The 67935-nt window shown below is 37.8% G+C and overlaps 4 protein-coding genes across 4 annotated transcripts in view; 1 reads left to right on the top strand and 3 right to left on the bottom strand.

The window, feature by feature from the left end:
• Nucleotides 1-8508: 8508 nt before the first annotated feature.
• On the bottom strand, nt 8509-28461 carry timp2a (TIMP metallopeptidase inhibitor 2a). The gene is made up of 5 exons (XM_079260407.1): nt 28065-28461; nt 15517-15617; nt 15311-15419; nt 12543-12667; nt 8509-10420 (listed from the first exon to the last, which is right to left on the bottom strand). The coding sequence occupies exons 1-5, from the start codon at nt 28192-28194 to the stop codon at nt 10223-10225; spliced, it is 663 nt and encodes a 220-aa protein (XP_079116533.1). The 5' UTR covers nt 28195-28461; the 3' UTR covers nt 8509-10222.
• A 2419-nt stretch (nt 28462-30880) lies between these two features.
• sfxn2 (sideroflexin 2) lies at nt 30881-42922 on the bottom strand. The gene is made up of 12 exons (XM_079261443.1): nt 42841-42922; nt 40231-40470; nt 39966-40136; nt 39777-39875; nt 37067-37142; nt 36801-36886; nt 34774-34834; nt 34553-34619; nt 34425-34474; nt 34289-34338; nt 34145-34192; nt 30881-31571 (listed from the first exon to the last, which is right to left on the bottom strand). The coding sequence occupies exons 2-12, from the start codon at nt 40383-40385 to the stop codon at nt 31472-31474; spliced, it is 963 nt and encodes a 320-aa protein (XP_079117569.1). The 5' UTR covers nt 40386-40470; nt 42841-42922; the 3' UTR covers nt 30881-31471.
• Nucleotides 42923-44950: 2028 nt separating this feature from the next.
• On the top strand, nt 44951-49319 carry arl3b (ADP ribosylation factor like GTPase 3b). Its single transcript, XM_079260460.1, has 6 exons — nt 44951-44979; nt 46547-46690; nt 47268-47384; nt 47497-47547; nt 48201-48386; nt 48476-49319. The coding sequence occupies exons 1-6, from the start codon at nt 44977-44979 to the stop codon at nt 48521-48523; spliced, it is 549 nt and encodes a 182-aa protein (XP_079116586.1). The 5' UTR covers nt 44951-44976; the 3' UTR covers nt 48524-49319.
• A 7129-nt stretch (nt 49320-56448) lies between these two features.
• The window catches only part of trim8b (tripartite motif containing 8b), a 12897-nt gene continuing 1410 nt past the window's right edge, over nt 56449-67935 (bottom strand). Inside the window, exons 1-5 of the mRNA XM_079261512.1 lie at nt 66816-67935; nt 59322-59417; nt 58949-59214; nt 58680-58795; nt 56449-58599 (exon numbers count right to left, since the gene is read on the bottom strand). The exon at nt 66816-67935 is cut by the window's right edge and continues 1410 nt beyond it. Coding sequence (XP_079117638.1) covers nt 57899-58599; nt 58680-58795; nt 58949-59214; nt 59322-59417; nt 66816-67421 — 1785 coding nt within the window. The 5' untranslated portion in view covers nt 67422-67935 and the 3' untranslated portion in view covers nt 56449-57898. The remainder of the gene's footprint in view (nt 58600-58679; nt 58796-58948; nt 59215-59321; nt 59418-66815) is intronic.

Raw genomic sequence — 67935 nt, 5'->3', positions numbered from 1 at the left:
GGTCAACCCACAAAATCTAAAAAAAAAAAAAAAAAAAGGTTTTATATTTGGGGGTTTTAATAGCAAGAAAAAAATTCAAATGAAGGCAGCAACCAAACTGCACAAAACTCCTCTGACAATAGTTGCATTTGAAACACTATACAAATTAAACTGGTAACTAAGATTGACTGAATAACTAAAATGTTTTTTTCTATCATTGATCAAATAACCAGTGGTCCTGGTGGATTCCACAAGAACAACTGGGCAGTGACATCCAAATAACCTGAAAGAAGTATTTCTGCTCATGATGTCATATAGTTAGACTCTTTCGATCATTATGGATGAAGTTGTTGTTTTTTTTTTTTTATTTTAATAGTTCTAACTTGTTCATTTATGATAAAGTTGTGTTGTAGCTTTTGTCACTTGTGTTAAATGGGCCCAATTGCATCAATGTATGCAATTCTGTGCTTCATGGTAGTCATCCTGCTTGTCTTGATGGTAATTCTGTGTCTCTTTAAGATCATTTTGACTGTGACATAATTTCTATCTCCTGAATTTAATTAGTTTGTTCTTTTTCTTCTTTTCAGGAATAGGCTATGTATTTCTGGGATCAGATCAAGGCCTCCCTGACTCTTTGGCCTCCTAGACCCGAGCCCAGATAATCTGTTCAGTCATCCAAACTAGATGGGCACTCATACAGCTCCACCTCTTCATCAGGTTTCAAGAAATTCAGCCAAATGAAAATAGGTGGCGCCTCCGCTTGTTTTCCATCTTGACTAAGAAATTATTTTTAATACCAATGCATCTGAAAATGATTCCATTAAACCCACACATTCAAATGTTGTGCATTGTCTCAACAGATTCCAAAGTTATTGTCCATTATCATAAAAACTGAAAAACAAAATGCAAATGCTCGCATTTTGAGATTGTGGTACCAATGAACTTTTCTTCTTTCTGCTTATCAACGATAGCTAATAAATGACAGAATAGCTGGCAGTGAGTTTTCTGGCTCTCAACTCATCTTTTCAGAAAGTGCTGGTTGTGTTCTGAGTGAGACAATAATGGAACAGTTGCATATAATTGGTATGTTAATCTGCCCATGGCAAATACATTTGGCTGCTAAATATACAGATATGGTTGTCAAAGGAAGCTTTAGAAGCGTATAGCCTGTGGAGTAAATCTTCTTCCCGGCTTATATGATTTATTTGTGAAATTGTCCCTGTTGCAGCCGCCTCAAGGCTTATTAAATAAAAATTTAAAAAAAAGAAACTGAAGGAAACGATTACTCTCAGCAACTGTATTCATAAAACTGTATTAAATGAAAATGACCTGTATAAGTGAGTGTCAAGCCGCGTTCATTGTGTAAAAATTGCTTTTTACACGTTGATCTGAGAAAAGTACCTGCAGAGGGAGAATAGTGGGCAGTGATGGAGATTATGTCACTCTAGCACCCACTGGAGAGGAGGCTCCTGGACCAGACGATGATGGGTGTGCGTCATGTTCTCAAATCAAGCCCACCATCACACGCAAACACACACACACACACTGACTCATGTGTGTACATGAACATAGAAATGTCAGAAACTTGGCATGGCTCACACAAACACTACAGAGCACTCTGTCTTGATAACTGAAAATCACCACGGCAACTGATAGCAGTTTGTGCCAGTCTCACTGTAAATATTTCACTGTTTGTCCATCACGCTCACACAAAATCAGCATATGACAAATATATTAGATTTATCAAGATTTTTTTTTAAACTCAGAAAACTGAAAACGTGAGATTGCAGCAGCTGAATGCATTTTTCTATGTGTGATAAATACAAGAAAAGATGCTTGTTTCCCTGAAAGCACTCACCTGAGGCTGCAGCAGGTGTTCCAGCTCGTACTGTAGGACAGAGAAAAGCCTGGAAACTGGATGCACACAGCTCACTCACAGTCCCCATCATAAAACAGTGTTTAGTCACCAGTTTGTGATAAAACAGTGTTTCAGGTTAACGGTGTCTTCCCAGCATCTCAACCTATTCTTCCCAAAAATCTCTGGTCAGAGTAAAAGTCTCTATGAAAAAGCCCCAGTGTTTTCCTTCCCGACAGCCACCAGTTTCTGCCGAACTCTCAGAAAAATACTCTGTGCTCTGCTTTCTCTCCTCCCTCCTCGCTGTTGCTCACACACTTGACCTCACTCCTGAATTCAGCCTCTCAGGCTACACTCTTACACTGATGCACACAAAAACAAAATCTCCTTAACACACAGATGTGATTCTAAAGAAGTGAAAAAAAAAAAAAAAAAAAAACACAAAAAAAAAAACCAAGCTGAATCAAGCACACTGTTTATAGACACACACCCACTGTGTCACTTTAAACAGTTGTTAAAGTATTCTTGGAAGCGATGACAAATGTACGCATACACAAATGCACGCACCCCCGTATCATCCTGCTTCACACCCCCACACATGCATCAGAGCCCAATTTAGTTTAGTCAGAGCTGAGTAAACATACACAAATCAGAGGTGCAAGAAGTATTAGTACAAGTTATGTTCTTTGAAACTTTATCAGTAAAGTGATGTTTTAACTACAGTTACATTTGAACAAATGCATATGATTCATGACCATCAGCAATTTTTTATCTCTTTGCTTTAAAGCCATAATAGAAAAATAAATAGGACAAAGTATCATATTCTCACTAAGCACTAATAATTTTTTCTGTTTTGACCCTGTGATTAGTAGATTTAATTAAAATGATCAGCGTTTTGATGTGATATAAAGATACACATCTTTTGCAAATATTACACAACTAAAGTTGTGTATTCATAGCTATAGTTCAGATTAGTGTGGTATATGAAAAGATGAAGAGAAATTTAAAATACTGCATTCATCTGAGAGGGAATAACAGTCATGTAGGAGGGTTATTTCTTTTATTTAAGAAACTCACAAACAAACAATTGTCAATCCTACTGTTCTAGAATTTGCATGAAGAAGCCTCTGACTGAACACAGTCTGTTGTTTCCTTGCTGTGTTGTGTAGAGTGTGTAAAGAATTGTCCATAACGTTTAAGAGCTTTCTTTATTTCTTTCTTTAAAGCATTCTTTATTCAGCTCCAGGAGCTCCAGATCAGTTCCCAGAGCCAACCTTCTTCATTGTGACGAAAACTCACCGCTAACAGTTTGATGCCCTCGTTGAAGATCTTTTCCTTTGCTTTGACATTTAAAAGCACTTAAATTCAAGTCTGTTTAATTTCATTTGGATCCTTTTCAGTATTTGTCATTTCTATTAATTTAAAGCTGTGTAACCAAGAAAACAAATGGATTGTATCAAATCTTCAATTTGCTTTAGTCCCTTGTATAAAGAAAGCATAAGGTGATGTCAATTTTTATTTATATAGCACATTAGCAACAAAAACCTGTCCAGGATGTAGCCTGCACCTCATCCAATGATTGCTTGGATAGGCTAAGGCTTCCCTCTGACCCAAGCAGTAAAGAAAATGGATGGATAGATTTACTACAACCTGACATTGTCTATAATGCTGTACAAAGACAGAATAAAACAATAAAGATAGTGAGCACAATAAAAAAAAAATGGAAAAAAAAAATGTAAAGGGAATGTTAAAATGAATGACAAGTTCCCCTTTAAGTCACTGCAAAGAGATCAGTCTTAAGTGGGGACTGAAAGACTTAAAGCTCCTATATGAAGAAGGAGACTGCACCAAAATTTAGGACCATCCACCGAAAATGGGTGATAGATGAGAAGTAGTCCAATTAACAGAAAGACAAGATGGATTTTTATCAAAAGAAACATCTGAATGTTTTTTAAGCTAAAAAGAAACTAGTTTTAAGGAGAAGTACTAACTCAGTTTCAGCACAAAGATAGCAGCGATGGCTTTTAGTGGCACCACTTCCAACAGCAGAAGCAGCCCCATAGTTCCAGCAGAGTCAAGGGGGTTTTCATGATGTGCATGTGTCAATATAAAGTCTTCGTGCAAAAGCATTTGAAAAATGTCAGCAGTTGTCACCGCAACCTATGCACATGTTGGAGAGGTTTCTCCATATAGACCAGCAACCAAACCTAAATATAAACCCCCATCTGCTACAAGAAAAAAAAGCAGTACTGCTGTCTTAACAGCGCTGTGTGAAGGATTCTGACATCACTGCTCACCCAGCCTTTGATTTAGGTCCTGTTACTTTCTCTCGCACTACATTTTCTCGTGCATCCCTCCATTTCTCTTTTCACTCATTAAATCCATTTGATCCTCCTCTTTCCGCTTTTCTCTCTGCAGAGCTGACCTCTTTCTGTTGCACTTGACCTCATCCATCCTTGAACTTTTTCTGTCTTTCCCTCCCAGGTCATCTGAACAGGTAACATCGAACAGGCAGGAAAATTTGGTCTCTTTGACTTTCTAAGTTGTTATTGTGAAACAAGACAGGTGGCACTGAAAGGAAGAGAGCAAACTAGGTGGTGTGATGTAAGCCCTAGCAATCTTATGGGGATTTTTCATGAAAAAAATAAAAATAAAGTCGGTTTACACAGAATCAACTTTTGCCTCGTTACAAATAAACTTTAACAAACATAAATAAAAGCAAGTTAAGTTTACAGCTGTTGAATTGCTTGCTGCTACGGATCATTTAAACCCTGTTTTTAAAGTACTGAACAACTAAAAGTCAAATGAATATTTACAGTGGGTGGTAAATATGCATGCTGACCACTCAAAATGTGTTTCAGTAAATGATGCATCATTTGCATATCAAGCATTTGTCTATCACACACACTGTTTAATACAATTATGGCATTAGAGTACCAGTTTCTAGAAAAATTTTATCATTTGACAAATCAGAGGTAGAAATTGTCTATCTGATTGTTGGACAGCTGCATAGTAGTTAAATAGACTAATTTCTTCATATATATTTTCCTTTTTTCTGTCAGTTTGTTTTCCTTTTAATATGTTTTCTGTAAACAAGAATAAGTTTTAATTCAATCATTGTAATTGTTCTGAAACTAAAGTTTATTCAGATAAGTAATACTGAAAAAGTCTGCTATGATATGCAAAAGCATTATCAATGAAAGAAAAAAGGAAAAAAGCTCTGAATTTGTCCTCTATGAGTAAATTACAATGTAAAAGAACCAAAAAAAAAAAAAAAGAAAGGATCCAAAACAGTAAAGCCACAAAAATTCTAAAATAAATTAAAACAAAGATTTTAGAAATATAAATTTATAGCTATAAAATAATAATTATAAAGATAAAGATGAAAATGTGACGTGAATGAATTTTAACGAAGAAATACAGAATGTTAAAATGAGATGAAATGAAAAATACTTTATTTTTCTGTGCAGGCTCTGTGCAGAAGTTGAGAGTTTCAGAAAGCACATTTTAAAGATTGAAATATGAGTCAGTGGCTTTTTTTTTGAGGATACATAGCTTTTGAAGCAGCACAGAGTGACCTGACCTGAACAATTCTAATAAAACAGAGAATTTCATAAAAAAGCAAACTGCTCACACTCATAAGATCTGAACACAGGTGCCATTTTCTTCCTATTTCAACTTTCTGGACAAGATAAGTACAGGTTGTATGAGCAGACAGACTGGACCTTTTTATATGGTGGCTCCAAACTCAGAATGAATCTGGTTCAGCATCGTTATTACAAAGAGAGAGACACATATTCGTAGTTAAAAATCAGCTCCTTGGTTAAATTGGTTTGAAGTCATTTGAAAAATAAATTTACAAGAATGAAGAATAATAAAATAATCAAATAAGTTCATCTTAAAATGAAAAATGACTGTATTATTACTGAGCAAAATTGTCTTTGTAATACTCTGATCAAGTCAGAGGTTTAAACTTCATCTGACTCCTTTTTGGATGTGTAAATAGAATATGTAGTTGTCCGTTATGTTTGCTTTATTGATGTATTTTTTGTCTTGTCCAGCATTTAGGCAAGCAGAATGATTGTCTGGGATGCTGTGTTCCGCTGAACAAATTTACTTAGCCAAAGGGGAGCTTCATAGATATAATTATCCCCTTGATATTATGGATTCTTAATATATTATCGATTTATTTGGCATTTATGTATTTTAATTTATGACTGCCCATTAATGTATGATTATTGTTTGCCTTCTACACGATCAATATAAATTCATACAATAAAATAAAAAAAATTCAATTCAAATTAATTTGGAACGAGCTGACTGACCAGAGATCTTCACATACAGTAAAACTGTGAGCTCATCCTATGTTACATTTTAATGTACTGGTTAATTACGTATGTTATATATATTTAAATAATAAATACAAGTGTTAGAACTTTAACAGGGACTGAACAGGCTGCTGTTTCTTCTCTTGGCCACTAGGTGGTATCACAACTACAAATGACAGTTTTTGCCCCCTTACATCAATTAATGTGTTCATCTTGTGCCTACAGAGTGTAATTATAAAAGTGTTGCTGCTCTAATCTATATAAATAACATAATGTTCACTTAATAAATGAAAATGAAACACTACTTCTATCATAGTTTATTGGTGGAGCACGACGTAATCCTGATGTTCAATGTGAGCCCTCTGCTGCATGAGCAAAGTATCTACAAAAGCAAAAACAATATATTTATTGTAGGACTGAGGCCTTATAGTTAAAGTTTTACAGAATGGTAATGTTATTTTATTCTTTTAGACCTTAACATGAACCTATGACCACTGCCGGCACTGAGTATCTAATTAGAGAGACAGACCAGTTAGAGTTTCTTCCTGCCTCTCATCACTGTTTTGGGAAGCCAGGATTACAAAGCAGAGGTTGCAAAATTATGTCAAGAATCTATTGTGTTCAAATGTTACCCAAGTTTCACAAATATGGAAGTCGAACAAGAGGCGACAAGGGGGACAGTCATGGAAACTGAGTCAGCCCACTCATTGCCAACCTACTGCAGATACAATGACCTGCACTCACAATAAAGCTCGGCGTGAAATCCCCACAGACACAGAGTGATTGCTACAACATTGTTTGAGACTACCAATGAGAGAATTAACAAAGGTAACAAAACCACCCGATCTGGGATCTGGCCCCACATTTTTCACATATTTTCCATGCTGAGTCGATTACCACGTCTAATCGTTGTTGTCTCTGAGCAGATGATTGTTATGCTGCACCCACATGCAGCTTGGCTGCTTAACATACCAATATGACAAATATAACATTTTATATCTGGTTGCAGGAATACATTGACATAAGTTTATTCTCATATATTTAATTATATACTTTTAAATTGCTTACTGTTGTTTCTGTGCATGTGTGTGTATTTATAAAAACATTCTGCAGCTGAATTTGAGGATTTTCTGCAAGTCTTCCTTCATTTAAATATTTGCCAGAATTTCTAAGGGTCTTTGAAAACTATATGATTACATTTAAATATTTTTATTACACACATATGGACAATGTTGACAAAGTCTTTTACTGTTTACTTTATCTCTTGAGATTATTTGCATGTGAATATGGTTGTTTTGATATTATAGGTCCTGCAGTTTGGTCCCTTAACACCTACATTTATTGACAATTACATTTTTTTTAAAAAAACAAAAAAACAAGAGAAATATCTGGGAAAAAAATAGCAGAAATGAAAAGAATTAAAGATGCTGGTGCTGAATAAATACCCCCAAACTGTAAAAAGCTGTTTGTCTGAGAAATGCTGGTACTTTCACAGAGTTTCTTCTCACACACTAATTTACTAATCTCAAACACAAATTCAGTGCTAGTGATAATGTATGGCAGGTATGATGTTTTATAGGTATATACAAAATCCAACTATTCAGCTCTAAATCAAAGTGATGAACAAAGTGCTATTTTAACCTGATTAATTACACCGTGTTTTAAAAAAGGGAGTGGGGCACTTTGAGAACAGGTGGTGCTTAAGTGCGTCAAAATGGTCATTTTGGAGCTCTTGCCAGAACTGTCTGTATTAAAGCCTCTTTACTTTTGTTCTCCTTCCCTTTGTCAGAGTTGGCCTTGGCAGATATGTTAACTATAATCTGATAGATGTTTAGACTCAGAGCTGCATCATATTAAATAATCTTTTTAGGCAAGTCTGAAACAGCTTCAATCTGTGGCAGGTCCCTTCTTCATTCATTATTATAAATACTCGTATGGACACATCTCAATAAATCGCACAATTTTTCCTTTTGCTACAACGCCAAACGTATTTAGAGATCTTGTTGTTGCAGCGACATACTCTTCTAATTAAAGACATCAAAATTTCCAGCAGATGCCTTAAATAGACACAAAGGTCAAAGGTTAACTGGTCAATATTAATACAATTTATGCCGGTGAAGATGAATATCTCAAATGAAGTACACAATAACTGTCAAGTTATCTTAATAAAAACAGAAATATTTCTAACATTTAAAGGTCAGGATTAGCTTTGCAAAGATTTTATATGAAAATATTTTTAATCCTATAGTAACTGCAGTAATAAAAGGTATTTAAGGCAAATTTCCATCCAGACAGCGGATTATAAGATTTATAGTAAAACTGAAATGACAACACACAGACAGCATGTTCTCTTTCAAACCTGTTTTTTTATTTGATAATACTGAATATTTTGTCCTTCGCCGGGACTTACACAAAGCATCACACACATGCACAGTCCTCTATTCACACAAAGTACCCATTTCTCATTTCTCTACACCTCCTCAAAAAGGACTAATCGCTCTCACTCTCACGTTACTCCAGCGCAAGAGGACCCTCGTAATAAGACGGCTAAAAACATTGTTGGACAAAGACAGTGAAAACACACACGCACAAAAATAAATCATGACAGGTATAATAACACTGAAAAATACAAAGTAAAGGAAACTGGAGAGAGCTTACTTTTAAATTATGCCTCTAATACTCGATCATATATATTTTTTTTTTTAGTTAACGTAGCTTGAGGTGTATAAAACAGCACTGTAAACTTCGATTGAGTAACTTGCTTTCTAGTACAGCGATAAAGCTTTCATTTATTAAAGACGAGTCAAAGCTAACATTAAGCACGTAAAGACCGTATTACTTGTGAAATGGACCATCTGCGAGAAAATCATGAAACTGCTGCTTGCATTTACAATCAACAGATAATACAAAGACACTGAAATATCCCAAAAGCTCCTCTTGTTTCTCTTTCACACAAAAAATCTGCAAAAAGATCCTTTATTCTCGAACCTCTCACACATCCACGGTTTTCTTTTATTTATTTTTTTTAAAGTTTCACTACATATTATTATTTTATGTTTGATGATGAATATAGCAAGAATCAGCTTGTGTTTGTGAATGCGGATCACCAAAAGCACTCAAAGTAGACAAAATCTGCACCTGAGGTGGATCTGTCGGTCTGCGCGGGCGATAACTTTCACATCAGAGTGTTCAGGTTCTTGTCTTTACTGAAACTCATCCTCAAAAAGTGCAAATCTAGTTCTAATGCAGTAAATAATAATTATCAAGTAACAACAAAAGTATATGCATAGGTACTGTACAGCTACATAACAAGGAAATGATTTAAAGGATAAAGAAGTAAGAAGCGATGTTCGGGGAAGAGGATCTGTTTTACCTCGTGAGCAGGTTTTAATTTAGGCTGCTCACCCTCGCAAGGCCTAGACTGGTCCAGCGAGACCTCTGATGGCCACAGGCTTCATTTAAAATCACTACGAAAAAGAATTTCACTGAAAGAAAGCAGGAAACATTATCCTCCATGCAAGATGAATTGTGTTCTTTTTGTGTGGTCTGATGTCACCTGCGGCTAAGGTCACATAAGGAAGTGAAACTTTTCAGAGGGACGATCGTTTAAAATGAAAAAAGAGAAAAGAAGAAAAAAAGGCAACTTCAAAATTTACTTTGGAATAAAATGGAGAATGAGGTAATGAAAGTAAAAACATGTTGGATAAGGAATGGTTGAGGGACTGATTGATGGATGGCAGAGCTGTTTGTGGGGAAGGAAATGCTCTGTCTCACCCAGAATTTACATCCTCCTGACGCCAGCCTCAGAAGGAAGTTACATCATCATGATGCTTTTGGATGTTTTTACAAGACATTTTGTGTCTGAAAATAACCTTTGAGCCTCAACAAGAAGCTGAAGGTTGCTTTCAGACCAGCAGGTAATTTTGGTCACATAAGCATTGCCTTTTTTTTTTTTTTTAAAAGATATTAAAATCACTTTGTCTGATAGTGAACACATAACTCGTCAATTAAGTCATTTACATTTATCTCTGTGCAGCGGGGAGTCATGTATGCTGTGGGACTAAGGGTCCTCGGTGTCCAGAAACTCTTTCTTGGGTGGAGCAACGCCGCGGTACCAGGAGCAGGAGCCATCTGCCCGCTTGACACAGGCGTAGTGGTTAGCCTGGCGTCCGTGCACCTGCTTCTCGATCATCAGGTCCGTCCACAGACATTCCTCGGGAGCGGAGATCTCACAGGGCAGAGAGGGGCAGCGCACAATCTGCAGAACAAAAACACACAAAGTTCACTAAGGAGTGTCAGTACTTCCTACATAATCAGTTCTCATTTTCACAAGATGAAGCAGTGATTCAAGAAAAACAACATGTGATCCGGGGTCACTGTATCTCACTGATACCAGGCTGGTTGTTGGCTTTATGTAGTATTCAGACGGTAAACTGAGATTGGCTTCTATCTAACAAAGAAGACAACAGAACTGGAGGAACTTTGTAAAGAGAGACTGTGTGAATGCAATCAAGGAAAGTCTGCAGAAATGGGGGCAAACGTACCATAAAAATGTTTTTAAAAAATGTAAAGAAATTATTTGTTGTAGCTTTTCACAATAACACTACCTGTATTTTTCTAATCTGTGCATTGGATCTTAGGAGGAACTCCTCTCTAAACTAAACATATCTGGTGTTTTGGGGTCACCTGAGATTAGTTTTCTATTCTTAAAGTTTAACTATCAGTTTGGCAAATGCTAATGGTTTCACAGTATAAAAACCACAAACGCTCTTGGGAAATACATATTTGGCAGGAATTTAACCCTTTGAGATTGTTACCTTATAAACACTGAAATATCGTCCCACAACCTCTTCTCGTCTTCTCTACTCGTGTTTGTTGTTTACATTTATGTTGGGATGTTCAGCTCAGTTTGAATGTTAATGTGTTTTACTGGGAGTTAAATACAAACTAGATAACTGACTGGATAAATTTACATAAAAAAAACTTCTTCCAAAATGAAGCAAATAATTTAGTTTGATTAAACTTGTCTCTGTGTTTTAGTGTGGTGTCATTAAGTGCTTGGAACAGCAATATGTTTTAGAAGTACAGAGTTTTTTGTTATTGGTTAAATAAGTCAAAAGAGTCAATTTATGCCTCATTTTACATTAATAGTAAGGAAAGGTAAGAGTCAAGTCTCTGAACTGGCAACATTAGTGACCCACTGTGGGCCGAAACACTGTGGGTTGAACCACTGTGGGTCCCTGAGCAAACCTTTAGCTCCCAACTGCTCCTTGGCAGCTTGGATGGATATAATATGTAAAAACTATTTTCAAATTATGATTACAAAGTACACTTTTATAATTACTGTCATTATCATTATTATTTGCTGCACAGTGGAATAGTGGTTAGCACTGTGGTCTCACAGCAAAAAGGTCACTGATTCGATCCTCAGCTGGGCCTTTCTGTGTGGAGTTTGCATGTTCTCCCCGTGTATGTGTGGGTTCAACTCCGGATACTCTGGCTTCCTCCACTGTCCAAAGACATGCCTGTTAGGTTAATTGGTAACTCCAAATTGCCCATAGGAGTGAATGTGAGTGGTTGCTTGTCTCTGTGTGGCCCTGCAATAGACTGGCGAACTGTCCAGGGTGTACCCTGCCTTTCGCCTAGAGACTGCTGGGATAGGCTCAAGCTTCCCCATGACCCTTCATCTGTATCAGCGGTTAGGATAATGGATGGATTACTATTATTATTATTATTATTATTATTATTATTATTATTATTATTGTTATTATTATTATAGTTTATGCATGTTTTCCAGTGGCATGTTAGGCAATACATCCACTAGAAGAAGTTGCATAATTCAATTTTGTGCTCGGTTCCAAGCAATAGCAACGGTGGAGGAGACTATGGTAATGCATATTCTCAGAAAGAGAAATAAAGTTGTGTTTGTAGTTTGATACACATTCACTCAGCCTTTGTTTAAAAAGTTTTTGTCTTGAGCTTATCTGTGCAACAATGTGAATACCTCCCAAACAGCTGTGAAAGATGAAGTCCCTGAGTCCTGACCGACAGCAGCAAAGGTTTGATAAGCGTGACTGACAGCTGAACTGATGGAGATAAATGGTCACAGCAACTTCTTATTTACAGTCTATAAAGCAAAATGAAGAGTAGGCTTGCTCCAAATGCAATCCACAAACAGTTTGATAATGTGTTTACTGAAGTTATACAAATACTGTTGAATAAAATCAACCACACTCAGCAACTTTCAGTCCCTAAAACACAACTGATGTTTGCTCAAGGCTGGTCTTATTTGGTGTCTGGATTTATTTTGCAGGATTTAAACAGCTGCTGTCCTCCAGGAAATAAACCTAACATACGCAGATGGCCTTCTGCTGCCTTACCTTGCAGTCACAGCCCATCTGGTAGCGCTGGCTGAGGCTCTTCTTCTGGGTGGTGCTCAAGGAGTCCCAGGGCATGATATAATCACACAGGGTCACATGCATGCGCCCTCCAGACTCGGCCTTGCCTGGAAAAGATCAAGCAGCAATGTGTGGTTTTAAAATGACAGATTTGGCAGAAAACACAGACAAAACAAAACATAACATCCCACACGCATAAATAGAAATGTTCCTTCTGGAAAAACAGCCGATAACAGATTCAAGGGTACATATGATCAAATCTGTTACTTCTCTGACTGATAGCTGCAGGCATCCACATGGACACCTTGTCCTTGTGAAACGCTCGAATCTACGTCACATACGAGGTGCACCAGTCAAAACAAGGTAATATTTCAAGCTGAGTTTACAGATCTCCTGAGGCTGCATGCCATCCTCTTCACCACTATCTGTCTGCAGAGCAACTCTCAACATGTTGAGGTCTTTAATGTGTCGTTCCAGACAGGACTGACTCACATCCTTACTAAAACTCCTCCAACGGTTGACTCTTCAACCTAAAGAGAAGACCGATCATTTTAAAAGATGCGCTGCTCAGCAGAAAGTTAACTTTCTTTCCCACCGCTCAAGTCTGCAAGAGGAAACGCTGGCTTCAGCAAGTTCCTCCTCTTACAACTCATGTAATTAGGGGCGAGTGCCTGTGGGTGCATCTCTGTCTGTGATGGAGAAACCAGAGCTAGAATGACATCATGATCTCGAGTTTCCTCTTCCCGCCATGCTCGATTTAATCTGAAGCCTGCGCAACTTTAATTCACAACATGCAAACATTAAAGGCGTTATTAAACATTTTGGTACATTTTATTCTGATTGGTTTGTTTAATATGAGCCGAGACGGCAACTTAGGAATGCCCAGAAACTTCACTTTGTCATAAAGTGAGAAATTTCTGCCAGAACAATTTAAAGTTATATTTTATACCCAGGAGAACACAAAACAACATGCCAGATGTTTAATGAGTTTTATCATTTTGTGGAAAAATTTAGCTCAGTTTGAATTTAATGGCAGCAACATCCAAAAAAAAAAAAAAAAAAAAAAAAAAAGTTGGAACAGGGGCAACAAAAGCTGGAAAAGTTAATTGGCAGACATAAAAAATACAATTGGAAGAGCATTGGACAACCAATTCGGTTAACTGGTTACAAGATGGGTGGGTAAAAAAGGAGCATCTCAGAGAGGCAGAGTCTCTCAGATCTAAGGATGGGCAAAGGTTCACCGATCTGGTACAAGCTGTGTCTCCTAAAATATGGCACAATTTCAGAAAAACTATCCTCAAAACAAAATAATTTTGAGAACAACAAGGAGATCCCATCCTCTACAGATTCAGAGAATCAGGAGGAATATCTGTGAGATAACAATAAGGCCAAAGGTAAAAACTTGTGATCTTCAGGGTCTGCCGATGGCACTACATTAAAAACAGGTATGAGTCTCTAATCCCTATAGGCATGCAGGAACACTTCCAGCACCGACTGAACATAAATCATGTGTAAAAGTGGATTATAAGCCAAACCAATCAGAGCAGATTGGGTTTTTGCCTCTCCAGTCTATGTTGAAGGAAAAATGTGAATATACAAACTAAAACTACACAAACAAAGTTCTTGCATTCAAATTGGGACTTTATGCTCATAATTCAGATAGTTTAGTGACTTGTTTTTACTGCTGCTGCATTTTATTGCTATAAAAAACAGCGTGTTTGTGGGATGATTCACACTAGAGGGCTGCATTGTGATTGGGATCTGATGCAAATGTTGTAGGAGTGGGTGCCAATGGTCAGAAATTAAGCAGGAGCAGTATGTTTGTTGCTAAGGCCTTCTATGCAAGACAAAATCTGAAATGTTTCTTTAGAAGGTTTAGCGGGACAAAACGTAAAGATGCTCTATTGGGCCTATTTTATCATTTGGAATTGTTAACTCAGAATATCTAGAAAGCCTTAAGGAGATTTGTGCAAAATGAGGTGGGTTTTTTTGAGTTTTCAAATAGAATCATCTACCTAAGTGACTGAAAAAGTGAACTTGCAGTCAGTCAAGAGTGACTCTGCAGATATGGGAATCGCTGTTACAACCACAAGGGAAGCTTTTTACTTTAAATCAGTGATGCTAATTTTAAAAATAATGTTTTTTTGTGAAGGACGCCGTTATGAGGATGCGAAACAGCTTCTCAAGCATAAAATGTCTCAGTAGCTCTAGTGTACAGACATTGTCCCTCCCCGTCTCCACCGGGTTTAGTCAGCAACGTATCATTACTCATAATAACATAAACAGTTACTCCTCCAATGTGCCCGCCGGTCTTTATCCACTCTCACGCTGGCCTGCCCAGCTGTGTACACCCACATGTCTATATCTTGTTATCTGTTTAAGAATTCCTGTTGCTTTCTTATCTTCCCATCTGTCTGCATTTCTATTCTTTGTGTTCTTCTGTTTAGTTTCAGTTGTTGCCACAAAACTGAAAGCAGACGCAATACTTGTTCTCAATACAAAGGGGTGTGAAATGGACACAGTGTGTGTTTCAGATGAAAGATTTTGCTTTTAAATTGGCATTTCTGATTAGTTTTTGTAGTACTTTCTTTAGGCATTAAAAGCTCTAAATTCTGTCTATATTCTCAGGACTGGAGCAACTGTTTTCAATATTAATTTCTCCCCTCATCATTTTGATGATATCTTATTTTCTTTTGTGAGGGATAGTGATGAAATATGTTAATTTCTAATAAAAATTGTTGCATACAAACCTGAGATCAAGTACTCCTTTTTGCCAGTGGCATCCAGAGTAACACCGCAGACAGCAGACACTGGAGCAGTGAAGACCGCATCGATGTCCTGGTTAGGCCCCTTAAACATCTAAAATGTCACATTGAAAGAGTCGACATCTCAGCATAAAACCTTAAAAAACAAACAAACAAACAAAGAAAACCAAGCAGTTGGAGAATTTCCTCACCTTGATTTGTTTGACATCATACTGGATCCTCTTGATGGGGTTTCCATAGATATCGTTCCCAGAATCCACCTCTCTCTCTCCCACCACCTTTGCTCGAATCACTGGTGAAAGTTTAATAATAAATAGGATTCAAATGATGGGAAATATTCACATTTAAAAAAGTTTAAAACAGCATTTTTTTCTACTTCTGGCTAACTAAAAGTATAAACATAAATATTTCTTCATGTCATTTAATTTTCTTTTTTGTTTATTGACACACTGCATATTAATAAACGTACAATATGCTGTCATAAATATGTCATATTTAGAAAGATGCTATTTTTCATCTGTAGTCCCACAAGAAGGAAAAAAACACATGGAAATATAATTGACAAAACCACAACAGAACTACATTATGTACAGTAAAATAAAGAAAATGATCATTAAAATAAAACATCTACAAAAGTGCTAGTACTCAAGGTTCAATGTGCATATACTCAAAGTGTGTACAGTGCCTATCATAAAGTGCCGTTGTAAATATATATGAATTAGCACTTAAAAAGAAGTTTAATGATCCCAGCTGATTACAATCCAATCAGAAACTTCCAAGTTACACAAACAGTGCTGAAGATGTTTGTTAGGAAAAACTAAAACACTGAAGCAAGGAAAAGGTATGGATTGATTTTATCCCACTGGACTTTGCTATTATGGTGTATGTCAACCAATGTGGTGAGAAAGTTAAATACAGTACTTTTCTTCACGAGAGAAATTACGAGTTATTGACAAGGAGGCAGAAATATCTTTTACATGACGCCATGCCTGCAAGCTGGTTCAGGCAGCTCAAGCTGCGTCCCATGTGATCTGCCCCCAAATGTTTTTTTAATGCTGGATATCAGAAATACACATCCTATCTGAGAAGTCTGTTTAAGCTGCACACTTCCTTCCTTGCTGTTTGCGTCATGTGTGTGGCCATAACAGCTGCTGCAATGAACACCGGGCCCCTCTGCCACTCCTGCATCCACCTTATGGCCTCCAGGCAAAACAACTATTTTCAGTATTGAATATTTTGTTTAATTGATGTAAAAACATGTAACTGCTCCTGTGTTGCCATGATTAGCACCTCTGTGCAAATCCAGCCATCTGAAGGATTTGTTCATATCTTTATCTTTTTATTATTATGAATATTGTTATTGTAAAGCCCTTTATGGTTTTTATCTGTACAAAGTTGCAACAAAAATAGAATTTCCTTCCTTTCTTCATGTCAACCACTTGACGTCAGAAGTAGAAAAGTTCCATTTCCCCATTTAGCTGAAAACGAGAGAAATGTTTGTTTGAGTGGGTGACTAAAACTGCAAGCTGTATTCTCTCTACAGTAATAATGTGCTTCATAGGTGGAGAGTCATTAATGTCAGAACTGATGTTCTGTAGGAGAGCGTGGAGTAGAGTCAGGCGATTCACTCTATTCTCTAAAATCAGCTTTGATGAACTGAAGTGTGAAGACTTGGCTGAAAAAGGAAATGAAATTAAATGAAAAAAAAGAAAAATATTTACAAGAAATAAAAATAAAATATTTAGATATATTATATTTTCATTATTGATAAAAAAATAAATAAAAAAATAAAAATATTTACAAGATAAAATAAAAAAACAAACAAAAAAAAAAACAGAAAAACATCTTCTACTACAATCCTCCTCTGTTTCTGTTTGTATATTTTCAATAGAAAGAACAAAACCAGCAGCAGGTCAAGTAGCTTGAACAAGGAGATTTGTAATATTTAGTACAAACAAAGAGATCAGATGAAGGACACCTCTGCTTCCAGCCTGTACTCATCAGCTCACGATAGGATCTGAGAACACTTTTCATGTGGCCTCACGCCTCCTGTCAAGACTAACATGAAGTGACTAAGCTTACAACTAATAACACACACAAAAGAAGAAGAAAACTCATGATGCTCAGACAGACAAGACTGAGCAGGCAGAGAGTTATTATTTTGGTTAAAATTTCAACATGTTTCAATTCTGTTGAAAATGTGTGTTGTTCACCAAGTTCAGTTCCCAAGAAAGTAGAATCAGGTTTAGATCTATCAGGACTTAAAACTAAGATTAGCAAATTCTCACATTGGAAAAAAATGATTATTAAGTTACTGAGTGATCTTTTTAATGACCCATCAGCCATCCAAGCATCTTTAAGGGAACATGCCAACCCTCTATTTCCTTTTGATCTGTATGGATGAAAGGTTTGGAGACGGGGTCAGGTAGGGGCAGCATTTGGGCAAAGAGTGGCACATGTATCTCAGACTGTTTTTTTTTTTTAAGTGTAGATTTTAGGAAGTAACTCATGATTACAACTTTAAAAAAGAAAAATTTAGGCAAACAGTCCATCCATTTTCCTCATCAGCCTTTTACTCAGGCAGTCCATGCAATGTACTGCTTCCATTACTGCTGTAAAAAAAAAAAACATTTATAAATAATCAATGAGGAAAAATTTCTTTGAGCTGAATCATAAGTTTTATTTATGTATCAGTGTCATTTAACATCATTTAATTTTGAACAGTCATTACATGTGTGTCACGGGAAGGTGGTGGTGGTGGTGGACGCAAACACAGAGAACGAAAGCAGAATGCTGTGGAGGTTCTGGAACCATTTTATTTAACTAAGGTAGAGGACTAAACTCCAGCACGAAAAGCAAAGACAATGAACCAGCAACTCAAGACCAAAACTGAGGGGTATAAATACACAGAACACAACAAGACAACTGAATGAACCCAGGTGAACTAAACACAGACAAAGGCAAAACAGGAACAAACTACAAAATGGAAACCAGAACTAATAACACAGCAAAACATTACCTCATGACAAGGTGGAAGTTTTATGACTTTTACATCCTTTTCATAAAATGTAAATAGTTTGGACATAAATCTTCCCATCCTCACAGGAAGCTGGCAAAATGATGCTGTATGAAAGCTGCATCATTCACGAGAACATGGTGCCGCTGATGTTTAACACCGCATGCAAGTACATTATATGCTGCATTCACTTGCACTTAGGAATCTGATGTTTAACTAGGAAAAGGTAAGTTTAAACTCAATATTTGTTTCAATTTAATAGTCTTTTCCTGGAATGACACCTTGGAGCCAGTTCAATTTTTTTTAGCAGGCTATACCCCCTCCCCCAGGCCAATCACCACCTTTTGGAGTGCAATAAAATTTTTATATGTTTTTTTTTTATTTTTTTTATTTTTTTACATGTTTTAATTAATAATATCGCCATAGTAATTCTTAAACATACACATTATGACGTTGGGGAACTTATGCACTAAACATTTTAACATAACCTGCTTTGTTGCTCTTTAAATGTGAGATATATATATATATATATATATATATATATATATATATATATATATATATATATATATATATATATATATATATATATATATATAAACTGAATTTATGTTACAGAGACAGAAACATTAAGAAAACAATCATGCAGACAAGAAGTGCTTCCATACTCTTACTATCCACTTTATTTCACTGCTTTTAATGAAAAACTGAGTGCAACTAACACATCATTCACTGACTCATCACTTAGTCCTCTGATTCTCATCTCAGGCTAATGACAGAGTCAAGATGACCACCTCAGCTGCCTGAAGTTTCTTGTATAAATCACAACAATAAACTTTAGCATCTACTGAGTAAAAACCCACCGACTTCTTGAGGGCTTAAACACAAACCTTCTAAGCATGACCAGGAAACCACCGCTGTTTAAAAATGAAGTTGTTAGAATATATCTTGAAAGCTGATATACAAAGAACCACTTGGCTAGAGGTGTTTCTCACTGTGTGTGTGTGTGTGTGTGTGTGTGTGTGTATTTTAATGGCCGGACTGACTTCAAGCTTCAGCTATGCTTAAGGCATTTATTCAGAATGGAAAATATGAGCAATACAGAGGGGGGGGGGAGCAGGAATGGAGGACAGGCACACACATATAAACACACATACAGATGGACGCTCTTGCTCTTACACTCTTGGGTTCAGTTTATGGCTTGGAGGAGACACAAATATGGGGGTTCATGGCTCCCAGAGTTAATAACTTCTCTGGTTCTCCAGCGCCTTCCTTATTTCTTATGGCTATTGCAGCTTTAATGCCATTCTGTAGACCTGACTGTTTCATCTATATAATATCAATGAACAGCAAAAAAAATGCAAGACAAATAAAATTTGTAAAACAACACACACATAATCTTTTTACCTGAAATACTGGTGAATTCTGGTTTAAAGATTACAGCAAAAATAAAATTCATGTCTTAATTAAAGAACTTTTGTGTAAAGTTGTACTTTTATGCCTTTTTTTGTCTGATTGCTTCATCTGATGTACATGATGTTAGCGGGTTCACGCTGAAACCAACCGGACTGACACATTCATACTGACATGAAGGGTGTCTCGTTTTTGCACAGAAATGTTAACTAAACAACTTTATTCTTTTTGGTTTTCTCTTTTTCCATCGTCAACAACGTGACTATTCTGGATCCCTCTCGTTCCACGCTGTTAATGCAGTTATTAACAGGTTTTGCACAAATTGGATCTGATTAACTCTGCCAGCTACATAGGGAGATAAAAAACAGAGCAACAGAAACAGCAAAGCTGCCACTACACTCCATACAAACAGCTTATTAGAGACTAATTCCAGCGCAACTACATTTAGAGGGTATTAGTTCAATTTTTTTTTTTTTTAATCTAATCTAATTCCAATTTCTGATGTGGTTACATCTTTTTCTGTCAATGAAAGACCATTATACAGATGTCAAAAGCTTGTCCTTAGGAAAAATTCAGCTTCAACTATATGTTTTTATTAAAATGGACATTTGTAAAAGCTTTCCCAGGCGCCAGGCTGCAGCACAGAGCGGTTTCTCCAAACAAAACACAAATGAAGATGCGCATGCAAGTGCTGTAAAACTTTAATCACAATCAAGATTAATGGAGGTAAACTGGAAACTCAACACTTGTCAGTTTTGCATGTTATTTAAGGCCAGACACTATTAAGACTTGACAATGAAGAAAAAGTGAAGAATTTATAAGTGGAAATAAATGCCCTGAGATATTGCCTTGATCTTGTCTTCTCACAGCGAACAATGTTACGATATTGTCTGTAGAAGGGTGCCTTAAGGTTTGGGTGTAGCTTGCTGACTAATGTACCGTGGTCAGAAACTTTGACTTACTTATGAATAGTTAATGTCTGTCCAACAGCATGCAGCATTCATAGCACTCACAATTCAGAAGACCAGAAAGGAAACCTTACAAATTTGTTAAAAGCTGCTCAGAAGTGTTTTTTTTCCCTCTTGCACAACATAGCTTTAGAAATTTCAAAGCAGTTCAAACGAGACCAACACATTTGAATTTTACATGGCAGACAGTTGTGTACTTTGTCACTACACTCTGAGCTGCTACTACAGCTCACAACGTATTCAGAGGTTAACATCTGAATTAATGTGAAAAAAATCCACAAAATGTATGACATCTTTAAAGCTGGTGTAATTCTAAAAAGGTAAAGTGCCCTTTTCTTGGCATTGTCAGGTTTAGCTAATATCTCAGGAAGCCATCTGATTTTCTAAACGGAGAGCTCTCTGATCGCTGTCTGCAAGAGTGTTTTACACAATAAAAAAAAAAAAAAGCTTTACGCATACATCAAGCAGTTTCTGAGGGTTATATCTCCTGACAAAGGCCTTCCACGCTTGTGAAAAGTCTGTGGGTGGTTGTGATCCTGATGTTTGTGTCACTGTTTATGACTTTGAACCAACAGGATCTGTTGAATCTCTGCATCTCCAGTCATTTTTACACCTTTTCAAGACAGAAAAGTAAAACATTCAAATTTTGTGGATTGATTTATTTAGCTTTTTTTGTGTTTTTCTGATCTTTTTTGTGCAAGAAAACAAATCCATCTTTATGGAAATCTTTGAGAAAAAGCTGTCCATCCATCCATTCAATACATAACACAGAACAGCAGCTCGTTCCCTTCTATAAAGCCCAGCTGTCACTCACTTTGGAGCAACTAAAACACCTTGTTTTATAGCTTTAGAACAGGATTTCCACTTGAAAACACGTTATTCTTGCTTTTCCATCTTTTTATGGTGCTCCAAAGAGGCACAAAATGAATCAGTAATGTAGGTTAAAGGGAAAGTTCTGCATGAGAAATTAACCTGAGGGAGAAATCAGGTACATAAATGTGTAATTTACTAAAAGGCCCAATTTGTTTGATTCTGAGCTATTAAAATATATTAAAAAGGATATAAAAGATTTAGAAAACTTCCAGGCAAAAACAGAACTGCCGATCTTAAAAGTAATTTTAATCACTGATAAATTATAAGCACACTCTCAAAGTTTACCTCCACATTGATGCTTATGCAAATGTGCAGCAGCAGCAGCCAGAGTACACACACATAAACACATACGCAGCAGTATACCTGGCTGGCACTGTGTCCTGCATTCCATCCAGTTTTTCCGCTCTCATTTCCTGACCTCATTCTGAGCCGCAAACTAATGAACAAAGAATCAGCAGCAGGACTCGGCACTGAAAGGAAATTGCCCTGTTTTTCACAATAGATGACTACTATGGGAGCTCATCTGTCTACCTATGTGCTGCAGACATGTTTACTTCTCAGTCACCCTCTGTAATATAAAGCCAGAGCGGATCATCCTGTGCAGTCTAAACAGCACGTTGCAGAGGCGGCAGACTACACAACGTGATGCTAAAACAGCACAACCACCGGGGGCCTCCAGGCAGTCGAGTTCTGCAGCAGAATGATCCCAAAGTCGTCTGATCAGCAGCAGTCAGTCAGCAGCCAGGAGCCCCCTCCACAAACCACCAGCTGACCCACATTTCGGCTGCTCCCCAACTCTCCCGACCAGTATGATGCTTAATGACTTATACATGCATATCAGTTGCACTACGCAATGTTTTCCATGCAAACCCCATATGAACACATGCACCACATCCTAAGTGCCCTCACCCCCCATTTCAATCCACAGCATGACAATTCAGTTCTTTTTTCATACTCCAGTGACCACCAAATCATCCCTGACTTCTGTGGTGTGGTTTGTTCAATTCCAGACGTATGTGGGCCTTCTGTTTTAACCTGTCATTTGAACAGAGACAAACCGCCCACAAACACAATTTAACCAACTTTCTGAATCTCTGGAAGCATCTGTACCAAAGCCTGAAAGTTCTGGTTTTCCCTGTGAGGTAGTTGTGATGCAGTTAGTGGCTGTCAGTGTGGCAGAGGATCACACAAGCAGCGTTTTATCATTAAACTATAATTTTGTGCACATTTGCTCATTTGATTTCTCAGAACTAGCTCAGCAAAAGGTTAATTGTGACATTTGTTACTTGTGTTGCATCTTACAGTTACTTTGATTATTGAGGGATCAGATAAAAAAAAGGAACTACAAAGTTGTATTTACAAAATGCATCATACAACAAAGGTGTTGAAAAATAGAGCAATTCTCCACATAATTGTCATGAAAAATATGCAGAGGGGGAAGATTCTTTAAATGTTAATGAATTTGCAGGAATTTGCTTCTTATAAAAACACAATTTTCCAACATTTTCTTAAGATTACTTGTAATCACCTTTGTGGACGAATCATATGATAAGTGGAGAAAATAATCAAATGTACAAATCTGAAACAGAAAGAAGAATCCTCATTTTATGCAATTTGATCATTGTGATCTAAAGAATTTTTTTTGCAGAATTTTTATCACTTAATTAATGTTTTTAGTTGTTTTATTAACCAGCATTCAGTTAAAGAGACAGTATTCAGGGAATGATGGTTTTTTGGGGAATGTGGGTGGGTGTGGGGGGGTTCTTTGCTTTATGTCCTAGTGTGTGTGTGTGTGTGTGTGTGTGAGTGTGTGGAAAGAGCTTGTGTCTATTATTTTTAAATGCCTTTTTATCCACTGTTTGTTTTAATCCTTATGACTTGATTTTATCTTATAAAGCACTTTGTGTTGCCCGTGGCATGAAAATTGCTCAAGAAATAAAGTTTGATTTAATTTGATTTGATTAAGCAAATTAACTTGAAAGATTAGGGTGAAAGCTTATCAATATGTTTTGATGCACATACTGTAATCTCACAAGGACACAGCATCGTGTTTACAGCGTAAGAGGTATCTAAACATAAGACTCACAAGAACTTTCCAACCAAAACCCATCAACCAGAGGAGCCATACAGAAGTAGGCAACAATGAGGAGTAAGAGAAAGTATGACAGACATTTTTTGTGCTCCCCTAATTTAATCATAAAACCTTTAAATTTGTTGGTCAGTCAAAACAACAGTCTTAAAAAAAAAAAAAAAAAAAAAAAAAAAACCTAACTGCTCAGCTAAGCTTAGAGGCTAAAACCAGAGATGTTTTTGCTTTTACCAATTACCTGATTTCACTCCAACTGTAGCCATTTAAAGACTGAGAAAGCAAGCCGTAAACCACTGATATATTACCATTTTATGTGTAATACAGCAGTAAAAGTGTTGATAAACTGTTGCCTAGTTACATCAGTTTTTATTAGTCGAGCTTCTATTTTTAGCTCTGTTGTTGTTCTCCATCGCGTCTGCCTTATAGCTGCTAACTATTCTGCCTAATTGTTAACGGCTGTATGATGCTCATAACAGTTTAGTGAGAGCAGAGAGTGAATCAAATCAAATCAAAATAAGGGGAAAACAGCAGAGGTGAAATATGCTATAGTGGTTTGCAGGATCAGGGGGAGCCACAGTGTCGGGAGATGATGGTCTCTGCAAGTGGCCCTAACAAATTCATTCCAACAACAATTACTTAAAATTGCAGGTTTATTTTTCAGTCAACAGGCTGTAATTTAAAGAACCACAAGCTGTCAATAGTTTATCTAAAATGTACAATTATTTAGGTTAAAAAATTGGTGCATATACTGGTTGAGATGAAGTTACCTGGTATGCTCTACTTTTAATCACTGATTAGATCAAGCAGTTCTCAAAAAACACAAAACCTATTTTTCAGGTTATTTCCACTCTGGCAGGAACACTGATGCGACGTCATAGCCAGCTGGCATTTTTATTTCTATTTTTTTTCAGATGTATGTAAGACTAAATATGAAATAAACCCTGGAATTGACAGTAATTCCTTCTCCTCTGTCTGGACACTGCATTGGAATAAGTGGGTATAGATAATGACTGGCTGGGGTGGCTGGATGGATGGTTGGATAGATGGATGGGGTGGTTGGATGGATGGATGGATGAATGGATGGATCTTTCAGCAGTGTTATAATAGTTTTTTTGTTTAAGCGCGAGAGTGGTGCTGCAATCGATTTTAAGCTGTGCGTGAACTAAGCGATCTTTCAGATTTCCACGGCAGGAACCTCGGACTGAACGGTGGTCCAGTGCAGACGGCCTGATATCAGCCGTGCTAGGAAGACAGTGATTCTAAAGTTACCCAAACCTTTGGAGAGAGATCTGCGCTACAAAACATCAACTAGCAAATCATTGTCAGTGTTTTATTTTAATTCCTCCATCCCAATTACTGAACATCAAAACTCTGTTTAGTTTCAGTCATATGGTATTAAAAGATCTTTGTGTTTGTAAACACAACATTCAAACTTAATTATTCATGTTGGCTTTTATAAATTTAGAAAATATCGCAGATGCAAGTGAGCACCAGAATAAATGAGAAAAGACCATTTTGACACTGAAAGCTGTTACAATGCTAGCCACAAAACAAAAACAACAACAAAAAACAACAGATTATCTATTAAAATGTAAAACTTTAAAAGATTTTTTAGCAAATACATCTGAAGCAGCCCTGCAATGGACTGGTGAGCTGTCCAGGGTGTACCCTGCCTGTCGCCCAAAGCCAGCTGGGATAGGCTCCAGCTTCCCCGCGATCCTGAATATGCGGTTCGGAAAATGAATGAATGAATGAATGAATGACTGAATGAATGAATGAACATCTGAAGCAAACTTCCTGGTTTTACTTTCTATGTAGGCAGCTGACTGCTGTGAGGAAAGCAGTTCACAGATTAGTGTACCCAAACTGCTTCGCACTTTTCACCTCAGTGAAAACCATTAGCATAAAGTAGAAGTAATCTTAGTACTCTTAAAAAAAAAAAAAAAAAAAAATTCTCTCTCTCTCTCTCTCTCTCTCTCTCTCTCTCTCTCTCTCGAGAGAGAGAGAGAGAGAGAGAGAGAGAGAGAGAGAGAGAGATCTTTTTTTTTTTTTTAGCAGAAACCAAAGCTTAAAAAAAAAAAAAAAAAAAAAAAAAAAAAGATCTCAGAGAGAGAGAGAGAGATTTTTTTTTTTTTTTTTTTTTTTTTTTTTTTAAGCTTTGGTTTCTGCTAAATCTCCAATGTGTGATTTAGTGACATCTAGTGGCATAAACTACTTATTGCAAGAAACTAAATCCCTTCCTTTTACAATGACGCAGCAAACAAAGATTTCTGGAGGGCCAGTTTTTGTTTTTTTCCCTTCTAGGCTACTTCTGGCACAAAGAGTGAAGCAAATTGCTTGGGACATTTATAGAAATAATGCACTCATGCTCATGTAATAAAAATGCTATTCTTATCCGGCACTAATAGAAAAGCACTTTTTAAGATTATACAGCAGATATAATTTACTGAACAGGTAAAAAAAAAAAAAAGGAACTTTAATGAGTACATTTAATGAAGTAAAGAAATACTTCCATACATGGAGTTGTGCACATGTACTTTGTCTACTGCGGCCCCTAATAGACAGCAGGGTGACTCTGGTCTTCCAGACTGAGGAGGCTGTGACCAGGCAGGCCAGTGGGGAAGTTCCCCACTGTGGGCAGCAGATGTATTTGAAAAGAGGATGTTGATGTCTCTACATGTATACTACTGGTGTGATTGAGTAGTGGGTGCATGACACTGCGTGACTCTTCTGGCTTGTGGTCTGACTTGAGGCATTGCTTTGCATGAAAAACAGAAGATGACACATGCGGCATAAACCAACAGAATGTGATCCCGATCCACCACAACAAATCTCAATCACCAGACCGCAATGTCACTTTGTTGTTGCATATATGCACATTTCAACCAGCTCTTTCCTGAACTTTTGCTCTTTACAAAACTCATTCCTCCACACCTCATTGTCTGGTGTGTATCATGTGGATGTTTCTGGTGGGTTTTCAGAGGAGGCTGATCCACCCTACAATCAAAACCCAGCAATGACACCAGCCATTGTTGCGGTTTGGCAGTCTGGCTGCCACATTAACAAGCACTTCCCATCTGACAAAACCTTTTCTGACTCATTCCCTTTAAAAGCAACATTAGCACACCTAGACACCTCTCCTGTGAGGTATCAGTCTTTAAAAGATGCCAGCTCAGCGAGACATTGAGACACCTGAAAATAGAGTTGATTTGCAATAATAAATGACAGAGAAGCACACACTTGTGTGTGTGTATGTGTGTGTATAAGTGGCTGGAGTCAAGGAGAAGTTGGAGCCACAATAGCATGGTCTTTAAATCTTTCATTCTCAAGGATACCGTGCATATTTTAACTTGCGCTGCAATTTTTATTGCTTTTTCCTTTAAAACACGCCCTGGACTGACAGCCAGATGTCCTGAGCAGCTAGTGCGCGTGAGCCGTCTATGCATGGCAGCAAGCCTTCAATAGTTGTCTATATGGGCTCGTGAAAGTGTGTGTGAGGGTGTGTGTCCCTGTGCTGCACCGAAGCAAAGTTGGGAAAACCCCAGAAACATTCCTATAATTCCTTGCAGCACCACCCTGCACAGGAAGAAACTGGACAGGAATGGAATTTAAAAAAAAAAAAAATTCTTTTTAAATGGAGGAAAGCTTGTGGTGTGACATATTTTGTGGTTAAGATTCAACCCCCCCCCCCCCCCCCATCCCCTTCTCTCTTAATACTCTCTCCATCCCTTGTCCCTTCTCTTCTCTGGTGCCACGTTGCCCCGGAAAAACCAGGCGATGCTGCTTCGTCCTGGAGCGGCTGAGGATGAAGCTTATGTTGCCATGATGGTCCCAGACTTCTTCCTTTAACTTATCCTGACTCACACTGACACAGAACACACACCTTACAGGGATTTGATTAAAGGATGAGGAATATGTGACATGTGACATACATTACATACCTTACTCTTGTAGTGTTACTAAAATTATTATGATGGAGTCTATCCTTCAGAACATCTGGACGTGGTTGTGTTTGCTCTTGCAAAGAATGACCCATATTGACTTAACATACTGTGTGTCCCCCCCCCTCATTATTATAATGCCTCATTATTACTAGTATCTGGTTGGCAGTATTTCAGTTTATGACAGTGAAATCTGTCTGTGTCTGCAAGTGTGCACCCAGAACGCAGTGCAAACTGTCTTATCTATGGCCTTGGCCCTTGTGAAGCAACCCCTCCACCACCACCCCAAACTGGTTTTCCAGCAGTTTCCATCAGCTTCTGTGAGCCCTTCCAGCCGATTTATAGGCGTGCTGGGAGGCAGTGAAGCTCCAGTCAGCTGCTGCTACAAAAGGACTGGGGTAAACAATAACAACAACAGTCCCCAGGGTGCTCCACTCACCTACGTCCGCGTTGCAGAACGCCTGTTGCGGATGTACCGGAGCGCAGCTGCACGCCTCCACGAGCTCATCCGCCCGCCACAGGACCAGCAGCGCGAGCGTGCAGAGTATGCCGTGGACGGAAAACGGCATTTTGGAAAAACGCTGGTGTTTATGTTCTGTAAACCTCTTCGTTGCTGTTTGTGCTGCGCAGATGCGTCGCTGTGTAGATGGCACAGCGGCAGCGTCCTTCCTCCGCCTTTTTCCACCGACACACACGTCAACAACAGCCGGAGTGCGTGCCCGCGTCGCTCCGTATTACGGTCACGCGGTGTTATTGCAGCCCTTCAGAGGCGTCCTTAACGTTGTCACTGTATGTCTGTCTGTCTGGACTGTTTTTAATTTCAGGGATTCATGGGTTTTTTATAAAGCTGTCCGCGCGACTCCTCCCCCTGCCATGTGACGGTTGAACCGGCAGAGGGCGCTGCGTCTCGCGCTTGCTGGCCACAAGGCCGAGCTCTGCTGCCTCATCTGGAGGCCAAAAGGTCCCTGATGCCGAACAATCAGTTTGATCTCGGTGGAAGAAGCACCATCATTTTATATTTTACACAAAAACATCATAAATAAACTTTCAAGAGTAATATCTTTGGTTCGATAAGATCTCTTGTTTGGAAATACAAATGGATGTGTTTTTATAATGATGGCCCATTTTATCACTTGGATAAACATGTATAATAGAATTGTATCTTATCACCATATATGTAGAACAACTTCAGAAAGCCAGCAATGCAAAAATGATCCTATTAGGTGGCTGAGCTTATGTTTTTGCCTGTGTTTATCTGTCCATTACCAATTTTATGCAAAAATTACTGGACGGATTTTTATGATTTTTTATTTTTCTGAGTATGGTACTTGGTCTACTTCAGGGATGTCAAGCTTCGGTCCTCAAGGACCACAATCCTACAGGTTTTCCATGTATCCCTGCTCCAACACATCTTACTCAAACTAGTGAGTCATCGTGCAGAACTTCATTGGATGCTGGATCCATTTAATCAAAGGCCAGGTGTGTTGGAACAGGGATGCATTGAAAACCCGCAGGATAGGCGGCTCTTGAGGACCGACTTTGGACATTTCTGATCTACTTTGATTCCAGTAAACTTTGGAAGATATACGGATCTCCATCTGGATCCAGGAAGTTTTGAAAAAAATCTTAACATTGCGAGATAAAGCCATTTCCAATTCACAATAAATGCCCAGGGCGCTTGGCTTGGCAAAAAATGCTGGAAAAGTTCCCAACAGGTTTTAGATAATATATTTAATCTGTATCCTGGCTAAATTCTGGATACTATGATCCAGAACATGAATAATTTCAAGATCTTCGGCATTTTTATTTTATCACTGCAAAAGAAGAAATAAGGATAGAAACATACAATGAACACCACAATATATTCAAAACTCAGAGGATTCGTTATGCGTATTGAAGAAACTAATAGTGTAGCCATATAAAATCAATGCAAAACTATATCATAGGGTGAAAAATCCCAAACTGGGTGGTAATTAGCTGCTTGGTGGTGGTCTGCGCTCTTTAAGTGCTTTTCTAGTATTTTCTATGAAATAGAAAAACTTTTCAATTTATGTTATCTGTAGGCAACTGGGAATAAAATATGAGTTTATTAGATTTGTTATTTACATTTTACACAACACCCTGATGTTTTTGTGATTGGTTTGTAATTTGCACTAGAATTAGTCAATGCAATCAGAAAAATTAATTACAATATTAAAATTTAATCGCAACCCCATTGCAGTCCCATTGAGAGATGTAATGTCAATCGTTTGGCTTAAAAATCAGAGAATTATGTGTTTTTTCCCCCACAGGTATTAAGAAGCACAAATAATGAAAAAATACAAGTGACTCACAACAAATGACATTAATAATTTTAGTTGAGAATAAAAACACCTAATTGTGCCGTCATCGTATTCATGTTTCTGAAACCATGCATGGTTGCTTACTTGTCTGATAAGGTTTTAAAGTGACCTGTGTTGATTGTGTCTGTGGTTTGCATGTTCACTTTTCATATTGTTTTAAAAAATAAAGTAAAAAAGTAAACCCAAATTGTCACGTATAAGAAAGTGGCATCAGAAACTTGTGTTTTTGCATTCAACATATTTGTTAAAACTTTCTAACAGCTGATCAGGTTAGTCTTCATATGACTGCTGGGTATTTGAACCTTTTACTAAAGCCTTCTGAAACTTGCAGCTTTTATGGAAAATGAATGTAAAACTATAATTTCTTTCTCAGCTTCTGAAGAAAGATTACAAACCACATGAGAACCCTCCACTTTCACTGTAAATTACTGACTTTACCCTCATGTTTATAAGCGTTTCCTGTCTGGATTTGTTTGTCACATCGGAAACGTTTCAGACAATTGCCTGATAAAATGAAAAGCTGGAGTTTTCCAATGTGCCCGCCGGTGATAAGGATGATGCCTTACCCTAATTTGTTCACACTATTTGAATGATGCGTTTATAGTCACCTTTCAAATGAAGATCCATTGATGTGTTTAACTGTTAATAATGTAAAATAATCTATAAAGCAGAGGATTTATCCAACCAGAAATGCTATTTAGTTGCATTAATGTTTGCATACTTAATCTTAATGTTGTTGAGACAATTTCTTTCAGGTGTTTTTTAAATGAAATGACATTAAAGAAAAACCTAACAGCCTTTTTACTCAAATGTTGTGCAAATAACCAAAAAAAAAAAAAAAAAAAAATCAGAGAAGACATGATTTTATTACGTAAAACACAGTCATGCATCGTGTCTCAGACGTGCGGTTTGATTCCAGTGTTTTACACAGTGAAGCGATCCAGCTGGTGCATCCACCTCCTTTCAAGCAGAAGAGGGCAGTAGCCTCCACAACACTGAACGTCCATTTCAGACTTGACTGGTGCACGCATGCTTTTTAAGGTTTCCCAGTAAGGTCAGAAAGAGCAGAACCAAAGTCCAGCAACGTTGCTTCTGCCACATTGTGAAAAGGCACAGACTGAGAGGAGGCTCAGCTGAGTGAAGGTGCATTTTCCAACAAACAACCAATAAAAAACAACTACAGACAGGTTATGTCATAAGAGAAGACCTAACAGATTTAATCTGGCAAAGCAGCAAACTGTTCCTGAGATTAAATCATTTGGTTTCTGAACACAGTAAACTATGCCTTGAGCACCTTTTATATTTAAAGTAAGAATTATTGAAAAAAACTTTTTTTTTTTTAATGTGACGCCTGATGAAAAGCTCTGATTTGGAAATGAAATATAAGAAAACAATCATTTCTTCGTAACCAATAACTAAAAAAAAATGACAAAGACGCAACATAAACACAAAGTGTCCAATTTTTTTTGTGTTGCATAGAAAACACTAAGCAGACCTCTAGACCTCAGAGGCCTTTGTTGAAGTAAACCTGTTGTATGCTGCTTCCATATTGAGATATGATGGAGTCTCTTAGCTCAGGCTCTAACTTCGACACAGCCAAAGAGCTGCAAGAGAAAAAAAAAAAGATGAGGGAGAGGAGTTACACAACCAGAATGAATGAAAAATGAGCCAGTGAGAAAATATTTTCTTCTGTAAAACCATAAATACTATCACAGCAGAGCATCTGAAGCTAAATCAGGTATAAAAACATGGGAATGAAACCATTTCAGTTTCATTGACCTTGGTGAACTCCTGTGTTTGTCTTTAGCCCTGCCTTATCTGTACTTTTTGTTTACTTCCTGCATCATGTTACTGTCCGGATTGAGCTGCGGGAGCATGTGATGGTCTGCAGAGAACCGAACTAAACATACAATAAGCTTCACAAAGACAGCAGAAATGGTACAAATTAAAGCTGATTGTGTTTTATCTTCAATTCTCTGGTTTAAAAGTGAATTCCCACCAGTCACAGCTTCATCTGAAATGTTTCCCCCCCCCCCCCCATTTCATGGTTTTCGGATGTTTATTAAAATAAAATAAATACTTTTTAAGGACTTCACGGAGTGCTGAGAATGAAATTCTCACATTATTTTACACCCAGAAGATTTCACACAGATTCACCAACAGTTGTCTTATTTTTAACAGTCTTGTCATCTTCATTGTCAACAACGAACACTTACCCGGTTTAACACCCCTGATCCTCGCCTGCTTTTATGTTGTGCTGTCATACACCTGAGCTCAGTTTATTTTGTCTCATTGGCGTTTTATTTTCAAGTCTGTTCTCAGATGATAATGATTTATAGTTTCCATTGCAGGCTATAAAAGTCAACTGGTATCCAGGTAACAGTAGTTACTTTATAACAGGTTATTTGATTAAATCACCATAAACGCAGCGACTGAAACGTCTGAACCATTTAATCACATTTAAACTAAATGGGAAAATTAGCGGTGTTAAGTTTATTTGCGTTATGCTGTAAGGTCGGGATGACGTACAATCCACAAGGCTTTTTCAACACCTAACAGCACAGAAATTTTACACTCACAATGGTAGCAGAGCAATGCCTTGCAACTTAATTTATGCCATCTGCGTATGCATTTTGTTCAAGTTTTCACATGAGCGATGCAGTCCTGAAATTTTTACAGATATTCCGAGGAAACATGCAAGGATGCAGAAATGCACGATATTTGCTCTGGACATCTTTTCCCACCAGCTTTTGGCTGTTTGTGTTGAGCCAAACATAACGTAGATATGTTCAAATACGTGTGTTATTCACACTGGAACAGAAAAAGTTGTTGGCAGCAAATCACAGCGGTTTCCACAACATACTTTTTGCATCATGTCCTGCATCCTGTCCTCCCTACCAAGGTATCACTCAGTAATGTTTCCAGCTGTGACAGCAGATCTGTAGCAGAGAATTTCCTGCTGTAAGGTACGCCTACGGTACCGTAAAGTTTTCATCCACCCTTCATTTCAGAACTCCTGGTATTTTTCTGAAGTGGTCTTGTATAACAGTCCTGAAGACTTTTTAAAGGTCTTTAAGTTTTCATTTGACATTTTCTGCTTTTTATTTCTTTTTGGGGAGGTATTTCAGTCCAAGCTATGCATTTTTTTTGTAACAAGCCAAGTAACACGTGCCGATTAATTATTTAATCATAAAAAAAACCCCACACAACTCAAAGGATCTACTTGTGTTGTGTCTGTTTAAAATGACATATTTAGGCACTCTGTTGGAAGCAGCCAGCCACCAAGTGTAATTGAACTTTTCGTGTACTTAAATGTACAGAGAATAGAAAAGATAACAGAGTCTGACCAATATAAATTAGTATTTTTACTAGACAAAAGTTATTTCCAAGGAGATATTAGCCAAAAACAATCTACAACAGAGTAATAGTATCTTTAAAAACAGACAAAAAAATCCAACCAAAACCTGAGAAAGGACCCGAGAGATCTATTCAGACTTTTAGTTGATCTGTTTAATGTTCAGTGAAGCTTCTTCGGAAATGTTCTCCGTGGAAAGGTAGCTCTTAAGAAGCCATTTTCAAACAAGGGAAACAGGAAAGAAATGTGTCCCAAATGATGCAAGAACTGGACTGAAACTCAGTGGAAACAGGCCTTATTGAGATAAATCATTCTCAGCGCCCAGAACCCGACATTGTAGAAGCTTTATGGGATCATCATGACAGAAAATGGAACAAAAAGAAAAAAAAAAAACCAAAGAATAGCTTTGAAATCTCCTTCAAGAAGCCTGGACGTCCACTCCTGAAGATTACTTAAAGAAATTCCAGTCAAATTAGTCCAAGGTGGTCAGCTTAATATTAACTCTGAAGCTCATCAGATTCGTACAGAATCAGATTTTGCCTTAAATACTGGATTTTCATTTCCCTTTATACATATCTAAATAAGTCTTTGAACTTACTTACTACATTTTACAAATTAAACTAGTTTCTCATGTGTTAGGTTTTCTACTTGTCGTGTGATACAATCTGACTGTATTAATTTACTTTCTTTACCATTTCTTTGACTTTAACAATTGAAATAATTCAATTCGTGTGATGGAAACAGACAGAATGAAAAGGACAGTCAAAGCATCTCTATTAGCTTCATGTGTCAGAGGTGAAAGTACAGAAAATGTCTCATTACCATCTCTGGGGGAACAGGGAGCAGGCAGCAGGCACCATGAAGACCAAACTTTTAAAAAGGAGAAATGAGAAGAACAAAAGTTAGCAGTGCAGTAATGTGGAGGATGTTAGAACTTCCCTTGACCCTGTAACCCCTTGTACTTACAACACTCCCACCATCATCACTTGAATTGGTCCGTGAAGAAACGTGATTCTCTGTGAACAGAAAAAAGACGACTTGAGGACAGATGAACACACTGATGTGACTTCAGCAGGCGAACAGTGATTAGCAAAGATCTGACCTGCATGAACTTGTATTTTTCCAGTCTTTGCATGATGATTGGAAGGATGACTGAAAGGAGAAAATAAAGACATGAAGAAATAAAAAGGATAGCTAGAGGAACGTGCTTCAGATCACATCTTTACATACTCATTCCTGGAGCCGCCATGGTGACTCGAGAAATGACCACCTGGGTGATCCCTTTTACTGCTGCTTTCTGCAGAAGAAACCAGAGACGAATGTAATTTATGAACAATACAAATGTAGGCTGATGATTTATAATAATCTGATGCAACAGGAGTAATACAACGTTTGATTATGAGTCAGCTTTAACGCAAACACAACAGGTGTGTAACGTGCACTACACTTACCTTAGAGTGGCCCAGTTTGTTGCCATTTTCATCTGTGACAGCGATCCCGTTAAGAATTTCCCTGAAAAACAGAAAATAAAGGTAAACAGGAAGGCAAAATCACTTCAAAAGCTTCAAGCGTCATTGTTTAAACCATTAATAAGAGATGTTCAAGTGAAACTCGATAGGACCTGTGTGATGATCTGTGTGTCGCACTTTGCAAGTACAAGTCTAAAAAGAGCTTCACAGGTTTGGGTCAAAAGTCAGAATATTTCAGTATTACTTTAAGGAGAAATGGCATAAAGAAAGAAACAAACAAACAAAAGCAGTATACGCTGCAGGTCCAGGAATGGGTTTTAACTTGTATAAAGTGTGAATGTTGTTCTAACGTCATAACAACCACAAATTGAGCAAACTGTCACAGAGTATCTTCAGCAAAACAGGAAACACCTCAAATCTACCTTAGCCACTCACAGAATCCCAGCTAAACTTCATTTCATTATATTGTAACACCATGTTGCACACACAAACGCTAATGCAACAAATCGTAATGTCGCTGCACAGAACATATATATCTGACATCCAAACAGCAGAATAAAGAGCAATTACAATTTCTCTGCTTCTCATGGTAAATGCACCTTTTAATTACACATTAATTCATAATAAAAATTATACAATATTCCTCTCTGTGCCATCCATCAAGCAGTTTGATACATTACGGTCTGTCTAAATAAACTGTCCAGCCCATATTACCATCCCCTGAGCCACAATGTCTGACGTAGCTAAATCTATTTATTACCACACCGAGTTTCACTTTTTATGACACACATCTCACCATCATGATCAAAAATATTAACACCTCATCGCAGGATATGTCACAGGAAATAGAAGTGTGTGTCAAGATTCCTGCTCTGAGAGAGTCACTGTGATTTCAGAACAAAAAAACATAACATGCATTGATACAGTCGTCCTAAAATTTATCCATATCTTCCCATTAAAGGAAAAAAAAAACAAAAAACAACTGCCTGTGAAAGAAGCTGAAATTGACAAAATTAATATTAAATAAAAATTACATTATTTTCTAATTCTGGTACAATAGATTTTTTTTTTTTTTTTTTTTTTTTAAAAAGCAAAAAAAATATGATAATATATGCTACACTTAGGGTGGGGAATCAAATAAAAAAAAAAGTAAAATTGGGATTTTTTTTGCTTCACAATTTTAAAACCGATATTTTGTTTAAAAAATTGATTTCTTTTTCAAATAAGTCAAACATAATAAATTATAACATTTTTTTTTTGTGATTTTTATTGTTTTTTTGTTTTTTTTTTACCTTTTTACTTGTCTTCTTTGGGATTACAGCTGCAGAATGATGGTCTGGTGACTGTGTTGTTTTATTCCTAACTAAAATAAAATTATGAGCAATAAAAGATTTGTACATGTTGCAATTTAAATTGCATCGGTTCCGATCATTTCTCAGTTCTTTCTAGCTCTTAGAAGAATAAAGTTACTTGGGAAAATTAGCACCTTTTGTTAATAAAGTGTGATGATTATGAATCAAAAATCTATTTGAATCAAGAATAAATTATGAATTGAATCGTCACCTCAAAACTCAGAATTGAATCGAATGGTGAGTTGTTGTTAGATTCACATCTCTAGTTAAATCACTCGTAAACTAATATTTTGTTGAACTTTCCTTTGACGTTTCCACTACAATCAGGTTTTTTCTGTTCCTCTCAGTCAGACTTCTGCACCTGTTGGCAGGTATTTTTTCCCACTGTTCATCAGAAAAGTGCTCTAATTTGTCCAGGACTGATTTGTTTGTTTGTTTTAATTTTTCTTCTCAATTAAATGAAAAAAACAGTGTCTTATATCACTAATTTATAAATGAGCAAATTTTTAGTTATAGCTCCTTTTTTTTTTTTTACTCTCCAGTTATTTGAGTGACTGATGTAATTCAGCCTTTTCTTTAATGAAAGAGTATGAAAACATCTGAGGATGACTGTGTGTATTTTGGGGTGTTCAAGAAGTAAAACAAAGAAGGACTCACTGCTGCCTCATCATGGGAATGTTAACACAGTTGGCTGCAGCCACAGCTGCAAAAGGGACCCAACGAGCCACGAGAGGAGGAGCTTTCTGCAGAAGGAGATCATCATCATAAACCAGAAAAAGGGCTGTGATGTCATTTTCAAAGTGAGTAGATCTTGAATAGATTCTTTTTTTGAGCCGTTCAATGATGCATGAAACCATAAATAAGCTTTTAATCTTTCTGAATATCAGCCTCTGCTGTTTTAATTCCTGTGTGTGTATTCGTACCTTTGTGTAGAGGTTGAGTCCGACTGCTGTTGCCAAAGCTGTGCTGGTCGCTGTGATGTAAGCAACTCCAATCTGTCTGAAAGAAGAGCAAGCTTTTTTACAATAGTTTTCTTTAAAGCAACTTCAATAACCCACAATAAAACTCATTTAAGAAGTTATTATTAAAGCTCTCATCTCAATCGCCAAGAATCCAAATAATATCCAGATATCTTTTCTGTATATTAAGATGCTGCTTTAATAGTTCAAAGCATGTTTGTGAGAGCAGTCTTCTAAATCATTTTTAGAAAAAGAAAAAAGCAACATTTAGTCACAATATCTTTAGTATAATAGATGTTTTGGATGAAAGCGTCTGCTAAATGACTGTAGAATAGTAAAGCAGCTTACAGATGCAAGCCAACAAGGATGCCTCCTTTGGAGAGAATATATTTAATCTTATGCCTTAGGTTCCCCCAGAAGGAGCTTAACATCTTGACTAACACGCACCTGCTAATATCCCAACCAAACATGTGTGGGTTCTCTCCAGGTTCTCCCCTCTTCTCACCATCCAAACATATATGGGATGCAGTGGATATAGAAAGTGTACACACCCTTGCTATAAAGCCAGGTTTTTGTGATATAAAAAAAACTAAACAACAATAAATCATTTAAAAACTTTTTCTATCTTTGACGTGATCCCTTACATTAGTGTGCACACTCATAAGTAAATACTTTGATGAAGCATCCTTTGATTTAATCACAGAATTAGGTCTTGAGACTGATTAACCCCTCCAAAAAAAAAGTTCAGCTGTCCTCGTAGGATCTTCTTGGCATTTCCAGCTATAAAAAAAGTCATGGATCACAAAGAGCTTACAGGGAGGATGGAACAGGATCTACAGAAACACTGAAAGGGCTCCAGGAGTTTCAGGAAAACAGCAATCTCCTGTGTTCTCCATATGTCTCAAATATGAGGTAGGATTTTAAGACAGAAACCTTTTCTAACAAAGAAAAACACCTGAAGCAGGCAAAACTTTACTACAAAATATGTATCAAATCTACCAAATGCACAAGGAAAAGGGAAATTTTAATGGATTAACTTTTTGGCCACAATTCAAAAAGGAATATTTGCTCCAAAAATCTGGTTTGCATCATCATAAAAAAACAAAACACCATATCTACAGTGGTAGGAGTATCATGGTTTGGAGCTGGTACTGGGGCTTTTTAGTGAAGGTGGAGGCATTTATGAATAGTTCCAAATAACAGAAAGCTGAAGCTGAAGAGGATTGATACCTTTTAAAGTAACAATAACTTCAAGCATGCATCCAAATTGACAAAAGAGCAGCTTCATCGGCAGGAAATTAGTTTTGCACTGACCCAGCCAACTCTGTGATGGACTGGTGACCAGTCCAGGGATTACCCTGCCTCTCATCTGATGATTTCTGGGGGAGGTTTAGCTGTGGGTCCCCTGCCCATCTTTTCACATTTTTTTCCCATCTTTTTCGCTCTCTCCCTTTTTGGCTCCTGAGTGGCTATCAGTATCACATCTTCACACTTTGTCGCTATGTATTTTGTACAGGTTTTGTATTTATATATTTACTTATTCTTTTTTTTTCCTGTTTGTAAATTTCTTTCTTATTTGTAGACGCTGCTGCTCTTGTTTTGTTTTGTCACTTTTATTTAGAGGACCCCCTTGAAAAACGAGATGGTGCATCTCAAGGGGTTATTCCTCTGTCAATAAATAAATGTTAAATAGACTCCAGCTTGACTTCGACTCTTAATTAGACAAAGCAATATAGAAAAAGGATGAAGGACTGATGACTGGATGGATGGATAGATGGATGTGATGATATACTTTTGTCCCGATTCGATTCGATTCCAGTTTTTCGGGTGGCGATTCGATTTAAACTGAGATTCTCACAATTCTTCGATATTACTGATTTTTGTAGACTAAAAACAAAAAAAAAAAAATGTACAAAACTTTTTTTGCTCGTCATTTTTCTTGATATTAATTAGGAAAAAACAACACAGCAGCCAGACCACCATTCTGCTGCCATAATGCCCAACAAGACAAGTAAAAAAAATCAATTAAAACAATAAAAATGATTAAAATTTTGTAATGGATTTTTTTTTATTTATTAGAAAAAACAATTAATTTTTTAACAAAAAAAAATAAATAAATCGATTTTAAAATTGTGAAGCAAAAAAATCCCAATATTCAATTTTTTGTGTTTGATTTCTCACCTGTAATGGATGGACAGATGGATGATGGATTTTTTTTTTTTCTTCAAATTTTGACCTAAATTTTGCACTTTAAATTTACACTCTTACTGCTGGGCAGAAGTTTAACTTGTTCAACAGATTTAATTGAATTGTTGATCCTGTGTTAATCCACATAAGACTAAATAAAACTCATCTGACCTGACCTGAACTGGCCGCATCAGGAATCAGATAAAAACTACAGAAGCATGTCTACATTATGAAACCACTGAAGACATTTTTCCTGTCATTTTCATGTGAGGTTTAATGGATGTAAAACACAAGAATATTTTCAACATAAATCCATCTTTATGATACCCTCTTTTCAGCAAATGTTAAGGCTGCTAATATTTAGTTAATTTATAATCAACATCAAACATGAAACGTGGACTTTGGCCAGCAGAAATGTGCACATTTAAGCTCATCTGGATTTTCACGCTTAAATGACAAATGTAAATAGGATCTGACTAGGTCTTACTTTGGAGTGATGGGGGAGGCAGCGTTGCGATTGGTGTAGTTGACCAGAGCGTTGAAGGACTGATTGACCCACTGCCAGAACACCACAGCAGGAACTGTCCTAGAAAAAAACATTCATTAGACTAAATGTGTTTTATTGAAATAAAAGGATGCAGAGAGATTTTAGTTTGCCCTTTTCGCTCCTCCCTACCTGTAGAATTGCAGCATGAACCCAGTGATGGCCATGCCTCCAGGGACCTGAAAGGACATGCGTCCAATGAGGTTCATACGGTCCCCCGTGTCTGGATGAAAAGCCGAGTCGTACAGCTTCTTTGCGTAGTAGAGCTGCTCTTCCGTGGTGCCTGGAGGGACGGATCCGGCCCTGCAGAGATCCATACAGAAAAAACAGAACAGAAACTTTCTCCCACTACCTGCAGAAACACTCCCTTTATGTTTAAGTGTATTCATGTTCTCACCTGCAGCTTTCTACTAAAGCTTTGGCTTCATCCAGTCGTGAGTCAGGTAAAAGCGCCGTTCGCCAGTCAGTGATGCAGAAGAAGTGTTTCAGTCGCCCCATGAACGTGGACTGATCCCATCGCGGTGCGTCGATGTCAAACGAGCTCAAAGCCATTTTGTTTGTTAAAAGAGCGGCTCAATGCATTCAAACGTTGTCGTGCTCACTATGCAAGAGGTCGCCAAGCAACAGTGGATGAAACCTGAACAAACATGCAAGAATAGTAAAACTTATAAAAACATTACGAACAGAAAAACTAAAGAGACGGTCCATGTTAAGACTAGAATTTAAACAAGAGTAAATGAAGGGACCGCCCTTGTTTGAGCTGATGTAACATTAACGGACCTCTTACGTGGGTCACACGCGGCCAAATAACTTCACCTTTGAAATCAAAGTTCAACAGACAGAAAAACATTTGAAGAGCTGTAACGTTTAACATAAAATCTATATTAATTGATGGGTCATTTTTAGGTTGAAGGGAAAATCATATTGGACTTCTGTTAAGCTGATATGGATTTTTATTGCCTATAATTAATTTTTCCAACACTAAAACATCATTCAACTCTTAAACCGCTGCTTTTTATGTTGTTGATTATAAATGGCTTATTCTGAACATGTTAAAAGAGAAAACAACAGCAAAATGTGTCTCAGTTATGACAAAAAAAAAGAAAAACATGCAACCTGAACCTGCTAATGAAATTATTACAACCCGTTGCAGTAAAATTCCAAAAGGAAAAGTACTCATGTTTGCATTAAATGTTGGTAAGCACAGACCTGATGTGGCTGGTGTGATTTTTAGACACCCTGCTGAGAAACAGTCGCTCTGAAAGTCCCGCAGCACACAGAGCTGCAGTTGTATAGCTTCTGCTTCTCTAAAGTTAACCACCCAAGCTGCTGCAAAGTGCTGTTTTCCAACATGTACTTCACGTCCCTGAACAAACACAAACTCAAGTTCTGCCCCAAACACTCTCAAGGATCCAACTTTGACCAGAAATCATCAACCACCTCCTGGTAAATGGTACCACTGGTGGTCATTTTGGGTTTCTGCAGCTGCAGCGTTGTGCTTCATATTAACCAATCAGAGATGTCAAAAACTGCTGACTGCAGTGCAGGGAATCCAAATTCCCCCTCTGGACTGCATATCTTACTTTATTACATTACTGTAAGTATTTACAGTTTGTTTTTAGGTGGAGAAGTAAATATAAGACACGTGAGGAGCGAAGAGGGCATCAGCTCTCTGAAGGTCCTGCCTGGCTGGAACTGGATCGCCTCTGAAAGTGTTTGTTTTAAAAGTAGGTTAAAGGGCTGCAGCTGCTGGTGGGGAACACAGAACATGGGCCAGAAGTCAACGTGGCTCGACATACCACAACGTATCAACAAGAATATGGAAAAGCAAAAGAGACAGAATGACAATGTAGCTGTAACTGTAACTATTGCACCTTTTTCATTTCATGTATTTACTTACGGTCCAGAAAACTGATTTATTTGTGTTTACAGTGACTTCAAACAGAGAAAAATCAGACTGCACACATAAAATAAGATATTAATCTACATATAAATTACTGATTACTGAGGTTTATAGTATACTGAGATGTGAACTTGTTAAAATGCTCTTCATAAAGTTAAAATTGATGGATTTCTTTCTGCAGTAATGTTACTTGGTTGGCACACTGGTCATAAAGTATTGTTATCAGACAGGTAAACCAGACAACCAATCTGCAATATAATTTCTCTTAACATAATCTAATTTGTGCAATCATATGTGCAAATTGACACCATTAATACACAACATCAGCAATGTCTGGACCTCTATCTGTCAGACAAAATCTACTTTTAAGATGTGACTAACTATCATTTTACCAAATGATCCATTTTTAATCCAACTACAAATATTAATATCATGTTCAATGGGGATCAACTTCTTAAACTGAGACTTGACAACCTTGATGAGTTATAACTAATAAAAAGAAGTGGAAAGGTGGTAAATATTCACATTATTGAGCTGGGAAAAGCCAGTTGTATTTTGCAAAAACATACCTGATAGCTCTGCATTAATCACTTTGCAATTTAAAACAAAGAATAATATCTTACAAGAACTTAACGTGTCCGTTTGCAAAAATCTTAATTTTGTCAAGTAATAAACCTGCAAGATTTTAAAATAATGTGGGTATGAAACCTCGGGAGTCTAAGTAGAGTATATTACATGACAGAGTTTAAGTAAAAGGTTGACTAACTGGATCTGCAGGCCAGAACACATCCCAGCATCTTAGGACATCTGGATAAGTTCGCACAAATGGGTTGTAAGGCAGTGCATGCACAAAATGTAATCAACTGCAATCATGCAGTTTATATAACAGAAATAACACCTTTAAAATCCAGGACATGTGTCTTGCATGAGGTCAATCGATCTAAATCAGTGAGAAGAGTTAAAATCCTGCCAGACGGAGCTCGGACTGATGCAACCCTGAGCTCGAGTTACCGGATCTGATTCCTGCAGAAGAAACGCCGAAACCAACCAAAGCATCGGAACACCGACTGCAACCTGCATAAACAAAAACAAAACAACAAATACCTTTGAGAAGATCTCTCAACGCCACACGGAGGAAGTTGTCAGGTAATCAAATGTGCTCACGGGACACGGTAGTAAGGAAATGTGCACGTGGCAAGCTGTCGTCCAATCACAGATTGGGGCAGTTCCCCACGTGAAAACCGGCGAAAACCAAACCTGACACGTTTATTTCTGACGGACTGAAAGGAACTACAGGCAAGAGAAGTAAATCTGAGTCATGCCTAAGTTCACAGCTGTTGTGTTAGTTAACTATCTGCATGATGGGCGCTCCCCAGACTCTTGTTACTTTTAAACTAGTAAAAATGTAGTTATTTTTACCATCTGTGAGAAAGTATAGTTTGCAAAATGATTATGTGTGGTGCTTATTAAACATTTATTGCATGTAGTTGACTTAAAAACATCCTCCATATTAGAGGTTGATGCTGCGTTCAGGTGAAAATGTATAATACGTTAATAACAGCGCATGCTCACATCAGCCACTGAGCAGGCCTACACAGGGCAGAAAAGGACGTAGACAAACAAAATGGTCACAAAGATATAGGGCAACCAAAGTGTAACAAATTACAACTAGAATTTAACACACAAAGGACACAAAATAACAAAATTGTATCACAATTGTAACATAGAATAATAAATGAAAATTTAATGAGAAATGAACCCATAATAGCCGAACAAAACATACTTAATTTCTGAGACATTTGGCATCAATTTAGAGTAAAACTACTCGAAATCCTGATGAATAGAATCTGATTGTTGTCTTCTGCCCCCACCAGAAAACAACAGATTACATTATGAGAAGTTTCACATATTACATGGTGATAAATGGTAAGAGGTGGCAATTCCTGGTCCAGAAAGTAAAAGTCCTGCCATGTTTTTGGATCTACCTGTACATTTAAGACAGGTGTTTTCCACTAACAGGCTTGTTAACCTGGCAAATAAACTCTGCTCATTAAATTCAGCTGGTTTGGTGACACGGACAGGACTTTTTACTTTCTGGACCAGGAATTGCCACTTCTAATATATATATATATATATATATATATATATATATATATATATATATATATATATATATATATATATATATATATATATATATATTTTTTTTTTTTTTTTTTTTTTTTTTTTTTACTTTTGAAAACATTTTGTTAAAGGGACAAAAGAAGACCTCATATTAAAAAATGTGTGTCACAAAATTAACAATGACATTCCATGAAAATAAACAAAATTTAAAAATATATAAGATTTTAATTAAATAATGCTAGAAGTTTGGTAAAATGTCCATTTAGAAATAAAAAAAACCAAAAACAAATGGATGCATACAGCAGAAATTAGACTGAATGAGAAGACACAGAATTTAGTTCTACCAATAAAAGGACTGCAGCATGATGTAGAATTACCACAACAAACAAAAAAAAACAAAAAAAAAAAAACAAAAGGAGGTAGAAAATATCTGAAAAATAACTTCTAGAAATACCTTCTTCCTCTCTACTGCCACTGGCACCTCAGGATGGGGAATTACATTAAAGAGCAACTTGAAACAATCCATTGATTTTCTTAACTAAGCAATTCGTTTTTATGAACTGGCTTTTATTAACAGTTATTATAAATGCGACTAATGTGGATGCCATATGATTATTTTTTTTCCCCCAGTTATTCTGTCAGTAATAAATTGGCTGAAATTGGAATATATCTGTAAAAGTGCATAGAGATTATTCTGTCGTGTAATGAAAGTAAAGCTGAACTTGATTAAATAATTCTGTCTCTTTCAGTCTAGGTGTGTTTATTCTCCTGCGTTCCCAGTGATAAAAGATTAAGTTTATTTTTTCCTGCAAGTTAACAATAAAGTTAAACACATTTGAACACAAATGCAGTCTTATTTTAAATGCCATTTATTACGGAAATTATACAAAAATATATCAGCAAAATGTTGCGTAAGCATTACTCTATTTTTCTTTTTTTTTTTGTCTTACTTTTAAAAAAAAAAAATTTTTTTTTAACTACATTGAAGTTTTTAATATTTCCCCCATTCTACCGGTGTAATTGAATGCAACATGAGCCCAAGTTTTACGTACCGACGTACTGACGTCATTCCCCTTAGTAACCCTCGGCGGCGTCTCCAGGAGAGAAGGCAACAAGATGGTGAGTCTAATTTATCGTAATAATTAGTCATTAAGTGTAAACATCAGGCTTTGCGTGGATAAATAATTGTGTAAACTTGGTGTAATATAAAACATAATGAGTCCTACTGCCTGAAACTTGATGGAAAAAGCGTTCATTAGGAAAAGCTGCCTTGTTGCTTCGTTCAGTTATCAAGGGAGATTAGCTTAGCATGTTAGCTCAGTGTAGCTCCTGGCTGCGTGCTGTTACACAGCCCAGCATGATGAGAAACAACAAAAAAACAAAAACAATGAAACTAGCCCTCCATAATATCAAAGAAAATGCGAGATGCTGCTCTCAGAAGCAGTCGTTCCTGTGCGCCGGCGCAGACAGCAGAGTGTTTGTTCATTATAAAGATTCACAGAGGAAACCTAGAGATGCGCCTGCATGGCCGTCAGTGAGGAGTCCAGGTGGACGAGGGGAAGAATCGTGCTTTTGTAATGGTGGTTAACTAGCCACAGAGCTCTTCCTGTCCCCCCTCCTGGCCATAGACGGATTAGGAAGCAGTGGGCCCTTGGGCATGGAGGTGTTAAAGGGCCCCCAACTTGCAGTAGAAAGACCCCAAACAGCCCTAATGAAAGAAACACAACCAGCTATATTAAAGTAGATGCCATTTATGGTTGTTTTATATTTAATACTGCATATTATTCTATTCTATTCCAGGTACATGGCTGTAGAAGAGAGTTCATATTTAGCAAGGGTCACTGACAATGCTGTATATATTTTTGTTGTTGTTTGTTTATTTGTCTCTTTCTTTATGTACAGATGTAAATAAACTAAAATTTGGAAATATTATTTAACATATGTATGTATGTATATATGAATATGCGATAAACATTGACAGCAAAGAGTAATACGTTTTTTTTTCTTACTTCTGCCCACTCCTTTTCGAATATGTCTGGTTTTGTTGTTTCTTTTTTTAAATTTACTTTTGTTTTTTTTTTGTATGTTTTATTTTATTTTATTGGACATATCAAAATAAATTTTACAAACAATTCTACAGTAATTTAGCAGATGCTTTATCCAAAGCGACTTATATATGAGTGAGAGAAATCAAACAGTAGAGGACATCGTAGGAAGGTGCAAGTGGACTGTCCAGTTGGAGAGCAGGTCCTTACATGACGTGCTACAGGCTTTTTTTTTTTTTGTTTGTTTGTTTTTGTTTTTGCTTTTTTTTGTTTGTTTTTTTGTTCACTCCATCCCACCCCATAATATCACCTATGTTAAAATACAAAGAATTAATGCCATATACCATTAAAACCCTCATGCAACTACTTGGCATCATCTAATGATTGATGTTTTGTGGAGCACCTAATTGTGTATATATATTTAATTTTGTTTCACCGTTAACATATTTTAATCTTTTTGTTTCCTTCTTATGAATCATTTTGTGTCTGTTCATTTGTCATGTTCGTAGCATTTTGGTATTTTTTCTGGTTAGCTTTTGTCACTTTGATATTTCTATATTTGATATTGATGACTAAATGAAAGATCTGTCTTTTTGTTTGGCAAAGTAACCTCACATGGATATTTTCACTGTCTATTACAGGGATTGCTGTCCATTCTTCGTAAGCTAAAGAGCACACCAGACCAGGAAGTTAGGATACTGCTTCTGGGTCTGGACAACGGTGGAAAGACCACCCTTCTCAAGCAGTTAGCATCTGAAGACATCAGCCACATTACCCCCACACAGGTAGAGAGAACACACTCTCATGCATAATTGGAGCACAACAACATGACTTGCTAATGATAAATGAGCTTGATATTGTTTAGATCCTCCACGCCAGGGGCCCCCACACCTGCTTGGTGTGGAGGCTGTTGCCCTGGCGACGACCCCTATGAACATGGGGCTCCTGGCGTGGTTGGATCCCAAAGATATAATTTCTTCACATCACTATCAAGTCAGATGTTTATTAAGTAATTTTGTATTTTATTCTACATATTTATTTGTTTTTATCTACAGTCAGTTAAATAGACAGCGGTTAGGGAGTCATGTTAGCGGTGGTGGGATGGGGGTGTTGCTGTCTGTCCATGTGTGTGTTTGTCTGCGTGAAAGAAAAGTTGAGATTGATTTAGATTATTTTAAACATCATATTATCAATTTTTGCTTTACTTTTATCTGCTTGTGTTTTATCATGTAAAAGCACTTTGGGTTTCTTCTGGCACAAAAAGCGCTTTAGAAATTAAGTTTGATTTGATTTTGCTTTAGATGTATGTAGTATTTGTTTAACGGTCTGTTTGACGAGCTTGATGTTTAATGATTTTTCCAGGGATTTAACATTAAGAGCGTACAGTCTCAGGGGTTTAAATTAAACGTTTGGGACATTGGAGGCCAGCGGAAAATCAGGCCATACTGGAGGAACTACTTTGAAAACACGGATGTGTTGGTGAGGAAAGCTCATTTTTATCGATTTAGTTTGCTCAGCTTCAATAATGCCTTGTTTTTAAACACATAAATATGTCACACACAATAACTGGAAAAAAAAATCTTTATTTCAGATTTATGTTATCGACAGCGCTGACAGGAAGAGGTTCGAAGAAACGGGTCAGGTATGTACAATCAGTACCGGTATGTACTTTCAGGTTTCAGGTTGATAACTTTCATCACTTTAATCCATTTTGGAATCTCTGTATATAAAATGTTAATAAACCAAGTTTGAAATCTTTAAATGACCTTTTTGTCTGTGTTTTGGTGTTCAAAACAGTTTTCACTAAAAATTTAGTCTGTCTGTACATAAAGAATAACTTTGAAATAACATGATTGTTTTATCATTGCTTTTGTTGTTCTCACTTCCGTATGTAAGTTGCTTTGGATAAAGCGTCTACTACATGACTGCAGAATAGAAAAAAATGGCATCATTGTAATTGTTTTTAAAACTGCTGGTAAATAAATTCACAAATTTATTATTTGCAATGGTCTTTTAATAAACGTTACAAATCAGATATACCGAATTTCTCCTTTGATGACTACAATGAGATGGATTGCAATTTAATATTTTTCTTTAAAGACTATGCTACTGATTATTGTTTATATTTTTTTCCAGTCCAAGTTGAGTCACATGCATTAGAAATCATAAGCCCTGTCTAATGACAGTTCTGATTTTGTCTCAGCATCTGGTGTTTGTTAACATGGAGCCCTGCAATCCCTTGTACTTCCATCACCAGATGCGTGTCTGATTGCCAGATTTGTTGGCTTGTTGCAGGAGTTGGCTGAGCTGTTGGATGAGGAGAAACTGAGCGGCGTCCCTGTGCTGATCTTTGCAAACAAGCAAGACCTCCTGACAGCAGCTCCAGCCTCTGAAATCGCAGAGGGGCTCAATCTGCACACCATTCGGGATCGCATGTGGCAAATCCAGTCCTGCTCTGCCCTCACTGGTGAGGGTATCCAGGTGACTCAATGCTCCTCATTTTTCCACATTCTTTCTTCTTTTTAAATGTGGCTTTCCATTCATCTGACTGCACTGCTTCTTCTTTTCAGGAGGGAATGAATTGGGTCTGCAAAAGCGTCAATTCAAAGAAAAAGTAGCTTTGCTTCTAGTTTTCTACTTCTCAGGAGGAGCAGCATACACAAACACACACTGACATATTGCACCTCCTGAGCCTTAGTATGATGGGATTTACCTGTGAATGTACACACACTACTAATCCAACATGGACTTTTTTAACCCCCTGCATTGCTGATGTTTGCTAATCTCAGCACATCTTCTTCTGTGTTGGCCTCTACAAAGAGGAGAGGCGTTTGCCTTCAAAGAGAACCCATGCCAGGACACCAAACCCCTCCTCTGTCCTCTGTTCCTCCACGTCACCGTCCCAGCCAGTGGCTGCCACCATCCGCAGCCTGTCTACGCTTCAAACATACCCATTAAATTGCTGTCTTTCACAGGAATTCCAACAGGTCCTTTAAGCTTTTTCACACGCTGTCCTGGAAACCAGACCCCTCACTTCCTCCCCTTCCAATGTGCATCTCTTTCTTATGTTTCTTTTTTCTTTAAATCATTCCACTATGGCTGTAAGCGCTTTTCTTGCTATCTCTCTGTTTGAAGTGAGGTATATTTTTGTAATTGTTTTATTTATGGTCAAGTAGAGTGCTTTAAAACAACTGCTCGTGTGGTGTGTGCGTGTGTGTGTGAGAGAATCAGAACACTCCCCACTAAAGAATAATACTGTAAGTGTTAATATGTATAAAAAGGTCAAATCTGAGGGTATAAAGACTACATTTTGGACAAACTGTAAATAGTACGGCCCTGTGTTCACATTATGCACACGTTATAGAAAATTTGTCACCCTGCTGTACTTTGTAGTATGTAATGATTGCATTTCTAATATGTGCTGGCAGATGTTTAACAGAGGTACTGTATGTTCCAGTTGCATTTCTATGTAATCTGTCCAGAATTTAAAATAATGTATGTGAATAAAAACATCATGTATTTGAAAGAAATTGTCAAAATAATTTTGCTTTCTTCAAAAACATACACAAATATTTACTGCTATGCTGGCAGGTTCTGCATATCAGAAACAAACCTGTATAAGGAAGTTTTTATTGAAGATTACAGTTTGAGCAAACATAAAGGTGCCTTAATAGATTACACATGTATTTACCTGAACTAAAGTGCTTTATGCAGGCACTGAGGTCAGCTCTAGAAACAATAGACAAACTAGGAGTTCACTAAACAAAAACTTGTTCCAAACCAAAAAGGACACTTGCAACAAAAAACTCAATATAATTGGAACCTACCACTTAAAAGGAAAAAACATGCATGTGTGCTATAAATCTGAAATATAATAATAGACATACATTTTGCATTGCACAAATCATTTGTCAGTGTTTTTAAAGATGGTATTAGGTTTAATAGATATGCTAAAACTTCTGAGGCAAGTAAGACATTTTTTCAAATTGACACTTTTTTTTTTTTTTTTTTTTTACACACACTCAAAAATAATTAAAATTAAACAATCCGACACATAAAATATTTTATATTGTATAGTTACAGAATGAAGGCTTCAATTTAAAATCAGATCTAATGATTTCAGACAAGCAGGAGCGTCAGGCAGGTGGTGCTGTGTCCACCTGCTTGCATGTGAGCCTCATGGTCTTGAGCTGAGCAGCAGAAGCTGCTTGGCCTAATTCTCCACCCTCAGCTGCAGTAACAAATATCTGGAAACAAACACAGAGCTTGTCCACCTGCAAGAACTGCTGCTTCACTGGAGACCACCCACATGTTGAATGGGCGTTAAAGGAAACATCTGTTTGACAGCATCACAGTCCTCAACCTCCACCCAGGAGGGGAATGTAAGTAAAGACTTCCCAAGTCCTGGAATTAGTAACAGTCTTTCATTTTTTGGGATTTATAACATATCGATGACTCCTTTTGAGTTTTACATTTTCTTGTATTTCATAAAAAAAGAGAAAAAAAATCCTCTTACCTTTTGAATTTTCTCATTAACCTTAACTGCTGAACACAGACCAGTTATAATTGATTATTTTCCACCTGTCATCATCTCAGTTTAAAGCCTTCCAACGCACATTTTTCCCAAACAGACCTATTACTGAGCACTGATCCACATTCAGATCATAAATAATTGTCCACAAGAAGATGTTCAGAGGTGTTACGTGTCTAACAGAGTGTCCCTGCTGCAGAAAACAGTGAGCTATGTGTTTTACTTTGCGTAACATTGTATGCGACTGATTCAGAGGGCCTCAGAGGTTTTCAAGCAGCCTCTTCATCTTGTCTCACAAAGATTGCCATTGTTTGGTCTTCCTCTTCTCAACCAGACAGAATGTACAAGTACTGTCCCTCATTTCTGGCCCATGACTCTCTATTACATTAAATACTGACAAAATCTATGGAAAATGTTATTCACCAAGAGAGAGAGACACATTTTAAAATTACATTGTGTAATTTGAAAATGGGAAAATGTGCTTTCTTTATTTCTGGTATCAAATTAAATGAAAAAAGAGGCTTAGCTTAGCTATGTGTAGCTTAGCTTAGCTTAGCTTACACTGAAACAAACAAGCTAGTGTGTTTTACTAATAATTATTTCTTAATCTAGACAAACATATAAAATAAACAAAAACATTTGTAGAACTAAATTTTTCCCATTTTATCCATAAGAACAGTCAGACAAATAGTTAACATTATTATATCAGGATTTTGGTCAAGCTAGTGTTTTAATGTTTATGCTAAGCTAAGTAACTACTGAAGTGTTAAAGTTTGGGAAATTTGTCTTTTATTGTGTTGTCAGTATTGAATTACAGTAAATTGCACTGCAATATTTATATGACTTAATTTCTCTGAAGTTTTAAAGTGCATGTGTATGACTTGAGATCTTATTGCAAAACATACTGTCCTCTAACAAGGTGATTAACCATAAAAAAAAACCAAAACAAAATAATTGTCTGAACCATGAGTTAACCACTAAAGGTTCTGGTTCAAACTTGGATCTTAATATTTACATTTTGACATCATCAGACCGAGATAATATCCGACATGTGACAAGTTATAGACATTGACATTGTAGTTTACGTTGTGTTATTTCCATCACTGTTGTTAGCTAAATTATTTTATGTGAAGTAATTACCAGGGCATGATTTTACTTTAATATCCTTCATTTATAATACTGTATAAAATCAGTGTAGCTTAAACTTTTAATATTTTCCATCAGTTTCACCTAAAAGAGTTAATGTTCACATTTTTTTCACGCAACGCTATCATGGACTAAAATGTTTGATAAGAAAATTATGATGATGAGCCAGAAAGTCACCATGCAGACTCATAAATATAGCAAAAACAGTGATTATGTCATCATTTCTTTAATTTATTTGCCTTACAGACTATTTGTTTTTTAAAACTAATGGAAAACACTTGGTGAAAAACTTGTATTTTTAGACTGGTTTTTATATGTGGTTTTTTTCTTTTTTTTTCTTACTTCTGATTCTTCTGAAACTCTTAAAATGAGAGAACAAAGAGTTCTTAGGTTGCGGCTTTACTGAGTAAAGACATTTTCCTTACCCACTGTGTGGGTATTTTAAAGATCAGTGTGTGTGTGTGTGTGTGTGTGTGTGTGTGTGTGTGTGTGTGTGTGTGTCACAGATAGATATCAGAGACGTAGGCGACTGGATTACAGCCTGTTTCTCCTTCCTCGTGGATCAAGCAGCTGTTCAGCAGCTGTGTGCACAAGTGTGAGAAAATGCGTGTGTCAGGACATAAAGGGGGAAGTGTTTCTGAGTGTGTGTATGTGTGTGTATTAGAGAGAGAGACAGAAGAGCAACCCTGTAATTTATGCTACACCTCCGACCCCTCAGCTCTTGGCTGCCTGTGTTTCTGCTGAGGTCTGCTGATGTGAGAAAAAAGCCAGCACATCAGAGCTTTGCTTTCGGCTTGAGAGGGGAAAGAGGTGGAAGGAAAATGAGGGTGGAGCAAGAAGCAATATGACTGAATTGTCTGATTTTACGTGTACATTAACCACTGACTGTTGTCAGAGGGAAATATATAGCATTCAGACTCAAACTGAATGCAAACGTACTGAAAGTTGATTCCAAACTGTAGAAGCACTAGAAAAAGATTTCATGCTGCATCACATGATCTTCTTCAACAGTGGGCGAATAAAGATTTACTTTTTGTCTACAGTTTTTGAAGTAGGAGCAGTAGATGTAGGATCTGAAACATGTTTTTTGGGAAGAAGTAACCACAAACCTGAATCGTTCTACTTTGTTTTGTTTTTTTTTGCCATCCTGTTGTTTCCATGTTCCTCACACACACAAGTAGATCATCCCTGCTGTGTGAATGGGATTGAGTCTCAAAGTGCTGGGTAGGAGAAAGCAGTAATGCAACGGCTTAATCAGGCTGAGGAGAACACACACATACACACACATACACACACTCACTCCTCTGACTGTGTAGTCATCTCAAGATCTCCCATCCTGTTTTCTCTCTGCAGGCCTCCACCCCCACATACCCATGAGTCCTATTTACACCAAGTGGGTACGGTGATATTTCAAGTTTTGTCTAAATGTTTTTTTCAGTATTAAAGTGTCCAGTCAGATCATTGACTGTATCTATGTGTAAGATATATTAAAAATGCAAAAGATTAAATAAAAAAAGTAGAGATATGAGGTTTTTTTGTTTGGTTTAAGAGGGCACGACTGATTGTGCGATGTTAGGGCACAAGTGGGAGGATGTCATTTTTATGAAGTCATATGAAGAGTAAGCAGATGACTGTAGTGTCAACTGTATAAACTGAAAAACAGTTTTTAGTTTTGTTTTTTTTCAAATGTGAGAAATATAACAGTTTCCAACTAGATAATGATGTTTGCTAAATATTGATTAAAACACTGTCCAGCTTCTGGTGTGGCAAGTTCAAGTCCATCTTCTATATCTACAGTTTACAAAGGAAAGTCAGCATCGTAGGAAATGTTCGCAGTAGGAAAAATGTGGAAATGAACTGAGAACTAGTGCGACAATTCCCTATGTTGATGGCTTTATCTTATTAGCCTTGGTCCTACATTAATAAACTTGGAAGGACACCAGCAAATTCAAAACGAACATCCAGAATGGCAAGACTGAAACAACAATCATGGAGACTGTCAGTATTTGTTGAATATTAAAATAACAGAAAGATATGATGATTGCATTTTTGTCGTATTGAGGTATTTAAGGTTTTTTATATGGAGAACATCACAAATGTGATTACATTTTCCTTACATTGCTTCTACCTGTCACATAGCAGCATTTTCTGTTTATGTAATATATTATTTGGGTGAATTCTGGATATCTGAGGGACCAGTCACAGACATGTAAATGCAACAATAAGTATATTAGGAGCTGCACTTGGGTGTGGTCTGGCTGCCGCTTGGTGGCAGTCTGGGGGTCCTGTTGGGGTGGGCTGTGCCCACATGCCTGTGGGAGGTTGCTTTCAGTTCTGAGGCCCACGCTCTGTCTGCCCTGGTCAGCCATTACCTGGCCAGCCTTTGCTGGTCTGGGCCCGCTGGGGCCTGCTTCCAATGACTGTGAGGGACTCTGTCTGAGGCCCCCCTCTGCCACCTCCTGGGTGGATGCATTGTTTGCCCCAGAATGGGGCGATTGAGGTCTGTACTTGCGGGAGGCTGCTAGTTGCCCGGGTCTTGGAGTCCTCGTGGCCTGCCTCAGGCCTTTGTGTGGGCGGGGTCACATTGGCATGATCACTATTCTCCGAACACGTTTTACTCTGTATGTTCTGCATGTGACACAGTCACTGAGTCGTTCTGCAGGTTTATTCACTAACAGCAGCTAGTTTTATTTCAGTTTATATTCATTTTGTTCATTTCTGGTGCTCCTGACAGTTGTTGGCTTTGTCTTCCAGAAGAAGAAAACACCTAGTAGACCAGAGGTGTCCAGCTCCGGTCCTTGAGGGCCAGAATCCTGCAGGTTTTCTATGCATCCCTGCTCAGACACACCTGATTCAAATTAATTAGTAGTAGAGCTTAATCAGTTGTGCACGTCATTGGCTGTTTGATCCATTTAGTGGAAGCTAGATGTGTTGGAACAGGAATACATGGGAAACCTGCAGGACAGCGGCCCTCGAGGACCGACTTTGGACACCCCTGTAGTAGACATTTAGAGAGAGAGAAACATACATACATTTGCATATACATACATATATACACAAATACACACACACACACACATATATATATATATATGTGTATACATACATATATATACATGTGTATACATATATATATATATATATATATATATATACATATATATATATATACAAATATATATATATATATATATATATATATATATATATATATATGTGTGTGTGTGTGTGTGTGTATTTGTGTATATATGTATGTATATGCAAATGTATGTATGTTTCTCTCTCTGTCTACTAGGTGTTTTCTCTTCTTTTTCGTTTTTCTTTCTGTCCTTTTTCTATCCTCTCCAGTCTGGTCCAGCAGTACAAACTTTGTAATACAAACAATTATGCAAAAGTAAATTAAAATAAGAATCAGTAAAGAAATCAGTAGGACACAGCATCCAGACCACTATTCTGCTTGCTTAAAGCGGTGCTATCATGGTATTTTGAGTTTTCTGAGCTTTCTACAGTGTTACAGTGTTGAATCCTCATCAGACATGTGAAAGGCACTGTTTTTTTATCACTTAAACACATGTTTGAGTTTGAGTTCCAGCACTCTCTCTGTTTGGTTTCAATGGCAACGAAAAACACATTGTTTTAGAGAGTTTTTTTCTACTTGGAAATCCTTGTGATGTCCCGGGGGATAAGGTTCAGTGATTGGTTACCTTCTACTGGTTAATAAGAGCTTGTACAAATACATCAGGCGGGTGGAAAACGTGGGATAAGACAAAAAAAAAAAAAAAGTATATTTCTAACTATTCATTAAAGCTGTTTTGTATGTAAGCAATAACCAATAACCAATGCCTTGTGGTGCTGAGCACTACAGGAAAGTTACCAGCTTGGTGACAAAGTGAGTCAATTCATTTTTACAATTGTTGAGAGTTTCATTGGCTTACATTATTGGAATTACTTGGGGTGGGTGGTGGGGGGTATTTATAATGACAATTATATTTTTCTCCATTCGATTTAATTCACTTTCACATTGGAGGGATGAGATGCACATATGGATTATCCCTCTGATGTGTTGATTGGTGAAAAACAGCACCACATATTTTACCTATAGAATATTTTATTCCTACAATCACATTTAATACTTTTTGGCTTCCTATTCATTTTATTTTTAGCCATTCAGTATATATTTATAAAATATTCTGCTCTTTATTTATCTAGGCTATCACAAAAAGCTGTTTTATTTCCTATTCCCATCCATCACCGAGGCAATTACCATGTTTGTGTATGTATGACATCTGATAATACATTTATTTATTCTTCAGTGCATTGCAGTGTATTATATTATAACTAATGCCCACTCAAGTGGCTAATTTGCAAATATACGATCCACTCCTATGCATATACTTAGAAACAAGGGCTGCCCCCCGTAGTGGACACTATGCATGAAAGGGTTAACAAACTGCCAATCTGCTCCTATAGGTGTACATACCTGTATGTGGACAGGAGCTCAACTTTCCTTAAAAATACATATGGATGGAAGGTGACCACATCTTTAAATTAGGAGGCACGTTAACACTTTTCCCTCGTTTACAACAAAAATATTTAAGTGTGTTAAAATGCCAAGTTTTGCTATTTGGCACCTCACACAGTATTGCTTCTGTAAGTGGTTTTTATTGGATAAAACTACGTTGTCTCTCAGAGGATTTACATCTTTAGAGCAGTGAAATGGACTTTACATTGGGGAACAACTGCAACAAGACATATTTAAGTACACTTTGTTGGATTTGTTCTATTTTTTAGGATTTAATTTCTGTTACAAAAATATAGAACAATTACCTCTTTCCTTTAAATGGGATGATGGTTTCCCACATGGACATTTAACACCAAAGACCAGATTAAATTCGTTTATTTGGAACCCTTCTCCAAATCACATCTGTAATTTTTCCATTTCACAAAATATTTACAAAAAAAGATTTTTTTTCTCTAAATGTTAGCTGTTGTAACAGCTCCTTTTTAGGATAAAGAACCGTTGCTTACATCTTTCTGTCCAGTCTCGCTCTTTTACAAAAAGTTCATGAAAAAGTTTCCTCCCACCAGTTGTTTTGTTCATACACTCATTTTAAACAGCTTACAGTTTTTCCCTCATTGATCTTCTTTTTGAGTGCTTAAAAAAAACAAAAAACTCTTCCTTGCATGCTTTTAGCCGCAATCAGGAAGCCAAGACCTTGTGTGCTTATTGAGAGGAAGTGACATCTTTGCCCTGCAGGAAATACAATTACAGCATCATTAGATCATCCAAATGCTTGATTAGTTTGGTCTGTTGAGTCTTGCCTTTTTCTCTACAATCAAATAGTCTCTGTAGACGAGCATGACACATGTAGATGTACCAAATAACACAAAGCCATAGCAAATCACAAAATGGATACAGTCTTGATAATCTTTTCTGTCCTTCTATGGCAGCAGGATGGAGTGCTAGGTACAAGTGCAGAATTCTCAAAAACCCAGGACTGGAGTTAACCAGCCCATCTGATGCAATTCTGCCGTCTCTCTGCAGGTCAACATCTGGAGTCCCGGCATAGGAAGGCGCCCACAAGTGCATTGTGGGTGTTCCAATGGAAGAGCCTTTTGTGTTGAAGCTGTACAATCCATCCCTGAACTCAGCAAAGAAAGGAATAAGTGCCAAGTTGATTAAAAATCAAGAGACAGGAAGGAACTGCAGTCCCTCTTTAAAAGGATCTATCTATCAAAGTCAGCTATGTGGAGAAAAAATATGAAGCTAATAACATAAGGCAGTTGGCCTCGGTACAACTGGAGGGGCAATTATATCAGTGTGCTGAAACTGGAGAGCTCAACACTGCACGGTATCGTTATTCCTCTTCCCTTTAGCTTCACTGAGAAGCCATGAGGAAGCATGAGAATATTTTCTTGAAACAGTTTGTTTCCAATCAGTCAACTAGTCTATAAATAATAATAATAATTAAAAAAAAAACTGCATCTCATCTTTTCCTTTACAGACTTTTCTTTATCATCTTTTGTTTGTGTTGAATGCCGAGCCAAGCTGTACCACAGTGAGCAGCTGGCTGCTTATCCGTTTCGCCTATAATACAATACATGAATCACTGATTGAAAATAAAGGAAGAAAAACAAACTAGAGATAAACCCTGCCCCCGAATGTGTGTACAGATATAAACATTTATTCTAGTGTGTGTATAGTGTATCTGCATTTTCCCCTAGTAAATAAGTAGGTAAAGATGTGCTATTTGGGTGCCTGTCTCTTATGTGTGTGTGTGTGTGTGTGTGTGTGTGTGTGTGTGTGTTTGCAGTGTTAACTGGTGACGTAGTGCTTTGTAGAAGGCTGCCCATACAGCCCGTAGAAATCTGCATGTCTGTGCGTCTGTGAGGCATCTATCCAGTCCCTCACTGCCAAGCCCTGCATGGATGGACCTCCAGAGGCCAGACCAGGAGGAGGGGGGTAGTCCTGGGGGCTGACCCAGGGAAAGGAACCTGAACGTGGGTATGGAGGATGGCTGCGGTGGCCTGACACGGATGGCACTCCAGAGCAGTAGCAGTTATCCATAGTACACACCAGGATCTTCCGGCCCCCGTACTGAGGGAGCACGGCCTGCTGGGAGGAGTGTGAGGAGCTGCTGCCTCCGGGAGGAAAGTGTGAGGAACCAAACACGGAGCCTGAATGGTGACTGGTCAACGAGCCACTTCCACTTCCTGCGCTGCCACTCTCGCTGATGTGAGGCGGGGCACAGGGGCCGAGAGGCTGCTGATTGGTGGACTGGCCTTCTCCAGAGGCGGAACCGGAGCCCAGGTAGGGCTGTTTTGCTAACGACGAGGAAGATGACGAGGAAGAGGAGGACGAGTCTTTAAAACCTGGAGCTGCGTTCTTCCCAGCGCTCCCATTTCCCTCTGGGAAGGCAGTGGAATGCTTTCGTTTCTCTGCTCCCGAGCCCGAGCTCTGACCACTGGGAAATGCAGGAACAGACTGCAGGAACGTCGACGGAGGAGTAAGAGGAACTGAGAAAATAAGAGGCGATTAAAATAAAACCACCTTCAATGACATGCAGTAAAGCATGAAAGGAGTTTTTAATTCTTACCTTCAAGTGTTCTTTTTAAGCTCTTCTCTCTTTTAGATATCTCGGATAGAAATAGTTTAGAGTTTAGATTCCCGACTTTGTAAGGAGGGAGACTGCTGCCCACACATGCCTGAGACCTGCAAAAGGTGCGAAAAGACATGCAAATCTCAAGATAAGAAGTCTGGAAGCACTGCCTCTAAATGACAGACCCCATGGCACAAAAGAAAAAAAGTATTAAAAAAAAGGAGAATCGGACATTTTTAAAGAACTGTACACATTTGTTCTCTCACCTGTCTGTGAGGATTTTAACAGGCTTGGTGTTTTTCATGAAGCTCAGCTCCTCCGCCTTACTGAAAGCAGTGTGGATAGAGCTCAGCAGCTTCTGGGCTTCGTGGCGCTGCTCTCCAAGTGCCAAAACCTGGGCTGCATTTTCCTGACAAAATCGAGCCTGAGCCCGATCCAGAGCCTCCAGAGTACGGCCAAGATCCTCTTCAAGGAGCTGGTGCATCCGCTGGTACTGCAGGCGAACCTCCTCTTTCAGCTCACACACCCTGTCCTGTAGGGGAACAAAAAAAAACAACAAAAAAAAAAAACATCAATCCACTCAAAATTAAAATTAAATGTGGAAAATACGGCTGGCAGAACATGGCGCTTTAAACGTACCTCCACCACACACTTGTCAGAGTCGAGTTTGCAAAGCTGCTCTTCGATCTCCTGCACTCGCTCCTCCACGCACTCCTGCTGTCTTAACAGGTTTTGCTGAGAAGCAAGAAAATAAAAAAATTTTAAAAAAGTGTTAGGCTTTGGAAAGTTTTGACCTCAGTTAGCCACAAGCATCCCCTCCCCATACCAGAGATATTAGAATCCGGGAGCTGGCTAATTTAGTCTCCATCCAACACACAATCCCTGAGGGGGAGGAGGGAGGGGGATGCTGTCATAGCAACCAACAGCTATTTTGTGTTTGCATTGGTGAGGGAGGACCAATGCTGGGAGAGCCGGGGGCAGCGAGCAGAGATAGATAAATGGGCAGAAAAAAAAAAAAAACCAAAAAAAAACTCCCAGCAGCTCCCCTCAGTGTTCCTCTTCTCCCCTCTTCTGTCCGGGAACGTTTTTCTCTGAAATGCATGGATTTACGCAGTGGAAGCTGCACTGAGCTGTGGCAATGTTGTGGCAACAGCACCTGTTATTTTTGGGATGATGATAGCATGTAAACAACAGGAGACAAACGCTCAGACTCTCATCGGCTCAGCTTGTGTGGGGAATGAAACAAGAAACGACTGCATGAGATCAACAATTCACATGGTCTCCCTGAAAGCTGGAATGCCATTGACACAGTTTGGCTGACCGTCCTTGTTAATATTTAATGTAAAATGTGAATATTCCCTGTTAAACATTTAATGGTAGGAGAAGCACACTGACAAAATGGTGCAGAGCAGGATTAGCTAACCCCCTCCCCCCCAAAAAAACCATCAATATGAGCTTACAATGGTGCTCACAGCTTGTGACCCTTATTTAGCAGACCTGAACCAGGTGCCAGTGCCAGGTACCGACAGGCATCATTCATCTCCTCAGTAAACCTCTGCATTAGTTTGATGAGTCTGTACAAAGCCTGCAGGTTCTTTGACTTTGTAGCTGACAGACATGTGCTACTATCGATATATTTGCATTTCACTGTGATAGTTTAATTGTACCACAAATAAAAAAAAGAGTGGACACTATATCGACATCATGCCTTTTCTTTGTCTTAATATGCTAAGAGGGCGCAGGGGATGGATGATTAGCCAGCAGATAAACCGAGCAAATCATTTAGGATGATTGATTGAGATGATTTTAGGGCAAAACTATTTTTCCAAGGTTAAAAAATAGTGATCGCCAGCGAGGTCATTTTTCTTTCAGACAAATCTATTTCAATTTTTAAGTATGCTAAAAGAAAGTAATCAGAGACCATCCACATTTTAGCTTAAATGTACCATCATGGTTGCACAGTGGAACAGTGGTTAGCACTGTGGCCTCACAGCAAGAAGGTCACTGGTTTGATCCTTGGGTTCGGTCAGTGGCCTTTCTGTGTGGAGTTTGCATGTTCTCCCTGTGTATGTGTGGGTTCTCTCCGGGTACTCCGGCTTCCTCCCACCATCCAAAGACATGCATGTTACGTTAATTAGTTACTCTAGTTACTCGCCCATAGGAGTGAGTGAGTGTGTGCGTGAGTGGTTGTTTGTCTCTGTGTGGCCCTGCGATGGACTGGCGAGCTGTCCAGGGTGTACCCTGCCTGTCGCCCAAAAGGCTCCAGCTCCCCCGCGACCCTCAGAGGTTCAGAAAATGAATGAATGTACCTAGCAAAAAAAAAAACTAGCTGTAGTTCCAGGTAGATGAAAAGTGAATTGTGAGCCATTTTGTTTTCAAATGAGCTTTGTCACAAAAAGTTTTACCTTTAGATGAATTATGCTAAAAACAAGCAGCAAATTAACTGCCTACATGCAACAAAACTAAAAGAAATATAAAATATTCCTTTGGTCATCAGTCATGTGAGTAAAATTCTTCATATTAGCGGTTTTTTTGTATTTGAAAAAGGCAAAAATAACTAAAAAAAAAAAAAATTAAAAAAAAAGATTGCAAGGCTTTTAAGAAATTAATCCCCAATTCTGCTGGTTCTAAAAATCTTTACTGGATGCTAGAAAATTAGCAGGAATGAGGATTTTCTTTACCACCATGGATGAATTTGTAATCTACATGTAAGCTATGAACTGTACTTAAAATCTGTTTTTTTTTGTCTTTTCTGACCAGTCAAATCAGCTTTACTTTATAAGCCACTTCCAGCCATTAGCAAAAACTCTCACACAGCCCTTCTGAAGCATTATCTACACAGTAGCACTTATTACACACATTTCTACACTGATGAGCACATCAAAGGCAATGTGAAGTTCAGTGCCTTGCCCAAGGACAATTAGACATGTATTCTGGGAAAGCTGGAATCAAATTACCAATCTTTCAACTGGTAGATGAACGCTCTTCCTTCTGAGCTCCAGTCCCTCCAGTCGCTCCAGCTGGGTTTGGGATCATTGTGTTTCATTTAACTACATTGTATTTACATAACTATTATGTTTTTTTTTTTGTTTTTTTTATTGTTTTGATTATTATTATTTTTTCCTTTATTAAGAACATTTGTCATTAAATGTGCTATATAAACTAGGAATGTTAAAGGTGCTTAATTTCAATATTTATCGTATTAAACAATTAATTGAAAAGAAAATCCTTAATAATCTCTTTTAATAAAATATGTCTCAACCATGATGGCAGATCAACTTCTGAACAGAGCAACTATAAAGCTTTAGTCTTTTTTTTTCCTTCCTAACATCCTCTGTTAATAAGATTCTTTTGCACAGATGTATAAACAGAAAATTAATTGGATATACAGACATGTATACATGAAGATATCGGAGTACTGGGGAGAAATCTGAATGTGTAAATCCAACTGACCATTTGGGGTTGGAAAATAAAAAAGGAAAAAAAAAACAGTTTTGCTTCACAATTTTAAAATTGATTTTCTTTTATGAAAAAAAAAACTTTTTTTCAAATAAATAAAAATAATCCATGATAAGATTTTTGTCATTTTTATTGATCTTTTTACTTTTCTTCTTAGGCTTTATTGCCTAATGGTCTGGCTAATGTGTTGTTTTTTCCTAATTGAAATCAAGAAAAATGACGGGCATAATGTTTTTAATCTACAAAAATCAGCAATATCTAAGAATTGTGAGAATCGCAATTTAAATTGAATCGGCACCAAAAAAAAAACGGAATCGAATCGGGACAAAAGCATATTGTCACTGATCATAATCAGATAATGGCAGATATCTGATGAAGCAAATCAGATTTTTGCTGTTTACATGATCCCTTGAATCATCTGATAACTCCAGAAATCAGGAAATGATCAGACTTATGGTGTGCATATAAACGCCATCTCAGATGTAAATCCTAATATTTGTAAAGATAATTTCTCCAAACACAAAACTCTAATGCTGAGTCTACAAACAGAATTACCTCAGAAAAAGATCTAAAATCTAAATAATGTGAAAAGCCATTTTGAATCTGGACCAAAGTGTGTACCGAGTGTCACCACCAGGCTTTAAGAAATAGACTGAATCCTCATCAGTCCATCCAGCGAATGATCAGTTGTTCACATGCTGAATGTTTCTTCACATGCCATCATCATCGTCATCCTCATCATCACCACTTACAGTCATTCCAACCAAGAGCAGCTGATTTTATCATTAGCGATAGGGCAGCTTTTAAAAAATCCTGCCTAGTCTTAGGCCTCAGCAGCACATGGTTGGGAATCATTGCCCTAGATAGCTCTCTCTCTCTCTCTCTCTCTTACCCACACACACACACACACACACAATCAGCGTGGTTAGATCCAGGACGGTGACCTGGTTGTGCTGACTGATTGAGTTAGGCTCTGAGCAGAAGCCAGAGGGGTGGGGGTGTTGGTGGGTTGGAGAGCAGGGTTGAAGGAGTCGAAGCTTTGCGGCGGGGGTTGGAGGGCGGGGTTCCAGCTAAATGTATGGGATACCTCTCGGGGAGGGTGAAAAACAAGGGGAGGGCACTTTTTAGCTGTCATATCCCCACAGTGTCTTTTCCATCAGAGCTGTAGAGGAGGCTCCAGAGGGAAGGTCGGCCCTTGCCAGAGGTGGCTGGTGGCTGGCGTGAGGGAGGTGAATTTGGGTGGGTGGGGGGCTTTAAAACAGAGGTGAAGAGCAGCGTGAGGGCTGTAGGGGGATGTATCTGTATGTGCACATTAATCACATTCATCATGGCGGATATATGGGCACTCCGTGTGATGGGGAATATTTTAAAAACATTTAAGGATTATAAAAAGCTGATATGATGGGGGCCTTAAATCAGCCGCATTTCATTATCTTCCTGTAATTTACACAAATAGTTTCTCCAGGAAATCGTTCGAAGTGGAGGTCAGCGAGATGACACCTACATCAGATCGCCCTTTTTTTTTTTTCCTTCCCTATTAAAATTTTACTTATTTAGTTGTTTTATTCTTATATTTAAAAACTGTAAACTAAAGAATAAATTCACATCTGTATCTTGTTCTTCCTCCAAAAAATAAAAGCTAACATGCTATATGGATGCTTTTTCTGGATGATTTCAAAGCAAGTTTACCATTTTGCAGATGTTCTTTTTTTTTTTTTTTTTTTTTTTATAATTCAACCATTCAACTTAAATATGCATTAATCAGATTAAATACAAAGGCTTTAATCAGATTAAACTGATGAAGGTATTTGGAGTAAAATTTTAACCACGGTGTAGTAAAAGTGCAAAATACAAACAACTTATTGAATGAAACTCTGTTGGAGTTTACAGAATTAGATGACCCAGTTTTATTTAATTACTTTACACTCAAACTGGGCGATAGTAAACTGAGCTTTTACTTAACTAAAATATTTGATAATGATGCTAATCTGCACATACACATGATAATTTTTCTAATTCTGACAGCTGATTTGATAAGTTTACCCCATTGAAGATGGGAAGATACAGTAAAAGTCAAAGAATTGGTTGGACCTACCTAGCAAATGGATGTTTCCAATCATGCTGAATATAAAGTATATCTAATAGTTGTTTTTTTGTTTTTTTAACCACGACAACTGGTGCATTCATGAAATTTTTTTCATTTTTTTTAAAAGAGAGAAAAAATGGTTTGTTTGTCTGCTTATAACAATATAAAGCAGCAGAGGTCAGTGGCAGAAAAGAGGTTTCTATAAAATTATCATGCAAATCTGAAGCCAACTTCCTAAATGTAGCAAGCAAGGAATGTGAATGAGGCATGTTTTCATTAACTTGAATAGATGTAATTAACCAGACTGGTGGTGTCAGAACGGGGCGTAGCACTGACTTTATTATGTGGACATAATAATAAATGCTCTATATGAGGAAAGCAAACGTTTTCCAGTTAAACAATAGATAAAGTGATTAGACAGGAAAGTTAGGTTTTTATATCAAAGTCAACTGAAACAGGTGTTTTAATATTTCCTTGAAAAAAAAATCCATATTAAGCTTTTTTTCTTCAAAAAAGCAAGTTTGTTATTGTTGTTTATAATTCTGTCATTTGCCACCGTTTTTCCTCACGCCCTATTTCAATTATACTTTTTTTTTTTTTTTTTTTTAATAAATCGAGAGAAACAGATATTACAAAGGATAAATACTGAGACAAAAAGCATGTTTTCCATGATAGATGAAAGAGAAAAAAAACAAACGACGTCCACGTGGGCACCACATTGCCACTGATCACCGGAGTCTGAGCAGACATTTAATCACGATGACTGCAGAATCATCTGACATCAGAATAAATATTGAATATACATTTTTGTCACTGGAGACTAAATCCAGAAGCTGCGTTGTTTCTAGTCCAGTGTGGAAGGTAGCACGTAAAAAGCCACATTGCAGCCAAGGATTTTTTTTGTCACCAAATCTAAAGAACACATTAAAATGAGATCAATGAATCACATCCAACAATTAACATAAAAACTGATTAATCCTTGTTTTTATAACAAAGTACATAAATATTAGATTTAATTTTTAGCTATATTTGGTCTTTATTTTGATTGCCATTTTCTGATATTGAATAATAAACTGATGCAAACGATAATAAGACTGATATTAAAGCTGATACCACTCAGACTGCTTACAAATAGTTACAGTGCAAGTGTCCATTACACCGTTTACCCCATTTCATTTCCAGCGGCTAAATATTGAACCCAGAGACACATGCATTTCACCCACAATCATTTTTATCTCAAATGAATGATTCTAACAAAATACTCCTTTTTTCTTATTCAACAGCTGATAAAACATTGGATGAGACTTAACATGATTATTTTATGTCCCAGAAGACAATTTAGCTTTAATAAAAGCGGAATCATAGTATGACCAACAGGAACTACACCCTACCGTGTCATGGTTGACATCTAAACAGGGTGTTGGGGTGAACTTAATGACTCACTTGGCAATGACGCCTTTGTGGTTCTCCACCTGACTAAACTGTTCCCTCTCACACCAAACAGAAAGGGGAGGAAAACCAGTCCGACCTCTGCTGGAACCAGAGACGTTGAGTGTCAAACGCCCAGGAAGGGAAGAGGTTAATAAAAGAAAACAACAAAAAAAAAACAACCACCAAAAAAAAAAAAAAAAAAAAAAAAAAAAAAAACCTAAGTAGAAAGCAGAAGCAAGTGACGAATCACTTTAATTCCTCCTTCCTCTCGACTTCTCTGCCGCCCACCCCCCACCTCCCAGCCTCCCAACTGGCGATCCCTGAGCTCGGATGCACCTGTGCTGGGGAGATAAGGCCCTCTGAGGGCCCCTCATTGTTCCACCCTCCACTGCATTGTTTGTCATTCCAACAGATGAGAATGGAGGCTAGAATGGATCACAACTAAAAAAAAAATAAAATGCGAGACCGAGTCAAAATACTCCAGATGCAGTCGTTTCAAAGTGTCTTTCTTTTTGTAAAAACACTCACATTTAACATCAGATCTAAAAAGAAAAACCTCCATTTTAATTCCTTAGCATGGCAAGAACGACATTCAACTACGCCCCCCCCCCCCTTTGCTCCATTGACGTTTGACAACAGAGTGGATGAAAAATGACCTCGCCTGGCTCGTGTGATGCCTTTAGAAATGCACTTAGGCGCCACTTATTGATCACTGATGAAGTCAAGGCAATTTATTTAGAAGCACATTTAAAAAAGGAGAAGGACTAACCAAAGTGCTGCACAACCAAAATTGAAAACGGCTGAAGCAACACACCAATTTTTCCAAGTAGGGCTGCAATAACTGGGTATTCTCACAGTTAATGGTTTGGGGTATGTTGTGTCAGCAGGTTGTGGAAAAAGTGTCAGTTTCCCAAATGTCGAAAACACAAAAGTATTCAGTTTACGCGACTGATAACCAAACAAAAAATACATCCTGCCATTTTTGCTGAAGGTAGTTTTCTTTTAATACATAATAAACTGTTGTTTCAGCTCTACTTGCAAGATGTCAGACATCCTACCGTGTTTTTGTTTCGTTCAGAGTCTGAGCATGAATAAAATATGAATTCAAAGTATGGCTGGTTGTTTAAAGTGTGTGTGCAGTATTTGGCATGTCTTACTCTGATGTCGTTGCGTCGCAGCTCCACGTCGGTGACGGCGTGGCCGTGGCTGGGGTGGCAGCGTGCAAAGCAGCAGTACTGACACACTGCCGTTTGCTCGGCCTCGCAGTGGTACAGCCTGTATTCGTCGTGTTGCGGACAGGTCCAGGCCTTCACCGCCTCCGCCTCCACCAACAGGTGCCCCAAGGCTGAGCACGGCTGCTGCAGGTGTGTCTGGACGTGGGATTGGCAGCATGGGGCGTTGCAGCGCAGGCAAACCTTCACTGCTGGGAGCGGTGGGCCTCGGCGACACAGGATGCACTGCAGGGCTGGCGTGGTGGCCTTCTCCACGCTCAGGGCGTTGTACTTCTCCACTATGTTGGATAGTTTGTGGTTCTTCTCAAGGCTGGGCTTCTGTGTGTAAGCATGATTGCACTCAGGGCAGCGAGCCAGCGAGGAGTCTTTGGCCCAGGCCTCACTGATGCAGCCCCGGCAGAAGTTGTGCTTGCAGGGCAGCTGGATGGGATCCGAGAACACGTGCAGGCAGATGGGGCAGATGAGCTCCTCCTCAAAACAGTTCCTCCACGTCTCAGCCATGTCAGAGGCCATCGTGGCGCAAGCAGGCATACACAAAGAGTTTTCCACTTATCCCAGACCTCTAGGTCTCCGTCTCTCTAATGAAACCTGACACTTTCTCAGAATGAGCTGTGACAAAAAAAAAAAAAAGAAAAAAAAAGATAAAATGGCCCAATGCTTGTCCTGAAAGATCAGTCTTTTTATGTCAACCCTTGTGGCCAAATTAGACGAGTCTCCCTGACAGATGAGTATTGCTTATTAATGCAGCAAGAAGGCAAATTCCAGTAAAAACTGACCAAGAGGAGGCCTCAGGCAAAGATGACAACACCTTGGTGATTTCAACACATAAAACAAGAGGCTGACGTGATGCAGATTACAGGAAACAGTGCTTTCCTTTCCTCTAAATCACACAGGGCCTGCCTTCACAGCTTCTGTGTGTTTATAGGCCTGCTGGTAGCCAAAAAGCCCGTGTGCTACAGGTAAACCATGAAAATGCAAACAAGGCACAGAGAATTCACTATCTACACAATAACATTCAATCACGAGATGAATCTGTCTCTGTCTG

This window comes from Telmatherina bonti (assembly GCF_933228915.1).
Source record: "Telmatherina bonti genome assembly, chromosome: 21".
In the NCBI taxonomy this organism is placed as follows: Eukaryota; Metazoa; Chordata; class Actinopteri; order Atheriniformes; family Telmatherinidae; genus Telmatherina; species Telmatherina bonti.
This window is presented reverse-complemented; position numbering and strand designations above follow the sequence as displayed.

Bases quoted from the DNA above. Each gene is read 5' to 3' on its own strand.
- timp2a (XM_079260407.1), bottom strand. From the start codon at position 28,194: ATGCCGTTTTCCGTCCACGGCATACTCTGCACGCTCGCGCTGCTGGTC. The intron at 15,420-15,516 runs GTGAGGAAATTC...GTGACATTTTAG, and splicing joins ATGATGTCAAACAAATCAAG to ATGTTTAAGGGGCCTAACCA. The intron at 10,421-12,542 runs GTAAGGCAGCAG...TTTGTTCTGCAG, and splicing joins AGATGGGCTGTGACTGCAAG to ATTGTGCGCTGCCCCTCTCT.
- sfxn2 (XM_079261443.1), bottom strand. From the start codon at position 40,385: ATGGCTTTGAGCTCGTTTGACATCGACGCACCGCGATGGGATCAGTCC. The intron at 40,137-40,230 runs GTGAGAACATGA...GGATCTCTGCAG, and splicing joins GCTTTAGTAGAAAGCTGCAG to GGCCGGATCCGTCCCTCCAG. The intron at 37,143-39,776 runs GTAAGACCTAGT...CTCTTCTTTCAG, and splicing joins GCCTCCCCCATCACTCCAAA to ACAGATTGGAGTTGCTTACA.
- arl3b (XM_079260460.1), top strand. The intron at 47,548-48,200 runs GTATGTACAATC...GGCTTGTTGCAG, and splicing joins GGTTCGAAGAAACGGGTCAG to GAGTTGGCTGAGCTGTTGGA. The intron at 48,387-48,475 runs GTGACTCAATGC...TCTTCTTTTCAG, and splicing joins TCACTGGTGAGGGTATCCAG to GAGGGAATGAATTGGGTCTG.